We start from the raw sequence: 72089 nt of genomic DNA, 5'->3' as shown, positions 1-72089 counted from the left end.
ACAGGTTATTCAACGGACGAAAGACGAAGACAAATGACTAGTAAACCTGTTCTGGGTCTAGAGGATTTAGTCCGGATGTACCTTTAAATATGTTTATTGTCTCTTAAAAGATAAAACACTTTTGTCCCAATAAAGATTATTTATAATAACAGACATGTTTTTGGATCAATGCCTCAAACATTTCATGCATTTTTACATTTTGCAATCTACATTTCATTTTTAAGCATTTTCATAAACATGAAATTTCTTCATGGAGGATTCGATGAAGTGGTCTTAACCACATAACACCACATGGAAGTAATATTTTAACAATTAAAGAAAAAATTGAAATCAGTATAGTGGGAGCTTGATCAGTTGATTGTAGGACTAAACCTGCCAGGATGATCTGAGAAAAGAGTCCCCATCTCCTAAGGGCTACGATGTTGAAGCTGTTTGTAGTTACCACATAGGAACCCCAAAATATTCCTCTAAGAACTATAAGGCACTGAAGCGAAAGATCCAAAACCTGATGGCTTCAGGGGCATGGACAGTCGAAGAATGGGGCATTGCATATATCATTTGCACTTAGAGGATTGCTTTGTTTGAACATGTCTTTGATCTTTCATGTTTGCTTAATCTTTTAAACAATTGAATTTATGCTACTTTTTAAGGTGGAGCAATTGAACAAATTTTAATCTTTAGTTCTTCGAATATTAAATGAATTAAGGATTCTTTTAATTCTTCAAGAATTATAGATTTTTGACATATAGCAAGATTAGACCTTTCTTATCCTGTCTCAAACCCCAAAATAAAATACCTTAATTCTTTACCCAAAATAACTCATGGTCATTACCAAAAAGACCAAATTTTGACATTACCTCCCTTTGAAACTTTTGAACATTGTCTTTATCTTTTGATACACCCATACCTTTCTTTGATTCAAATAAAATCACACCATTGTCTTTTTAGACTCAAAATTGACATTTTTATGCCATTAAAACCCAAGGCATTGAGTTTTTTCATGAGCCTTCTTCTAAGACACAACTTGGGGCATCTCGTTGGGAGCATGAACATTGAGACATGTTGGCGGCAAGAAGCAGAAAGAAGAATTCACTCGAAATAATTCTACCATGCATTAATTACACTGTTTTCATGTGAATAAAAATAATCCTGAAAATTTATCCCCCTGGGGATACCTCTTCTGTGAAAGCTTCCATATATGAAATGATGAACGGCTTTCTTTCTTTACCCCTTCATAACAGGAGAAAATGTATATCCCTTGTGTCCCCTTTTGAGCCTATAGTATTTTTTCTTCTGATTCAACCCTAACCAAGGATCACCCTCCACACTGGGGGGCAAGGTGGAGAAAATCTGCTCGCATGAGTGAAGACATTGATTCAGATGAGGTACCGAGAGGTGAACCAAATACCAAGTGCAAAGATTCAATCAGAACAAAAAGAAAAAGGAGAAAAAAGCAAAGAGAAAATAAAAAAAACAAAGGAAAATTGAAGAAAAAAGAAGACAATATGCATATGCAAAGATTCTCTTGATTCAAACGACGCATCAAGATTCAAACTATGAGATTGATCAAGCACAATCATTTTTGAATCACTGAATCACTTCACTCAAAGATCATAGAGCATCAAATGAGATTGATCAAGCACAATCATTTTCGAATCATTGAATCACTTCACTCGAAGATCATAGAGCATCAAGAGAGAGAGACATACGAGCAGATTCAAATTGAGCAAGATATGATTGAAGACATCAGAATGAATTGATCCTTGGTTCAATACCCTGAAACACTTGTTTGGGCATATTTATCATTTTCTTTCATAACCATGAACCGTGGCCTACATTACGTGCCTTAAAAGTCCCTTCTAATCATACATGAAGTTCTCAAGATTAATCTTTATTTGCAAAAAATAGTGTAATTAATGCATGATAGAGAAAAATAATAAAAGGGGGTTCAAGACGTAAATTACGAATGACGTCTTGAAACCAAAGGAGGATTCGAGTTGAAAACATGAAAAGGCGGCTCGAATACAAAAATTAGGCAACTGAGGCAATCTCACGAATTCCTTGATAAGGCATCGCACAATCCGAGCTTGACTATGAAAGCTAGGAATCGGAGAACACTTCCAATAGAGGAGCATGCAAAATACCCCATCAAACCTTTGAGCATCAAATAAACAAAAATTCCAAACCTTTGACCAAACACAATAACCTGAGACATTTTTATCCTTTCCTTACTTAACCATTTCCCAAAAATAGATTTGATCTTGGCACGTGTCAAACGGCTATAATTTATTAAAGGATTTACAATGTAATTAATTCTTTGATATACAATGAACTCTAGTTTTATGATTTGTCTCAATTGTAAAACCGTGAAAGGGGAAATATTTTCAAAACTTTTGGTTAAACATTTTTCGAAACTCTTTTTTGATATTTTCAGAACTTTGAAAATAAAAAGAGAGAAAAACAATTTTTTTCAAAACAAGACAATCTATCTAGAGTGGATCTTGGTAAATGACATGTGGCTCTCAAACACAAAACTCATGCTTAGAATCAATACTGAAGCAAGAAATCAGGAACAATGAGGGCATCTTTGAAGATTCAACATCAAATGTTGGGGCATTTTTTTAGATTCAACATCGAATATTGGGGTATCTTTGGGAATTCAACATCCTGATGCAAATTATCAAACCTTTTGAAGGCATTTCCTCCATATGCAGGAACAAGCACACAAAGCACGAGACTCTATCCAGGGGATAAAACAGAACTAATTCATGTTACATGCATCTTAGACATACTTAAGAGAATTGCATTTATCATTTTTTGTATACATAAGTTTTTGCAGCTTTTAGAGTCAAGTTTCAACTTCAAGATGAAGGATGCTCGATTCAAAAGCACATGGTGGTTGCTCTACCTCACAGCGAAGGGGCGACTGTCTGACAACAAAACAACTTTCCAGTTTCAGTCAGAGTCAATTTCAACTTCACGGCGAAGGATATTGAACTCAAAGCGACACAATTCGCTCGAGAGTAGATTTCAACTTCACGACGAAAGATATCTAGCTCAAAGCCAAACTTCACAATAAAGGGGTCATCCACGGTTTCGACTTCATGGCGAAGGGAATCGTGTCTACCCACAACATACAATACTTGGATTTCAACTTCACAACGAAGGATATCCAAGTCAAGGCTCAACTTCACTACGAAAGGGCCACCTGCTATTTCAACTCCACGACGGAGGATATCGTGCCACTTGAGACAACACAAGTTCAACTCCACGACGAAGGGACGGTTGGTTGTCAACAAACAATTTCCCAATTTCAGAGCCAATTTCAACTTCACAGCGAATGATATTGGACTCGAGACAACACAGGTTCAACTTCACAACGAAGGAACGGCTGGTTGTCAACAAACAATTTCCCAATTTTGGAGCCAATTTCAACTTCACAACGAAGGATATTAGACTCGAGACAGCACAAGCTCAACTTCACATAAAAGGGGCGGCTGGCTGTCAACAAACAATTTCTTAGTTCCAGAGCCAATTTTAACTTCACGGCGGAGGATATTGGACTCGGAACAATACAACTTACTTGGATTTTAACTTCACGACGAAGGATATCCAATTCCAAGGCTCAACTTCACAACGACGGGGTCATCCATGGTTTCAACTTCACGATGAATGGAATCATGCTCACGATTGTCTCTCTTGAGACAGTTTCCAAGTTTCCCTTGAAACAAATTTTTTAAAACTGTTTTCATTGAAATTAATTTTGTCTCCCTTGAGACATTTTCTTTTGGAACTAAATTTTGTCTCCCTTGAGACAGTTTCTCTTGAAACATAAACATTGAAAACATTTCCCTTGAAATGAATTTTGTCTCTTTTGAGATAGTTTCTCTTGAAACAAAATCTTTGAATCTGTTTCCCTTGAAACAAATTTTGTCTCCCTTGAGACATTTTCTTTTGGAACTAAGTTTTGTCTCTCTTGAGATAGTTTCACTTGAAACATAAACATTGAAAACATTTCCCTTGAAATGAATTATGTCTCTCTTAAGATAGTTTCTCTTGAAACAAAATCTTTGAATTTGTTTCCCTTGACACAAATTTCGTCTCCCTTGAGACATTTTCTTTTGGAACTAAGTTTTGTCTCTCTTGAGATAGTTTCTCTTGAAACATAAACATTGAAAACATTTCCCCTGAGATGCATTTTGTCTCTCTTGAGATAGGTTCCCTTGAAACAATATTTTGTCTCCCTTGAGACAGTTTCTCTTGAAACATAAACATTGAAAACATTTCCCTTGAAATGAATTTTGTCACTCATGAGATAGTTTCCCTTGAAACAAATTTTGTCTCCCTTGAGACAGTTTCTCTTGAAGCATAAACTTTGAAAACAGTTTCCTTTGAAACAAAATCTTTGAATATGTTTTACGTTAAACAAATCTCGTCTCCCTTGAGACAGTTTCTTTTGGAAGTTTTTGTCTCTCTTGAGACAGTTTCTCTTGAAACAAATTTTGTCTCTCTTGAGACAGTTTCCCTTGAAAAAAAAAAACCTGAAAATGTTTCTCTTGAAATACCAAACCCTCGAATTCGATTACACTCAGCTTCGAGGGCACATCATTTACAGCATAACTCAAGGCTAGAAGGGTTATCTGTCACCAAAAGACCTTCGAGTTCGACTATGCTCAGCTCTAAGGCACATCATTTACAGTATAGGTCAAGGCAATAAGGGTTATTTGTCAATAAAATTATCGAGTTCGATTCCATTCAGCTCGATGACACCTCAATCACATTATTGTCCGGTTGCAATCGAGGTTTTTCAAGCCGAGAGAAGGTCTGGGTTAGCCGTTGCCTTAGTAGCAAGAAGCCTTTTTCCGTCAGCGTAGCTTAAGTCAAGAAAAGCTATCTGTCAGCGAAGACTTTTTGAGTTCGGTTTCATTCAGCTCGAGGGCATATCAACCACATTATGGAGTCAAGAGATTACTTTCCAGTCGAATTTTTAGCCAAGGATTTTAAACCGAGAAGAAGACCAAAGTGGACTACAACGAGAAGCCGCATTCTGATTCAAATCATTTCAAGATGGACTCGACTTAGCGACAGAGGAGCCATCTGCAATTCAATTCGACAAGGAGTTATTCTTCAACTCCACTGAACAAAAAATTATGTCTTTTTATCTTTTCCTATTTTTTGTTCCACGAAAAAGGACAAAGAGGGGCAGCTGTAGACACCCATTTTCTTAAAAGATAGAACTAGCAAGAGTTTCTCTCCTAGGAGGACTCTTCCACCACCATATCTTTTAAAGCAACAACCACACCAACAAACGTGCAACAACCGAGCAAGGAGTCTAGTTGCATTAGGATTCTATTGTTAATAGGATTCTAAAAATAGTTAGTTTTTTCACTATAAATACATGTAATCCTCCCCATTTGTAACACACGATTTACATACAAGATACAGAGGAAAGCACGAAAAAATACAAAGGCAAAGCTACTGTAAACTATTCGAAAATGAAATAAAAGGTAGCATCTTTTTTTACATTGATTCGTTCATTTCTCGCATGTGCATGTTATTTTTCTTTGGTTTGAATAACCCAAAACATGGGTTGCGCCGATGACCAAAAAGGGGTGGGGTTTCAAAGTTTCGAACCTAGATCTACTCTCGAGGCATGTTCATTTTTTTAAAGTATTTAATATTCCCCCTAAGTCAATCTTAATCTTTAATTTACCTTAAAATTTACCCTTTAATTTTACTTTTATATTAATTCCGTCCCCTATATATATATTTTTAATTATATTTTTTTATTTATTTACTATATTCCTCTTTTTATTTATATTATATTATTTTATTATATATATCTTATATCATTATATATAATATATATAGATGTATTAATTTTTCTCCATTTACTATGTATATATTTTTTCTTAATATTATATTTACGTTTTTATATATATTTTCTTAATATTCTATTTTATTTTTATTTATTTATATATTATATTTTACTTTATTTTTTTTTTCTATTATTTTTTCTTAATATTGTATCTTTATTTTTAATTTGTTTTACTTAGTATTATATATTTATTTTTATTTGTTTTAGTAAATACTACTTTATATGTACACATTATTTTTATTCCTTTTATTTCTTTTACCTTTTTTTATTTTTTTACTCCATTAATTTTTTCCCTTTATTTGTGTCTTTGTTTTTTAACATTTTATTCATTTTGTTTATTTTTATTATTATTTTTTATTATTTTTACGTGTTTTGCTATTTTCCATTTTTTCTTGTTTTATTTATTATTCTCACGTTTGCACACTTGCTATCCTAATTCGATTTTATACTCCGCTACGAATCTAACGTTTTTATCTTTTAAGGGTATTCAAATCAATCAATTGTAAGTAATTTGAATCGGGTCTGTTAAATTTAAATTTAAATTTAAATTTCGAATTTTCGCAACTAAGACAACCGGAAAATTAATTGGTACCGAAAGGGCGGTTCAAGAGTGCTAATCCTTCCTTGACCGTAACTGACTCCCGAACCCGACATATTTCTGGTAAAAATGAAGATCATGTAAGATGGTGTCCGACCCACCTAAATTCATTTTAAAATGGTCGGTGGCGACTCTAATCCACATTTTTCAAGTCGAAACCCAATTCTGGGGCCCAACCGAAAGACGATTACGACATGATCTAATCTGCAAACATTAAGTAAAAGAGTCCTAGGTACCAAAATAAAAAATGAATCAAAGACAAAATTAAAGACATGATATATAACGCAAAATAAAAAGAAATACCATTGATACAAATAATTAAAGCTAAAAAAAAGAAGTATTAGTTTAAAATTAAAGGAGATTCCTTGATATGTTCAATAAAAAAGTAAAGAAGAATAAAAGTAAAACAATCAAAACAAATAAAAAAAGTGGCATGAGCCATGTAAATAAAATCTCTTAAAAAATGGAAAATTTTGAATTGGAAATGTAAATGTGGAATCAAAACAAAGATAAAAATAATATTAAAAACCACATTATAAAAGGGAAAGCTTTAATTAGAAACCAAAATTAGTAGTCACAATGAAAGTAAAAACAAAAAGAAAAATTAAGATAGAATAAAAGTAAAAACGATGGAACCAAATAAATTAAAGGCTTAATGCAATAAAATAATCTTAACGTTTGATAGTGGTGTCAAATTTACCCTTATTATTTTTTTTTAACATTTGACCCCTTTACCACAGGCACGCTCTTCGGGGGCAACGTCGATTTCGTCGTACTTTTTGGGGGGGTTGTTACCCATGGAAACTAAGGCCATAGTAAGAGAGGCGGTCAAGGTAGTTTTACCATGGTCGACATGACCAATGGTGTCGATGTTGATAGGGGATTTTTGCGTTCGAATTTGTCGCGGGCAACTTTGACGGTGAAAGAGGCACGGCGGCGGGGGAAGATGGAGGAAGAGGTGGAGATGGTGGTAATAAAAAAAGGATGAAGGAAGATGAGAGTTGAGTAGGGGTTAGTTTTGAGGAGAGAACTGTAGAGGTGGCTGAGGAGGAGTGAGAGTGAGTAGGCATAGGGGAGGCTTGTGGGTATTTAAGCTTAGCGGTAGCGGCGATGGCTGCTGGTGATGAAATTGCAATTTCTTTGTAACGGAAGGAATTGAGCAGTGGGTTTTGGCCAATATTACAATTTATCCCTAAAAATATTAAAAACAATAATAATATTTAAAAAATAAGCGTAAATTCTTACTGGAAGGCAAAATTTACAATTTAATATATAATCTAATGAAAAGATGACACATGCCATCTTTGTATTGGTTGAAATTTATTAAAAATTAATATAATTATTTTTAAAAAAATATTTTTACTAACGTGGCAAATGCCATGTCATCACCTTTGCATATGTGGCATTGCCACATCAGCATGCGATGTTATGTAAGCTTGACATGTCATCTCCATGCGCTGACTGTTAGTTTACTAATGGTTTTCATCCAACGAGGGTGTTTTTTGACCTAAAATGAAACGTTAAGGGGTCAAATGTTTCAAAAAATAATACGGGTAAACTTAACACCACTGTCAAACATTAAGGTTATTTTGTTGCATTATGCCTAAATTAAAATGGAAACTAATTGAAACATAATAATGAACATAATATTAAAGGTAAAATATAAATTAAGTGAATTTAAAAACTGATTAGTATAAATTAAAAATAAAATTGAAAGGTTATTTTGAAGTAAATTAAAATATAATTGTAGGTAATATGACTGAAATAAATTTTCAAATGAAGTTATAGGAACAATGATCATAATTAATCTCCTACCCGTGGGAAAACATGTGGATTTCATATGAATTTAGATCGAGTCATTGGCTCATTTAATTGAATATATATAAAAAATTGGATCAAAATGAAATAAAGGGTAAAGAAATTCATTCAAGATCTGCCATTGATTTTCATCGAAAAAACTTCAAGGAGGGCTAAATCTATAAGATTTATCCAAAAGCCCTTTTTCCTTTATTCCTCGATTCTCTCTCATTCAATGAAATTTTTAAGTAAAAAATCAAGATCGTAGTTGATCGAAACAGTGAAAATAAAATAATGATAAAAAAATGACCATCGATTTTCACTGAGAAATCTCAAGGATGACGAAATTTATGAAGATAGTCTTTTTCCTTGTTCCTCGATTTTCTCTCCACCAATAAAAATGTTTTGAAGAAAAAAGAAGAGGAAAAAAATTTTAATTTGAACGAAATAAAAGAACACAAACAAAAAAGAATTACCTTTAGTCAAAGATTTTCTCTTATTGCTCATATATTTCCAAGTTACCATGCCTCCTCCATTACAAAATAAGAGTGCCTATTTATAAGCTCCCAAAAACCCTAAATGCAAAAAAAAAACCTAACATATTTTCATTACTCCTATATACACTAATTAAAAAGAAAAAATCCTACCTTAATAAAATAAAACCTAAATCACTCTAAATACATTATGGAATGTATAAAGTTGATTTAACTACAAATATTCAATAAAAAATGTTGTAAACTTGTAATAAATTAAATTTTTCGTATTGGGCCCGTATCTAATTTTTTACACGCGTTATCTTCGCTAAAATTAGCATATCTTGAGTTTCTGATGTTCGATTGAGGCATTCAAAATGTGTTGGAAAGATAAATGAAAGCTAGTCATATCTCAAGAAGACATCATGCCCTAGAAACATTTGGAAATTGCTTGAAAATTTGTTGCAACTCGGATTATGTCTTGGGCTTTAAAATCAGCTTCAATAAAATGCCTGGGCTTTGGGAAAGAAAACTAGACGGGACAAAAATCGGGTATTGCTTATGCCCCTCTTTCCTCATTGGTGTGTAATGCGAATAGAGCAAAGATAAAAAAACAATTTTTGTTCAATTAATATAGCTTCATTCCGTGGTGTCATCGTTTTCCTTTAATCTTCGGTTGATGTACCCTTCCACATCCTCAAGAATGATTTGGCATTTTTGAGTCCATTTCAGGGGGTTTATCTACATCTTCAATTATATGAGTTTGAAAATCTTCCTCTGGTTCATCTTGGTCCCAAAGTAGTTGAACATGTAAAAGTCAACTAAATTATTAGTTAGTGTGTCTATGAACATTAAAGTTAATTTAGATGATTGGTTTCTCTGTCCGAGGAATTCAAGCTGAAGTTCGGACGATTCTTCTTTGCGAGTGAAGTCAGGTGTAATATTCTTTGGATGACTCCCCTTTGCGGGTTTAAGCCATATGAAATGTTCTTTTTGATGACTCTCATTCGCGGGTTTAAGCTGGGTGAAATGTTTTTCGGAGGACTTCTTTGTGGGTTTAAGTCAGGTGAAGTGTTCTTCGAATGACTCCCCTTTGCGAGTTTAAGCCATATGAAGTGGTTCTTCACGCTGGATATCATATGTCGTAGAGTTGAAATCTAGTTAGAATATTTTAATTGGAAGCAAGCTCCTCGTCGTTGGGTTAAGCTTGATTGTAATTAAATCTGAATTGGCTTTCAAACACAATATCCTCTGTTGTGGACTTAAAATTAATTTCGAAAAAGTTTGATTGGAAGATGGCTCATCTCTGTTGAGTTAAGCCAAATTACAGTTAGTTCTGAATATAACCCAAAGCCTTTCTTCCTCTGCTCAATATAACCCAAAGCCTCTGCCACAGTCTTCAGATCCTTTTCTTCTTCCCTGCAAACACCGCCTGATTTTCCCCATTTCCCATCACCACCACATGTACCACTTGTGTTGTTCATCTTCCATCTCCAACATAACTCGGAAACAACTTGTCTGGTATGAAATTCGATCCAAAATGCAGTGTTGTCTCTTCGCGGTGGCCGAATCCGGCCCTCATCCATATATACTTCGCCATGCCATCGATGAGCCAAGGCGGAGCACCACCGCTGGACTCGCCGTCCCACACCCATATTACAAGCCATGGCACGTTGTATAGCTGATACCACACTGTACTTGACATTACTCTACTCCATTATCGTTGGACTTAAGTTGATGACGTAAACGGATTCTTTCCCTTTGCTTCTGGCAACGCTGACTTTGGTCGTCGACGGTTTGTCTTCTTCGCCGGCAGCTAACTGAAGAACGACGTGGTGAACTGGCTTCTTTGTTAGATGGGGATGATTGGGGTAAGCGCTTGTGTTCAAGATGATTCGAGTGGCTTCGTCGTTGGATACGTAAAAGAGATGGAAACGTCTCGCCGCCGGGGAGACTTTGAAGGCAGAGTTGTTGATTATTGTTACCTTGAATCCTTTTGATGCTTCGTGGTTTGCCCATACGGAGATTGTTCCGATGAGGATTACCAAGAGAAGACGACAAATGACATCGGGACCGGGAGTACTCGGTGAGGGAACCCTATTTTTAGCATCTTCTTTGGCAGCGCCGCTGGTAGTGGTGGCAGTGGCGGTGGTTAAGAGAGGTATGGGAAGGGTGTAGTCATCCATTTGTGGTGAATAGAAGCTGGGCCATGGCGAGAAAGAAAATATAATGGGGGAGATAGAAGACAACGACTCGCAGCCAACTGTTCCACGAGGAAACTCTCTCATGTCTCACGTGGCCAAGACGTGGCATTTGGAATATTTTAGGCCAAACATTACAAAACCTATTTAGCTCTATTACTCTATTTAAATACTTATTTATATTGTACGATTAGATAAAAAAAATATTATTATCTTTTTAAAATTTTGGATTCAAACATAGTGTATGTTTATAGGAATATAAATGTTTATTGTGAAACAATTGACAGAGCTTTCAAACAAATACTATCTCATATTCTTCCCATTTAAAAAAAAATATTTGTCTTTTTCCCTATATTATTTGATTTTTTATAAACTTTTATTTATTATTTTTAAAATAAAACTAAAACTTGTGATTTAGAAAAAAAATAAAAATTAGATTATCAAAAATAGAAATTAAGTAAAAACAGAAATTAAGAGTTTGTTTGTTTCACGTAAAATATTTTTTAGAAAACATGTTCTCATTTTTTAGTATTTGGTTAGCGGAAAATAGGTTGGTCAATAGAAAACATTTTATTAATCAACATAATTTTATTTTTTATTTTATGGAAAATGACTTATGATCTAATTTTCAGTAAGTTGTTTTCTAAACCTTTCACTATAAATCATAAATACTCAAAATAATGTTATTTGATATATTTCATATTAATCTAATATTTTAATATTATTTTAATAAAAATATTAATTATTAAAATATATATATTAATATTTTTAATAATGTATTCAATTATATTTTTTTAATATTATAATAATGTATTCAATTATATTAAAATATTAGTAAATTATTAATAAAATTTATATTTTTATTAATTTTATAAAATAATATTATTGAGTTATTATTAAAAAAACAATATTATTTATATATTTAATATTATTACAATAATATAAGAATATTTTAATAAAAATACTTAAAATATGTTTTTTAATAATTTTTAAAATATAGGCTTAAGTATAAAATAATTGCTCAAACTATACATATTTTCACGAATAGGTGTCTACAGTATTTTTCGACCCATTCAAGTGGCTAACGTTACAAAGGTTACTCATTTAGGTGCCCCGATCGTCAACGACATTAATTTTCCTCATTAAGTGACATGTGTCATGATCTGATATATTTTTAAAAAATAAAACAGAAAAATTTTGAAATAAACCAAACACTTTGAAAATATTCATTTCAACCCCTAAACCCACGCCATCCACCACCCTTTCCCGTTGATGAAGCTCCACCCGACCTCACCTCCCCCCGGTTATCAAATCCCTTATGAAATTGTGGCCAATCGACGGTCGATCGACGACGAATCGATGTTTTATACCCTTAAACCCTAGGTTCAAAATCGTGATCCCACATGATTCCTACGGCCAATCGGCAGCAAATACAGCGATATATAACTAGGAGGATAGAAAAGACTATGCCGGCAGCAGTGGTCGTGATCAGAAAGGGCGACATCGACGTATTATGGGTATAATTTGGAAATTTTGGAGATTTGGGGGGTATTTAATAATTTAAGAGAAATTAGGTTTTTTATAAATATAATAATTTTAATTTAAAAAATCAAAATCAACAGATTGTGACACCTGTCACTTAATGAGTGAAATTAACGTCGTTGATGGCTAGGGAACTTAAATGGGTAACGTTTCTAACGTTAGACACCTGGATGAACCAAAAAATATTGTAGGCACTTATTCGTTGAAATAAAGTATAGTTTGGGCACTTATTTTATACTTAACTGTTGAGTTAATCGATTGACTGAATCGGCCAAGAGGGGGGTGAATTGGCAATAAAAATTTTGGTGGAAGTTTTTGCAGAAAATTGAAAGAAATTGCACAGCGATTTAGAGTGGTTCAAATTTATCAACCAAAGTCTACGTCCACTACCTTAGCTATCCACACTAAGGATTTTCCAACAAATTCACTAATTTGTTCTTTCTTTTGAGGCCAAAGAGATAACCTTACAACTCCCCTCAAGAATATACCCCAATTCTTGAGAACACTCTTTTCTCAAAGAGAAATACAAATTTGCAAACTTACAAGAAAAACCTCACAATGCAAATATGTTTGCACAATTCTAGAACAAAGAAAGAACACTCAAGAATAAATACAATTGAGCACAATAAGTGTTCTTGAAAGCAAAATGAATATTGAATGAAAAATAGGCTTGAAATGCTCAAACTTGAGGTTTGATGATTTCTCTTTGATTCTCTCTTGATTCTAATTGCTTGATGTTTCTTCTTGTTGATCAATGGCTTCTAAGCTTGCTTAAATACACCTTGAATCACTTCTGAACGTTGGGATAATTAGAGAAAATAATATAGTCGTTTTAGTGTGAAAACAATTAATAAAACAGTTTGGAGCGTGGGGGGAATCGATACCCCCTATGGGGAATCGGTTCCCTAAGTGTAAAATTCAAATATTTCGACCGTTATACAAGGGGGGAATCGGTACCCCCTGTGGAGGAATCGGTTCCCTCCGAGCATACTGGAATTCTCGGAGCCAAACCATTCAGGGGGGAATCGGTTCCCTCTGAGCAATCTGGAATTTTTGGCTTTGAAATGGTTCGAAATACTTTGTAAAATTATTTTGAAATTGTTTTAAGATTAAAACTTAATTTTACACTTTGAGTAAGGATAAAAATGATCTTTGAAAGATTTGGAGTAATGTTTTGATATTCGAATAATTCTATCGAATATACTTAGAAAATCATTTGGAAAATCTTAAAATTCATTTAACTTAATTTGTTATATCGAAATATCAAAATGTTTTGAACAATCTCCCCCTTTTTGATATAACAAAACATTTTAGTAATTTTAAGATTTTGAAATCATGTTTTGAAATTACTCCCCCTTACTTTAACACTTCTTCCATTTATCATTTAAAAACACTTTAACACTTCTCCCCCTTTTTGTTAAATCAAAAGGACGTTTTAAAGAATTTAAACAAGGTTTTGAAATCATTTAGCCAATTGATTATATATAATATAAGCTGCTAAGATCACAAGCAAGAGAAACATTAACCATTAGTTTCATAATCAATATTCATAATTAATGTGAAATGGCAAAATTGGTCATATATCTAATCATGAAGTAAATGATGCAATAATGAATAAATTTAATCACACCAAATAGATAATTTCTAACCATTCATAAATCCAAAAAAATTCAAAGTCAATCAATCCACAAATTCAAACATTCCAAAATATTCAAAATGTTAAAACAATAAGTTTGGAGTTCAAAGCAAAACATTGAATCACATATCCGGATCAGGAGGAGGAAAACGAGCTCGCATAGCAGCCATTTCGTTAGTGAGGTCATTAATACGTGCGTTGGTTGCTTCTATATTTGCACGCATTTCCCGAAGAATTTCTAATTGTTGAACTCCCATTGTGGATAAATGGGACTCTATAGAAGTAAAGCGTGAATCCATAGTAGCGTATCGAAAATCGAATGTCTCCATAAAGTATTGGAAATATGGAGGCATTGGATGCGTTTGTTGTGCTTGCTCTTCGGGCTGCTCCTCGGGCTGCTCAGGCTCATCTTCAGCTTCATCGATGTCTCACATTAATTGCTCAAGCTCGAGATCTTCGTCAGCTTCGGGTGGAGCTCGTGAAGAACTAGCTCCCAGAGTATTTGCAGAAGATCGAACCCATTCACCGGTTTCATTATCCTTAATCCATCCCGCTCTCGTTAAGGAAAGAAGGTTAATTTGTTTCTTAAGGGGAAAAATGGTATCTAGACCAACTCTAAGCCCAGCTTTGGAAAACAGATTACTCAAAATGAAACCGTAAACAAGAGATGAACAGAGTTTTTTGTTAGGAACAAGATTTACGGTTTCAACAATTTCAGCAAAAATAATCTGAGGTAGGTTGATTTTAATATTGTTTTCGAAACAATGTAACCACCAAAGATCTAAGGCTCTAATAGTAGAATAACGACCTCCGGATGGTCGAAACCACCAAGAAATCATTAGATGAAGAAAACATTCATGAAGGTCTAGGACACTTGCACTATCCCTTCTTTTATAACGAGATCCTAAAACCTGTTTTTCATTTGAAATACCATCATTATCTAATCCGAATGTATTGGCTATGTAAGCCGAGTCAATATATAAGAATTGTCCTAGAAGGTAGGAATGAATTCCTATGGTTTCGGTTTCATTTTGGTTTTTAACACAAACGACATTAGAATAGAAAATACGAACAAGTTGATGGTAAACGATGGGTTCAAGGTCAAAGAGTTTATCAAATTTCCACTCTTGTAAAAGATGAAGATATTTAAAATTGATAGCTAACATAGCTTGACGAGAAGGAATACGTTCTTCCCGGATTTTGTGAGAGTCGAAATATTGATAATACCAAAACCGATGATTTCTAGGATCAGGATGATTGAAACACGAATTTTGGATAGTCAAATTAGGATCAATAGAATTAGGATTAGAAATTGGAATAGGTGGAGGATTTGGAGGTGGATTTGGTTGACGGTGTGAACGACTAGATGAAGACCTAGCACGTTTAGGATTGGACATGGTTTAGGAAATCGGAATAGAATTGATAACCTGCAATTTAGAAAACACATGTATGCAATTCAATCAATCCCAAAACTCAATTGAGTCATCAATATTTCAAGGTTCTCTAAATCAATCCTAATGGGCAAAGTTTTTTGAAAAACTTTTGAAAAATATGGTTTTGAGAAACAATATATGTATAGTTTTCATAATAACAACATAATTTAATCAAAACACAATATTTGAAAATTAATAATTTTTTTATTTCGAAAATTTAGAAAATTTTGAAACAATCTTGTGTTTTTGATGAAATTAGTTGTAATATCTAGTTTCTAATCACTAAATAATCAATGCCCGATCAAAAATTCAACCTAGAACTAATTAAAACTAGTTCTATGTTCATAAATTGATAAAAATAAGTTTTGGAAAAATACCTTGAATGATTTCGGATTTGAGTGAGATTAGATGAAGTTTGCACGTTTTTGATGATTCCAACAGGTTTAATGGATGATATTTGAAGTGAATTCCGATTAAAAACGTTGATTTGAGGCAAAAATGGAGATTTGAATGCTTAGAGGTGATTTGAGGCAAAAATGGAGATTTGAATGCTTAGAGGTGAGAAACGGCGGAAGGAAGAAAATAGAGAGGTTTGAGCAAATATTGGGTTATGCCCGTGTTAAAACCAGAACCCTTAATTCCCCTGTGGGGAATTGGTTCCCCTCAAAGGGGAATCGGTTCCCTCAAGGGGGGATCGATTCCCTCTGCACCAAAATGCTAAAATCCGATTTTAAACATCCAAAATGCTAAATTAATTTCCTCTAGTGGTATTGGCAACTCATATTGAAAATTAATCATGTTCAAACAATTCAATTAATCTTTAAACGATATTTGAACATAAAATTAATTTTCGTCAAGAATCATAAACTCCCCTAACTAATAGCAATGAATGCAATCAAAAATTACTATTATAAGCATTTTTCATTTATTATTAAAAGTGCTAAAATTATTTAAACACTCAGTGAAGATAGATTGGTCAAACCTAATTCTCTCCTAAGTGTCCAAAATCGTTCCTTGTCTAAAGGTTTGTAAAGATATCCGCTAATTGGTGCAAAGTATCAACAAATTCTAGAACTACATCTTCCTTAGTGACATGGTCTCTAATGAAGTGATGTCTTATTTCAATGTGCTTAGTTCTAGAGTGTTGGATGGGATTTTTAGTGAGACAAATAGCACTAGTGTTGTCACACTTGATAGGAATGGTACCTACTTCAATTACATAATCAAAAAGTTGTTGTTTCATCCATAAAACTTGTGCACAGCAACTACCAGCTAAAATGTATTCGGCTTCAGTGGTAGATAATGCAACACAATTTTGTTTCTTTGAAAACCAAGAAATTAGCATATTTCCAAGGAATTGACAAGTATCGGAGGTGCTTTTCCTATCTAATTTGCATCCTCCATAATCTGCATCAGAAAAAGCATGCAAGCTAAAGCTAGAGTCTCTAGGATACCAAAGTCCTAAACTAGGAGTGTCCTTAAGGTATCTAAAGATTCTCTTAACAGATAGTAAATGTGATTCCTTAGGGCATGATTGAAATCTAGCACATAAGCAAACACTAAACATAATGTCTAGTCTACTTGCAGTTAGATAAAGTAGAGATCCAATCATTGACCTATATAATTTAACATCTACACATTTACCTCCTTCATCTAAGTCAAGCTTTGTTGAAGAGCTCATTGGAGTGTCATGAGGTTTCCCATTTTCCAGTCCAAGCTTCTTGAGCATATCTTTGACGTACTTAGCTTGATTGATGAAGATGTCATCTTTTCTTTGCTTGATTTGGAGTCCCAAGAAAGATGAGAGCTCCCCCATCATGCTCATCTCAAACTCACTTTGCATTAGCTTAGAAATTTCTTGGCAAAGAACATCATTAGTAGAACCAAATATTATATCATCAACATAAATTTGAACTACTAATAAATCTTTACCTTTATGCTTCAAAAACAATGTAGTGTCAACCTTCCCTTTTCAAAAACCTTTTTCAATTAAAAAATTTGACAATCTTTCATACCAAGCTCTGGGAGCTTGCTTTAAACCATAAAGAGCTTTTGTCAATTTTAAAACATGATCCGAAAAATTTGAATCTTCAAAACCTGGAGGTTATTCCACATACACTTCTTCTTTTATAAAACCATTTAAAAATGAACTTTTAACATCCATTTGATATAATTTAAATTCATTAAAACATGCAAATGCTAATAACATTCTAATTGCTTCCATCCTAGCTACGGGAGCGTATGTTTCATCATAGTCTATGCCCTCTTCTTGAGTATACCCTTGAGCAACAAGTCAAGCCTTGTTTCTCACTATATTACCACTCTCATCAAGCTTATTCCTAAATACCCATGTAGTACCTACAGTAGATTTATTACTAGGCCTTTCAACTAATGTCCATACTTTACTTCTCTCAAATTGATTTAACTCTTCTTGCATAGCCATAATCCAATGTTCATCATTTAATGCTTCTTTAATATTCTTAGGCTCTATGCATGAGATAATGCAACATAATTACAAATATTTCTAAGAAGATCGAGTTGTTACCCCTTTTGATGGACCACCTATAATTTCACCATCATTGACATAGTTGTACTCTCTTGGATAAGATACTTCCCTTTCTTCAATGGTTGGATTTTCAAGAGGATCATGAGTTTCCTCATTTTTCGTTTCTTCCTTTGATAATGGTTCTCCAACGTCATGTCTAACGTCATTTGTATTTATAACACCTACATCATCATTCACACAAGAATCCTTCCTCGGAAGGGGATTATCATCGAAAACAACATGTATAGACTCTTCTACAACTAAAGTTCTTTTATTAAATACACGATAGGCTTTAGAATTTAAGGAATAACCCAGAAAAAATTCCTTCATCACTTTTAGCACCAAATTTGCCAAGGTTTTCTTTACCGTTGTTTAAAACAAAACATTTACATCCAAAAGGATGAAAATAACTAATGTTAGGCTTTTTATTTTTGAAAATTTCATATGGAGTTTTCTTTAAAATTGGCCTAATCATTACTCGATTTACAACATAACAAGCGGTATTGGTGGCTTCCGCCCAAAAATATTTTGGCAAATTATTTTCACAAAGCATGGTTCTAGCCATTTCTTCTAAAGTTTGATTTTTCCTCTCAACAAATCCATTTTGTTGAGGGGTTCTAGGTGTTGAAAAATTATGGCTAATACTGTTAGAGTTACAAAATTCAGTAAATCCAAGATTTTCAAATTCAGTTCCATGATCACTCCTAACACTAGTTATAGAGTAACCTTTTTCATTTTGGATTACTTTTAAAAACGTGATGAATTGTTCTAATGCTTCATCTTTAGTATTTAAAAATAGAACCCAAGTATATCTAGAATAGTCATCTACCAAGACAAATGCATATTGTTTTCCACCCAAGCTAGTAGTTCTAGTTGGCCCAAAAAGATCTAAATGGATCAATTGTAAAACTCTACTAGTTGATACATCATTAATGGATTTAAAAGAAACTCGCTTTTGTTTTCCTTTAGCACAAGCATCACAGATTTTATCATTATCAAATTTAACCTTAGGCAACCCTCTTACTAGGTCTCCTTGAATTAACCGTTGTAAAACACTCATACTAGCATGTTCTAGTCTCCTATGCCATAACCAACTATCATGTTCATCCTTAGCAACTAGGCATAAATTAGTCATATCAAAAGAATCTAAATGCACCATGTATATGTTTCTTATTCTATGACCAACAAGCATAATCCGATTAGATGCAATGTCAATGACTTTACAACCATTAATTTCAAATAAGACATTGAATCCTTTATCGCATAATTGACTAATACTCAATAGATTATGCTTTAATACATTCACATATAAAACATTATGCAATGTTGATTATAGAGATTAAGAGAACACGCATAAAGTTTTTGAAAATGTTATGCATTAAAACTTTATAATATTTAAACAAAAAATCTATGCATAAACATTAAGAAAAAAAATTTAGGTCAAAATTTTGCAAAACCAAAGTTCTTGAAAAATCGATATCAATTGTTAAAGAGATATCAGTTACTTTTTAAAAACAATTTTGACCAAAAATTAATATGATGAACTATAGTTTATAAAACATTACCAAAATTTACCATGTTCATCATACAATATTTTTCAACATACATGAGATAAAACATAATTCAACATTTTAAAACCTCATGCATGCATAAACTAAATGAGCAACCAAATAATAAAAACATTAAGTTTAGAGGTTACCCATTCCCTTTTTATGTGTGGCTTAGAGCATCTTGAATATCATCATCTTTATCACAATTGCTCTCACACACCTACAAGAGACATTTAAGTAGATTTTGGTATCCAAATTGCTTTGGATACTTGAACATTAGTTTCAATGCCTCTTGTTCCTTTTGGAACCCATACTTGTCTAATTTTAAATCATTTTCCTTTCTTTAAAGGACAAGTATGTTCCTTATGACCATGATAATGACAATGTGAACATATTGCCATTATTGAACTAGATGAATTATTTAGAATGATCTCTTTTTCTCTTGTTAAACATTCAAGCTTATCTTTCAAATTGAAATTTTCTTTTTCAATACTTTTCAAATTTCATTTTTTAGAGTTCTAAATCCTTCTTCAAGATTTCATTTTGATTTTCAAAATCCATTTTCATTTCTAGAAGAAGTTTGTTTAATTTGAAAATTTCTTTTTCAAAGTTTTCATATTTTATTTTTGAAAGCTCTAACTCCTTTCTCAACATTTCATTTTGATTTTCCAAGTCTGTTTTAGCTTTCAAAAGAAGATCATTTTTAGCAATAAATTTAGAAATCAATCTATTGTATTTGGAGTTTATGGTCTCAAACTCCGAAAATAATTTATCATAAGTATCTTGTAACTCATTAAAAGATTTTGAATTTGATATATTTGAGTTAGAAGATACCTTTGGCTCTGTGAGAGCTAATAGAGACATCACTTTTATTGGTTCTTCTTCTTCCTTGTCTTTATAGATCTCCTCAAGCTTATCCCACATTTCCTTGGCACTTGAACAAGAAGAAACTCCTTTATATACATTAGGATCAATTGCACATCACAACATGTGCATAGCCTTTGAGTTTTGTTGAGCTTCCTTCCGTTCTTGAACACTCAACTTCTTTGCCTTCTTAGTAGGAGAGGAATATCCTTTCTTGATTATCATCCAAGATTACATATCAAATGCTTTGATGAATATCATCATACACCTCTTCCAATGACGATAATTTGTTTCATTGAAGTGTGGAGGCACGTCAATAGGTCTGGATTCTTCCATGGAGAATGAACCGGAAGTAGACGCCATCTTTATCGATTTAACTCTTCCCGGATCGACTCAAGAGGTGATTAAACCTTCAAATGAGTGAGGCTCTGATGCCAATTGTTGAGTTAATCGATTGACTGAATCGGCCAAGAGGGGGTGAATTGGCAATAAAAATTTTGGTGGAAGCTTTTGCAGAAAATTGAAAGAAATTGCACAGCTATTTAGAGTGGTTCGACTTTATCAACCAAAGTCTACGTCCACTACCTTAGCTATCCACACTAAGGATTTTCCAACAAATTCACTAATTTGTTCTTTTTTTTTTAGGCCAAAGAGATAACCTTACAACTCCCTCAAGAATATACCCCAATTCTTGAGAACACTCTTTTCTCAAAGAGAAATACAAATTTGCAAACTTACAAGAAAAACCTCACAAGGAAATATGCTTGCACAATTCTAGAACAAAGAAAGAACACTCAAGAATAAATACAATTGAGCACAATAAGTGTTCTTGAAAGCAAAATGAATATTGAATGAAAAATAGACTTGAAATGCTCAAACTTGAGGTTTGATGCTTTCTCTTTGATTCTCTCTTGATTCTAATTGCTTGATGTTTCTTCTTGTTGATCAATGGCTTCTAAGCTTGCTTAAATACACCTTGAATCACTTCTGAATGTTGGGGATAATTAGAGAAAATAATATAGCCGTTTTAGTGTGAAAACAATTAATAAAACAGTTTGGAGCGTGGGGGAATCGGTACCCCCTATGGGGAATCGATTCCCTAAGTGTAAAATTCAAATATTTCGACCGTTATACAAGGGGGGGATCGGTACCTTCTGGGGGGGAATCGGTTCCCTCCGAGCATACTGGAATTCTCGGAGCCAAACCATTCAGGGGGGAATCGGTACCCCCTTAGGGGGGAATCGGTTCCCTCTGAGCAATCTGGAATTTTTGGCTTTGAAATGGTTCGAAATACTTTGTAAAATTATTTTGAAATTGTTTTAAGATTAAAACTTAATTTTACACTTTGAGTAAGGATTAAAAATGATCTTTGAAAGATTTGGAGTAATGTTTTGATATTCGAATAATTCTATCGAATATACTTAGAAAATCATTTAAAAAATCTTAAAATTCATTTATCTTAATTTGTTATATCGAAATATCAAAATGTTTTCAACATTAACCCTAAAATATAATATAGTATTCTTATTTTAATAATATAATTTATAATATTTTCATTTCAATAGAACATATTCATTTTAATATTTTCATTTATAAAATTATAAAAATAATATTAACATAAATAACATTGAATAAATTATTTTACTATTTTAAAAACAATAATACTTAAATTTTTAAATAAATAACATTATTAATTATAATTTATATTTGTAATAAATAATTTCTAGAAAATTTATTAAATAGTAAAAAATGATTTAGACAACATCTTTTAAACATCGTAAAACGTCTTTCAAAAAAAATTTCTCACAAGATTTAAGTTGTTTTACGAAAAACCTTTTTCGAAAAATATTTTCAATGAAACAAACAAACCTTAACTAATAATAGAGTGACCAAATAAATAATTTACCCATAATTATATAACATGTCAAACACAAGAAAATAACAAATACACTTAAGTTACGAGTTTGAATCTTGACGTTTCCTAATATAACAAATTAGATTGGGATAGTTGCTTCATAATAGACCTCTACAAAACTCAATATAAAATAATTGATCAATTGATCCGATATCAGTAAATAAATAAATAAAAAAACAAGAAGAACAAAAAACAACAAATGAAGGCAAATACATGAACCCATTCCTAAAACTAAAGTAAAAGATGAATTAAGTAAATTCGTTCTTTCTTTTCTATCGTTCACTTTGGTTCACCATAGTTTCCATGAAAAAAATGCAAAACCTTGTGGCAACCAACAAAGAAGTAAAAAAGTAATGGTGGTGGTCTTCATCTATTTTAGTTATAAGATCTTCCTAACAACACAAGAGATGCCACGGCGGTGAAAAGCGTCTGCCCGGCTGGTTTTAGTCGGATAGCAGCGGCCGACGGTGGAGACGGGTTGTAAGGCACAGCACCGAATACATTTGAACCGTTTGAATTGGTGGTGTTTAAGACGGAAGAGGTTATGCTGCACTGCCAATTTAATGTTAATTTCATATAAAATAAAAAGTCTTGTTAAATGTAAATGCAAATGGAAATAAAGGTTACCTTGTGGATTGATACTGACAAGTCTCACTACCTGAAATATTATTAATTTGTCAAATCTTTCCTAATCTGTACAATAATTATATCTATTTGTCACAAATCACATATCTGTCGATTCCATTTAAGTGTTCAATTTTATTTTCATTCCCTTGAATGGTATACTTGGATGTGAATTTTAAAATTTTAAAACATATTTTCTTAAAATATTAGTATTTATGTTTTTTTTATTCGAACAAATATTTTAATTAAAAAATTATATTTATTTTTTTAATATTATAATATATAAAATATATCAACTTAGATTATGATATAAATATAAAAATATTTTTTTAAAATTTTTACACTTAAGTTGAAAATGAAAAGTATACTCAAACATAATGCTTAATGTATTTATTCATATGAAAGACAAGCTGACTTTGATTTAAAAAAAAATGGAATGAAAGTTAAATAAATGACAAATATAATTTGACATAAGCAGCTCTAATTTCTTTAGTTGTAAAGCTTATCCAAAATCAAACAACCATTCAATCCAAATCAAAGATGATCACATACGCACCCATTTTTAGACAATGCATTAGAATTTTATATTTAGTGAACCAAGACCATGTTTTTATTCGTAAAGTTATAATAAGATGACGCCCGTGGTAAAAATATTAAACTTTATAAAATATTTTTCTTTTAAGATAATTCTTGCATTTCAAATAAATTTGGTGTAATTTTTAATTTCATCTTTCTACTTCGCAAGTATTGAGAAATTAATTTCTTTATGTTAATTCTTCAAATTTCGGTCCTCATAATTTGAAAATTGAGATATTGGCCTTTTTTTTACTTTAATTTGATCTTCCTATTTTACAAAAACAAAAAAATTAATCAAATTGAGTAGCACAGTTAAAACACTAACCAAAAACCAACATTGCAACAATTTACATATATTAAATTAGCAAAAATCATCAATTCACCAAATGAACAAAAACAACGGTTCAAGTTCACGTGTTTATAAAAACTAGACCAACTTTTCAAATTTAGAAAAAAACGAGGACTAAAATTTTAAAAAATTAAACTAAAAGAATTAATTTCTTAGTTTTCATAAAATAGATGGATAAAAATCATAACTAAACCAAAAAAACCCCGATGTTGAATAAATTTCATTTATTTAATTAGAAAAATCCAAAATTTGTTAGTACCGAAATAATATCAATAAGCTATTTGATATATACTAAATTTTAATACTTAAAAAAAACTGTTGTTTCATAATAATAATAATAATAATAATAATATTGAAATTAGAAAATTATTTATTTTATAAATTTCATAATTGAAGAAATTAATGTCAAAAAGTTATATTCTAAAACTATTTCAGTACAAAATACGTGTTGTTTATAGTAATCGATCTTAATTTTTTTATTTAATAATTTTAATACTATTAATATATTATTTTGGATAGTTTTAGACAAACGCCAAATATAATAATTTGAATATTTTTTTAATGAAAATAAATGTTTTTATTATTTCATAATAATATTTTAATCAATAAAATAAACTTAAAAAATTTAGCATTAGATGAAAAATATTGGAGACATCAATAGCAATTCATTTCTTTAGTTAGAGTCGCTGGACCGGGTTATGGCCCAATTTTATATTTTTATCCAAATTCATTTGGACGGGCTTGAATTAATCCAAACTATTTATTTTATATTATTTTAGGATAAACTACGTATAGTCACCCAACTAACTTTAATTTTATTTTGATCACTAAATTATTTTTTTAAATCATTACAATTTCAATTTGATCGTTCGACGTTTAAAAATTAATGAGAATATTGATATGTCACTATAAGCTAATGCCACATTATCATTGAAAATAATAAAAATACAATATCAACAATTCTACTAAATTTTTTAACAACATAACATTAGTTATAACTTTGGAGAAAAAATAGTTAGATAAATAAAACAAAACTTAATTAATAACTGGGTGACTAAATACATAGTTTACCTTATTTTAATAAAAATATATATATATTCAATTTTTTATATTTATATTTAAATTATTAAAGTTTTAAATATGAACCGGGTTTACGGGGGGAGCTAGATGTAATAAATGCAAAACATTGAATGGAGTATTAAACTTACTTGGATCAATGCTGGTGGTAACGGCAGCGCCTCCAAAGTTACAGCTACTAGGAACCGGGTTCTTCCCGAAGTAGCTATTAAACGCATATGAAGCATGCGCGTGTATCGTGTTCGGATTGTAACACCCTCCACCCGGCTGGATCGCCGCACAGTCTGCACCGCCGTACCCACACGCGTAGTCTAGACCTACTTGCAATGCACTTTGTGATGCACTTTGGCTGGCCACGCACCAGCTGCCACCGCCCCTCGTTGTTGTTGTCACCGGAACCGCCGTCATCGGTGACATTGTCATCGGAGATGTTGCGGAATCTGGGTTTGAAGTAGGGTTCAAGACCGGAGTTGATGAAATAGGAGTGGTGGTCGGAATCATGATTGGTATTGTAGCTATAGGAGTTGTAATGTCCTTTTTGTTGCTGTAAATATTAATCTTCCTTGTATCACTTGGACCTGTGTATCACATCAACAGAAATAGATTATAATCCAGATGTGATACATTGACATTAAGATCAACGTCCACCGAATTTGCATTAACCCTTTCTTGTCTAATCACATTTCACATCAAACTACAAACAAGGGTCTTAATTAAGAATAAGTATTTCATAATTGAGTCAAATAAAAAAATTGATTAATTAATTAAATTAATGAGTTCTATTTTTTAATTTGTATTTTATTTGAAATTTTTTGGATTCAAACTAAAATTATAAAATTTGAATCAATTGTTCAAGTTTATGTATAAAATTAATTATTAATATTTATAATGTTATGATATCAATTGATTTCAATTTAAATGATTTTATATAATTGTATACAACACACATATATATTTTTTCATAAGAGAGATATATAATGTAAAATTGAATATTTGAATCAAACTTTTAATTTAGGATAAATTATACTAATAATCATTGAACTTCACTCTATATCCTATTATAGCCAGTATACTTTAAATTCGTTTAATTTACTCACTAAATTTAATATATTTGATTTTTTTTGTCACTCTGTCGTTTTTTAATTAATGGTGTTAAAAATTAATTCTTATATAGATACAAAAAGATGTCATTTTAATAAAAAAAATATTTTTTAAAACAGTATCATTTTAACTTTGTTAACTATTTAATAGCAAAATCTCTGAAAAAACCAAATATATTAAATTTAATAAGAAAATTAAACCATTTTAAAGTATAATAAGGGAAATAAGAAATAAAATAAAGTTTAGTTATATTTATTATTTTCCCCTGAAAATTAATAAATTAATTACTAAAATTTTAAAATATTTGAATCATAATTTATAACTTAAATTTTATTTAAAATTTTTCGACCCAAGTTAATTTTTTAATCGAATAAAATTTTATTAGCCTATAATGCATCTAGCAGTATAAAGAAAATTGGAGAAACATAGCACAGATGTTGAGACAGGACACACTGTTGAAATGAAGACTAAGTAGATAACATAGTAAGAAAAAGAAACAAAGATCAGATTGTTGGGTATGCAATAATTAATGATGAAAAAGGTGGAATGTTGAAAGTGGAAGAACAATGATTCAGTAACTTTGAACCAACAAGCAATGTGTTGGGAGTGACTGCATTCACTGTACAACTGATACACAAAACAAGAATGCTGGATTTGAAAAAGGAGAGAAGCATTTTCCCACATGGGAAAAGCCATGAAAATTCCACACACCCGAACAACAACTGATCTGTTCAAATCATTCAAAGTAAAGGGAAAACCCATATCACCTGGAAAGAGAAAGAGGCAAAACATGAGAAAGATTTTAGAGAAGATTGCAGTTGAATCCATTACTGTAACATCCGCCTTCTTCTTCTTCAATTTGTTGGGAAAAAGGAAATGAAATGATAAACTAGAGAAACATCAAAGAATGATAGTTTGGGGCATGAATATCACTCACACTGCTGCTTCTGTGGGGAAGAAGCAAAGGAGGGAAAATGGTTGGGAAAAAAAAGGAAATAGAGGGAGAAGAGAGTCTTGTTTTGGAATTTAGGTTTGGGAAGTGGTGATGGTAATGATGACCTTTGATTTCTTTTCCTTCCACTTTTTTTATATTTTATGCATAGTTTTTCTATGGAAATGCTATAAACACGACATTTTAAAAAAAATCATTTATTATTTATTTAATATTGAACGATATATATATCCATATACATAATACTTTAATTAAATTTTAAAAAAGAAGAATAATTTTTTAATAACTAAAATATTTAATTCGTGTTATTTTATCCATATCTTTATTAATGGAATGGGCTGTTTTGTTTTTACGAATTTGTTAACAACTTAAAAATAAAACGAAAACAACATTTCATTAAAGATTTCAATCATAAATATAAATTTTACAATGAATGACATTATATTATATAATTTAATACATTTGTTTTTATGCGCAAAATATAATTTACAATGATTTGACTAATATTAATATTATATCAATCAAATAATTTCATTGTTTAAAATATTGATTGTTATTTTTTAATGTTTCAGATTTTAATATTAGTGACCGTAGAGTATTTTAATATTCATTATTAAAATATTAAGAGTTTTTAAAATAAATATTATTATTTTCACTTGTAATCTTTACAAGTTAATAAAATAATAATAATACAATTCATCCGGATCTTCTAATAATAAAAGAAAATATACTTTTTTTTAGATTATGAATTTAAATAATTATGACAGTAGAATGTATGTCAATTATTAATTAAATTTTTTTAAGCAAACACATACTATTAAAAAAAATAATATCACTGACCACGTCAATAATTCTCTTTATAATTTATTACCGCAGTTTTGGTGAAATTAGGTGGAAAAATGCTGATTTGTCAACATATGTTTTTATAAAATTTATTGTTTAAACCGAACATAATTTAAAATATTATAATATTTATAACATTTTCGATTATACTTTCCGTTTCCTAATCTGAACTCAAAATCTTATTGTTTTAGTCGTTTAGGGAAAGTCTTTGTGACAGTACTTGTGTCAGTGTGACTACCGGCTACATTCTCTCTCTTCTCTTTTTCTCCATTTGCTTTATTCTTTTCGGTGCAGCAAGTTACATATAAACACCAACGCTCAAATTGTACTACTAATTCAAAGCTTACCCACTTAAGAACCACTTTCATACAAATTAAATGGGATGATCCCAACATTATTTGTTAAATCATCAATTATTAAAAATTATAAATAAATAATCTTTTAAATCAATAAATTAATACCAACTCAAACAGTCACTAATATTTTAACAAACTTTAAATATATAATAATCAAATGATCATTTTATTATTTTATCATTTTATCATTTTAATAATGAATAGATTCATTAAAATAACAACTTATAATCAAAGAGAACCATTTATGTAAATAAATTTTACTTTCTTTGTTTAAGAAAACAATAATAATTAAACCCTCCGATCACAAGTCATCCGACTATTAACTCAAATGAGGAATTTAATTCAATCACTCAAACCAACCCAATGTCTGTCTAATTGGTGTCCTAAGGACCATAAATGTAAATAACTAAATCGATAACTAGTAAACTACGTGCACTATAAAGTTGAGGCGGAGGCAGATCCCATTGCTTGCAAATAACGCAAAACTAGAAAAAAAATGGAGGATAATAGTCACGCTGCCATGCTTGAGCTAATCTGCCTAGACAATGGCCCTTGCGAAGCATTTAAAATCATATTCCGGAAGTTTCGCTGCTGCTGTTCCGTTGCCATTGCGGCATGAGAACTGTAAACACCAGAGTATCCCAGAGCTCCGTGAAGCTGCTGCGAGTGTTGAAATCCTGCGAGCTGGTGATTCCGCCCATGTAAACTGTAATTGGCATTATCCGGAATAGTTGATATAGTTCTTGAACCATGTCCATAACCCCATGTAGCAGAGCCATCATTCTGGTAATACACAAATGATATATAAAGAGAAAGAAACAGTTTAAGGTCTATGCTCTAAGCAGTACGGTACTGTCATATCGTCAAATATGCTTATTGTTATTACCTGGTGAGGTAGGTTGAAATTAGCTCCACTATTGCCGTACTGAGAGCGTAAAAAGTCATCATACGCGAGTTTGCTGCCTGCCGAACCAGCCAATAGATTGTGAAGAGAACTTCTGGGAGAATTGGAAGGATTTTCTAACTTCGATAAACAGATGAGTATGAACTCGACCAAGGCAAGCTGCTGCTCATACTAGCACTTCCACAGTGTCGGAGATCGTACTTTCTATCTGTGTGAGATTCACAGAACACATTGCCATCTGGAACTGGAAATGCTTGTCGCAAAGCAGACGGTGTATATGTATGGCATTGAGGAGCAGTGGGATAGTCACTTTGAGCATAAGCATATGCATACAAATGCTCCTTGAGTGCAGGTCACATGGTGGGGTTGGCAATATGAATGACATGTGATGAAGGCTGAGATACAAAAAAAGGCTTCAAAATTCAAAAAGCTGAATCATCAGACCAGTATAAATAAATAAGTAATTTCTCAAATTCATTTAAGTAGGCAGAGGGCACTCAAATCCTTGTTTAATAGGAATGCAGAGGCCAGATTCACCATAGATTTTTCTCAAACTTGACACCAATTACATGAAAAGACGCAGAAAATTGTGCAAAGGACCAATACAGTTAATATGTGGTCTAAACCCTAAAGAGTGATCTAATTTATCTACAAACAAATTGTGAAAATTTCTGCTGGCCAATATGCATGATTTCCTAGCTATCCCAATCCCACATCTGAACTTAAACATTCAAATATTAAGGAGTAGAGCGTTAGATACTATCTTCTTTCTCACTAGTGAAGGTACATCTAATAAAAATACTTCAAAAATAAAAGAAAGCAAAGAGAACTTCAACCAGACAGCCTTTCTTATGCCTCTTGCCTCTCTACGGGTGTGCATTCAGTCAGTTCAGTCTCCAAATACCGTTAACCGAATAAACCATCCTAATCATCAAAACTGGATAAACCGAACTGAGTTCAATCCCAAAACTTAAATAACCAATCCCAATTTCTCCTTAACCGAACCAAAATAATCGAATAAACCAAAACGTACAATTTTTTTCTCTTTATTATTTTTATGTATAAAATAAAAATAACAATTATTAAATTAAACATATAGGTAACTAATTAAATAATTAGATTGAATTATTTCATATTTTAGTATTCAATTTCATATTACAATTAGTTAAATATATACATGTAATGTAATTAATCGGTTTATTCAGTTTGGATATCCAAAACTGATAACTGAACCATATTAATCATCTAAAACGAATAAGCTAACCAAATAAACTGAAAATTGAATAAACCGAATATTAGTTCAATCGGTTCAGTTTAACTGACTTTCTGCTCACCCTGGTTGCCTTGAAAAAAACACGTCCATGAACACCAAACATAGCTTCACAATACTGATTTAACCTATTTTGAGCCACCTAGGAGAACATATTCTAGATTTCATACCTGACGCCGGACAGAATAGCGATTATCCTGTAGACTAGTTCCAACAGATGATTTACAAGAGAAAATTCGCCTAAAAACCAGATAAAAAGTCTCTAGGGTTTAATAGAATAATATAAAATCGATTAATGCGAAAATCAGTCTACAAGCCGGACTGTTATAGCCAAAAATCGTCTTTATCCGAATTTTGCCAAAAATAGCAAAATCTTGAAAATCACTCTAAATTGAAATTCGAAATAAATTAAGCAATCTGCAAAAAATCCGGCCCAAATCGGATTTAAAATGACTTCCTAACTGACAAGCGAAATATCACCATAAATAGTAAAAAATAAATAAAACTAGTGATTCGGAGGGGAAAACGACAGAATTTGAGGTCGAAAAAAGGCCACATGGAGCCATGCTCGATGTGGACAGCGTGCGCGTTGAAAGGGGCTTTTCGAATTGGGGTGTTTTGCGCGATTCCGACACCCGTAGCCAAAGTTATGGCCAAAAGACTGAAATGCACTCAAAACGGCCCCAATGAGTAACATATCACACTCAACTCCCGCCTTTGCGCTGATCTGCCAACTCATGGTATCTCAGCGCCATTAATGTGCAATCTGACAGCTCAGCATCATCTTTCTCGGATCCCCTGCATCAATACCTGAGACATGGATACAGTTGGATTCTTGATCGATGATGCAGAACCAATGCATCTAGATGAAAAGGACGGTGATGTAAGATATGCAGCAGAGTCTCTTGCTTCTATAGACTGAATAGCCGGTGCCAATATATCGCTTGGCATAGAGTTGGAGTGTGATTGCTAACACCCAAAAGTAACAAGATCAATGCAAAGCTCCAAAAAACTGTAACAATTAAAAAAATTGCACATACAAGTATAAACTATATTTTCATAAATGAACACGAAGGGGAAAAGCAACTGTAAGAATGTACTGAGCATTTAAGAGAATATGGCATGCTGAGCATTGCCCAGGTAACCAACATTAATTAAGCAAGTGATGAAAAACAATTATTACGGTAGCATAAACATATAAATGCCTAGAAATATTCTAATGAAAGAGACAGAATAGCTGTGTGACAGCACACTAGAAAACAATTCCGTGTTCTTTTATTTCATAAATGACAACCTTTATCATAGCAGAAAACGAGACAGTTCTGTTTAGATATCATAAATTCAACAAGAAAAAGTATTTACCGGCATAGTAGGAAGATTCCTAGCATTTGGATCAATCACAAAAGAAGAGGAAGATTGTTCGACGTTCTTGAAACTTGAACCAAGAATAGATGCATGAGACACATAATCATTCCCAAGAGTTGCTGCATCAGGAATATCTAGTTTCCTAAGCTCTGACTGAAAACACATGTGAAATATAGTTCGTAGCATCTGTTGTTGCTCTATGATTATCAAAATCAAATTCAAGCTGCTCTTTATCATGATATACCAGGTTCCTGCAAAGAAAGACAGTCAAATATCATGAACACAAAGAAGTCAAAACCGGAACTCGTTAAGGATATGCGTACCTAGAGTTCAAATGCATAGAAGTTGAACAACCATTTGATGACATCAAGATCTCTTCCAATTTATTTGTCAAGGAACTAGATGTTTGTGGCTGGGGCAATGCTGTACTCTTGCCAGATTTGTAGGTACCAAAGCTCAAATGTGAGCAATTAACAGAAAGGGCTTGAAAATAATCCGGAAGCACCACTCCACAGTTATTCTCTTTAGGAGTCGCTGCTCCCTCTTCCTTCCCTAAGCTTAAATGTTGTAAGTTCACAGAAACTGATGATGCAGCTTTGGTGGCATCATTAGATAAAGGTGCAGAAGAATTTGGGGGTGATGCATTAGAACCTAATGAGGTAGATACCAGAGGGTCAAAAGCAAAGACACATCCGACAACAATATTTTGCTTCATTGCAAGCATAAATTGAAAACAACATAACCAACTATTCATAAAGGCACTTCTCATTCAACCATGCAATAACACACCTAAAGAAGTACAAACTTTCTACCATGGCAATATATACAACAGTTTTTGGACTCTCCATACATGTCAAAAAGAACATTAGAACATTAGGAGACTTTTTTCCCCTTCTCCCAACACTTTTTTGTACATTTAAAAATCAAGGAGTTGATGAAACAAGACTGCACCATGTTTCGTTTTGCTTCTACAAAGTACAAACAAGACTGTTAATTAACAACCTACCCCTCCCTTTTTCTGTATCTATCACAAGCTCCACATATGGTTTTACAGGCTAAGGTCTAGGGCAAATAGCATATAACTAGACTATCATTTTCTGGTCTGAACTAAAAAGGTTCTACTAAGCAGTGAGTTTTAAAATGTTCTAAAATGGAAAACAAAACTGATGGCAGACATAAAAACTGTTGCAATGCTAAGCAAAAGAAAATCTTTTGAGAAAATCTATAAGGCTATCTCCGTTCTTCATTCTAATGTTAAAATATACATTATAGATGGCTATAATAATCACAGTACAAAAATTGGGTCAGATGAATCAAAGATTACTATATAGCATCCATCTCTTGCACTTATTCTACAAAAATCTGTCATAGTTTAATTAAAAAACAAATAAAGAAAATTAAAAAGATCCTGTAAAATCAAACTCGGGACCTAAAAATTTACCTTCCAGACGTTGATAGATCTGCTCATAAGAATCAGGTGAACTTGTATCCTTACGCAGGTAATCATAATCAGGTGAACTTGTATCCTTCCGCAGGTCCTCATTATATTCAGACGTTTTTCCAGAATCACTTGTAAATATTTGTTTGTTAGATACTTGAGCAGAGCTGACATGATTAGGGCTAAGATTCTTTCTGCCAACATTGCTCTCTGATACTAGAATACTATCTGACCAGAAGTTACTTGACATGTTAGCTTTGTTAATGCGTACATCAGATTGATTTGAATACATTGTACCATCACCAGAACCTATCATTGACCCATTCACAGTCCATTCATTGTCAAAACCATGCTGATCGGATTTCTTTACAGATTCAGAAATCATGTTCAAATCCGAAGAATGCGAATCTTGGTCTGTTCCTAATTTTGAATCTGAAGTAGCAAGGAATTGCTTCATTTGGTAGATGGTTGAATGTGGTGGAACAGCATCTTGAGGGGAATAAGGTGTCTCACATGGCATTTGTGAGCCTTTGCTCTTTGGTCTACCCAGCCTTACAATATCAGCCATAGCAACATGTTCTGAGGTGCCCCCCAGCCTAGAAGACTTTGATACATAAGATGGTTGCATAGATGAATCAATCATATCACCTGTACCTATCGATTATGTTCTATAATCAGCATCAAAAGAATTGCTGCAGAAGAATATTATATGCTCAAAATGAAGAGTAATCATTTTATCATGTACCAAACTAAACAAAATTACACATAACACATCCATTCATCAAATGAAATAGCATATTAACGAAAAATAGATAATAAATAAATAACTAATAGGTATCACGCATCATAAAGATTAGTACCAAGAATGTATCAACAGAATATACCATACATGACGAAAAACATTTGAAAAAGTTGTGCGCATAAAAATATTGATAAGCCAGAGCAATTTATATTCATTTAAGACTCAAGAGCCAGACAAGTGCATATGATAAGCAACAATTTTGCATCATCATTACAGAACCAACCTTTGTGGGTAAAGTTGCACATTCAAAATTTGTCCTGTTGAATGTAATTTTGAAGAAGCAGAATATGGCATATAAGCAACTGAGTCATTCTCTTTCTTGTATGCAGCTTTACCAAGCTCTGCCATAAGGAATAGAGTGAGATGATAAGAACAAAGTTGACACTAGTGACTAGTGTCACCAATGCATACATTTTCCAAGAACCATACCATTGGAGCTGTTTAGTGTTGATCTGTTCCGCCCGAAAGAATGTTCACTGACATCTCGCACACCACAATGAGATGCATGGCCATTAGCTCGAGTTTTTGGTTCTTGTGTCTCTTTCATCTGATGACATATCAGGAGATAAAATCATTTTTCAAAGTGAGAAATATAAACACATGAACTTGGGTCAAACAAGCAAAGTGATGGTGAAGTTATATAAATGGAACTACAGTTTTAATTCAATTTCCGGAAACCAATAACACTATTATTGAAGGAACACGATTTTACTTATTGCATACACAAACAATTATATTTACTCACATGAAAATAACTGGAGTTACATAACTGAATCAAAACTAAAGTTTCATATATACATAGTAGCACCAAACCGAAGTTAACTTATCACATTACCAATTGAATCAATAGATATTTCGCAAAAGGATAAAGGGAAAATTCAATTTAATAAAGGAGAAAAAAACATTAAGTACATTTTAAAAAGAATAATACATCTTTTCTTCTTTCCCGTTTGCTTTTTACCTCATGAAAAGTATCTACAAAATCGAAAATTATTAATTTATTAAACATCTTTTAAATTTTGAAAACAGAACCAAACATTGTCAAAGCCTTGTTTGACATTGTTCTTCCATTAGACTAAAAAGAACGTCAAAGCACAGAATTTAAGGATTTCAATGACTTCTGTTACAAAATTCTCAGTTATTTGACTGCCAAGACTGAATCATGCAGAAAAATAGTTAAACCCCTAGCCGTTAAAGCGCAACAAGTGTAATGATATCGCTAGCTTCTATTGTTTTTTGGATGGGTATAATGGATATAACCAAATAGCTATATCCCCTAAAGATCAAAAGAAGACCACTTTCACTTGCCCATATGGTACTTTTTCTTTTAGACAAATGTCATTTGGATTATGCAATGCTCTAGAAACATTCCAACATTGTATGATGGCAATATTCTCCGACATGATTAAAGATTACTTGAAAGTTTTCATAGATGATTTCTTTTTCTTTCTTTCTTTTTCTTAAAGATTTTTATCAATGTCTAACCAATTTGGTTGTTTTATTTTAAAGATTTGAAGAAACCAATTTAGTTCTAAATTGAAAAAAAATATCATTTCATAATAACCGAAGAAATAATACTAGGGCATCAAATTTCTAATCGAGGTATTGAAGTAGAAAAAGCTAAGATAGAAGTTATTGAGAAGCTGTCATCTCTCACATTAGCTCAAATGAGAGACTCTAATCTGGTGCCACTACAATAGTGGCATTGACTAACTTTAAATTAATTATTTCAAAGGACTTCAGTACTTCATCATTAACAACAAATTTCCTATTTTGCTCTCACTAATGTACGATGCAAGTGACCACGTTATGGGTGCAGTGCTAGGGCAAAGGAAAGAAAATGTCTTCCATTATGTCCATTACACTAGCAGAACATTAAATGATGCTCAAGTCAACTATACCACAATCGAGAAGAAATTGCTGGCTGTTGTGTTTGTCTTTGATAAATTTCGATCTTACCTTGTTGGAACCAAGATTGTTGTCTACACTAATCATTCGGCTTTGAAGTATTAATTTTCCAAGAAAGACACTGAGCCAAGATTAATATGATGGGTATTGCTAATTCAAGATTCCATATTAAAATATGAGAAAGAAGTTTGCATTGAGGGGGAATATTAAAGGTCGATGCAAATTATAGAGTTATTTAGTGTGTGTATTAAGAATACTCTCGAATAATATAAAAACCATAGGTACGTAGAAGTATCCATAAAATCCATATATTTTTAATATTTGATGTTATATCTAGAATTATCTATTAGAAGAATCTAAATATTTGTAATGTTAAATGGATAAGATGTTGACATGTGTCAACAATCCAATAGCCACTAGTATCTATAAATAGGGGTGAGTTTTACCATTGTAGTAAGAGTGAAAAAGTGAGATAAGAGTGTCAAAAGCGTAAGTTAGAGAAAGAGAGCTTAGAAGTAGACAAGAGAAAAGTAGTGATGTAAGTGGGTAATATTGTAATTGTATTTCGTATCAATAAAATGTTCTATTCTTTAAGTTTCCTGATTAAGCCTTAGTTTTTTTTTTTAAATTCTTAGTGAACTTGTGTTAGTTTTATTATATGGTCGAATCTGTTGCTTGATTGATATATGATTGGTTATACCATCTGAATAATGTATTGTCGACCCTACCACCTAAGTATCAGTAAGAATTTATAAAATTAAAGGTTAACCAATGTCAAAGAGTTGGTATATATGAGTGGTATATCTTAGGTCTTCTATAATGTGTGTGTTGGGCTCGTCGAAGTTTCTAACAGTTACTTGTTTCCTGAACCGTGCATTAGTTCTAGAGAAGCTCGAGGTCGAAGTTGCACATCAACGAAGTATAGAAAAACTATTGAGTTTACCAAAGAATTCAAAGTAATGGCAAAGTCATGATTTTTTTAGTAGTTCAGGGACACATTAGTGAGTCAGTATAATAGTCTCTATATAGTTGTATTTCATATCTGATGCTCTTCTCATGTTAGAGCCCCTTTCAAGTCAACAAGGTTCCATTGCTCCCCATTACACTGTAGATATATGGCAAACCTTCTCAGACTTGTCAAGTCCCGTGAAAAAGATACTTACTAGATTAGCTCCATTTTAGATTTTTTTTCTTCTAAAAATTTATTCTCATCTAAGGGTAAGAGGTCCATTCTGATGTTGTTGTCTATCTCTTCTTCATGACATTTTATATATTTATTATTTAGGCTACATTCTTGTATCTTATAAAAGTTTTAGTAGAATGTTTGATTATTTGACTAACCACTCCATTACCTTTATTTTCCGAAAAAGATTCTTGCGTCGTTCAAATCTTTTAATTGTCTCGAGGATAAATATTGTACTACTTGTATTATATTTTTGGTGAAAAAAGCTTTTGGTACTAATGAATATGCACATTTTTCCTTTAAAGTTTATGTGCATATTATAATATTATGTGAAAAAAATGTAAATAAAAGAAAATAGAAATGATTTTTTTTTTCAAATTAGGTATTTTGTTAAAGCAAAAATATCATATTGAATATTTTATGGAAATATGGATATTATATCAAATATTTTGTGAATATATATATCACGTTGGACATTTTGCATATTAATCATTTTATAAAGCAGAAGTACTATATTAGATAAATTAAACATTTTAATAGATGATTGAACTGATATTAATGATTTAAATTCTAAATATTAATGATTAAATCATATATTAGATGATTAAACTGATATTGAATTTGTTTAAGAAGAATTGATGGCTAACTTTTGTATTGTTTTTTGTTTTGTTTTCTTCTCTTTTATCCTTTCTTTATAGAATGAAATGTACAAATACTATAAAAAAATGAAGCGTAGTTTACCAAGAAACTTTGACAATGCTTTTAACCCCATTCATTGGATGCAGCAATGCAATGTGTAATTAATTAAATAAAGCTGCTGGCCAAGCTCTTTTACAATTGATTGCCAAACAAACAAATTAATATAAACTCATTTTGTTGAAAACATTTTTGTGTTTCGATATAACAAATTAAGATTAAATGAATTTTAAGATTTTACAAATGATTTTCTAAGTATATTCGATTTAATTAATCGAATATCAAATTATTACTCAAAGTCTTTCAAGTTCAAATTCAAACCTTACTAAATGTGTAAAATTGTGTTTTATACTTAAACTATTTTTGAAACAATTTTCACAAAGTATTTTGAACCAAAATCAAGCCTAAAATCAATTTTCAAAGTGATGCACCGATGCACCAATCCATGCATCGATGCACCAATTATTTTTTCAAACATCGAATGCATTTTATGCATCGATGCACATACCATGCATCGATGCACTCAGTGCATTTGATGCATCGATGCATAAGACCATGCATCGATGCACTCAGGCTTTTTCAAAACATCGAATGCATTTTATACATCGATGCACTCTTAGTGCACCGATGCACTTAGAGTCCAACGGTCAAAATATTTGAATTTTACACTAATGCACCGATGCACCTAGGGTATGCATCGATGCACTGACGCTCCCAACTGCTTTAATTAATTATTTTCACACTTAAACGACTCTATTGACTCCACTAATCATCCCCAATGTTCAGAATCATTTGAAGGTGTATTTAAACAAGCTTAGAAGCCATTGATCAACACCAAGAAACAACAAGCAACTAGAATCAAGAGAGAATCAAAGAGAAAGCATCGAACCTCAAGTTTGAGCATTTCAAGCCTATTTTTCATTCAATATTCATTTTGCTTTCAAGAACACTACTTGTACTCAATTGTATTCATTTTTTAGTGTTCTTTTCTTTGTTCTAGAATTGTGCAAACAATCTACCTTGTGAGGATTTCCTTGTAAGTTTGCAAATTTGTAATCTTCTCTTTGAAAAAGAGTGTTTTCAAGAATTGGGGTATATTCTTGAGGGTGTTGTAAGGTTATCTCTCTGGCCTCAAAAGAAAGAACAAATTAGTGAATTTGTTGGAAAATCCTTAGTGTGGATAGCTAAGGTAGTGGACGTAGACTTTGGTTGAGAAAGTCAAACCACTCTAAATCGTTGTGCAAATCTTTTCAATTTTCTGTAAAAGCTTCCACCATATTTTTTAATTACCAATTCACCCCCTCTTGGCCAATTCCGTCGATCGATTAACTCAACAATTGGTATCATAGCCTAACTCATTTGAAGGTTTAATCACCTCTTGAGTCGATTCGGGAAGAGTTACATCGATAATCAAAGTCATCAATGGCCTCCACTTCAAACGTCGACTCCGGTCTCGATTCGATGCCCGTCAACAAGCCTCCTTTCTTCAATGGGGCTAACTATGCCTATTGGAAAAATAGGATGATATATTTCATTCAAGCTAGTGAATGGGAGAATGGAATGTTGTAGAAGACGGATATATCAAGCCTCTCACTCATCCAAGATTGTGGAGTGAAGGAGAGACAAGAATGTTCCAGCTCAACTCCAAAGCTATCCATATCATATTTTGTGCTCTTGGACCAGATGAATATGGAAGAGTTTCATCTTGTACAACCGCCAAAGAAATATGGGATAAACTACAAGTCACTCATGAAGGCACCGCCGAGGTAAAATAATCTAAAATTAGTCTTCTAACACATAGCTATGAAAATTTCAGGATGAAACCAAATGAAGATATCAAAGCTATGACGGATAGATTCTCAACGATTGTCAATGGTCTCAAATCATATGGAGAGATCATACCAAACAAAAAGCTTGTGAGGAAGTTAGTTTACTCACTTCCAAAATCATGGCAATCCAAGAAGACTGCAATCATCGAGGCTAAGAACCTAAAGTCCTTGACTCTTGAAGAGCTAATCGGTTCCCTCCTCACTCATGAAATAATACTTGAAGATGAGGTGGACCTCGATAAGATTGACGAGACACCAAAGGAGAAGGAAAAGAAGAAAAACATTGGAGTTGCTCTCAAATCCATAAAAGATGAGAGTGATTCAGATGAAGATGACGATGATGAGGAAATGTCATTGTTTGCCAAACAGTTCAGAAAAATGATGAGACCTTACCGAGGAAGAAAATTCAAATGAAATGAAGGCCTAAAAAATGAACCAAAAGAAAAGGACCCTATCATTTGCTATGAATGCAAAAAGCCTGGGCATGTCAAATATGATTGTCCATAATTGAAAATAAAGGGTCAATCAAAAATTAAGCACAAGGCTCATGTGGCTACATGGAGCGATGAAGAGGGTTCCGATGAAGAGGAACAAGAATAACAAACTTGTGCTTGATGGCATTCGGGGAAGATTCTAAGGTAACCTCTAACTCATCTGAATTTGATGATTTATCTTATGATGAGCTATTAGAAGAATATAATGGGTTGACTTCGGATTATGAGAAATTGTTTTTAAAACATAAAAATGATGTTTCAAAATTGAAAAATGAAAATAAACTCATATCCAAAACCAACAACGATCTTTAAAGTAAAATCAAAGATTTGCAAATCAAACTAGAAGAGTTTGAAAAGAAAAATTTGGATTTGCAAAATTTACTTTCAAAGGTCAATGATGATCATCAAAAGAAAATTGATGATCTTAAAACTTCTTTTGATAAAGATGGAACAAAACATTTTGAAAATGGAGAAAATTCAAAATCCAACTTTTTTAGAAAATGTTTTAAAAACTACAATCATAGAGGTCCCTGAAGAACCTCTAATGGAAAAATCGTTAGAAGTATATGGGTTCCTAAAGGACTCATTACTACTAAAGATAAAGATATCCTACACAAACAGAAACCTAAAGGGACTAGGATTTTGGAAACTAATGAATATGGACCCAAAAGAATTTGGGTACCAAAAATTAGAAATTAATCTATGTTTGTAGGAAAAGGAGCATTGCTACAAGGCACGGGAATCAAATTCAAATTCATGGTACCTTAATAGTGGATGCTCAAGACACATGACCGGGGACAAAAGCCGGTTCATAGAGCTTAACGCCAAAAATGGAGGAGAAGTGACTTTTGGTGATAATTCAAAAGGTCACATCGAAGGTATAGGTACTATAGGTAATACCTCTTCCATACAAATTAAAAATGTTTTATATGTGAATGGATTAAAGCATAATCTCTTGAGTATTAGTCAATTATGTGATAAAGGATTCAATGTCATGTTTGAAACTAATGGTTGTAAAGTTATTGACATTGCATCTAATCGAATTATGCTTGTTGGTCATAGAATAGGAAACATATACATAGTGCATTTAGACTCTATTGATATGACTAATTTATACCTAGTTGCTAAGGATGAGCATGATAGTTGGTTATGGTATAAGAGACTAGGACATGCTAGTATGAGTGTTTTGCAATGGCTAATTCAAGGAAATTTAGTTCGAGGGTTGCCTCAGCTTAAATTTGATAATGATAAAATCTATGATGCTTGTGCTAAAGGAAAAAAAAGTGAATTTCTTTTAAATCCATTAATGATGTATCAACTAGTAGAGTATTACAATTGATCCATATAGATCTTTTTGGGCCAACTAGAACTACTAGCTTGGGTGGAAAACAATACGCATTTGTCTTGGTAGATGACTATTCTAGATATACTTGGGTTCTATTCTTAATTACTAAAGATGAAGCATTAGAAATATACATCACGTTTTCAAAAGTAATCCAAAACAAAAAAAGTTACTCTATAACTAGTGTTAGGAGTGATCATGGAACTGAATTTGAAAATCTTGGATTTACTATTTTGTAATTCTAATGGTATTAGCCATAATTTTTCAGCACCTAGAACCCCTCAACAAAATGGAGTTGTTGAAAGGAAAAATCAAACTTTAGAAGAAATGGCTAGAACCATGCTTTATGAAAACAATTTGCCAAAATATTTTTGGGCGGAAGCCACAAATACCGCTTGTTATGTTATTAATCGAGTAATGATTAGGCCAATTTTAAAGAAAAAGCCTAAAATTAGCTATTTTCATCCTTTTGGATGTAAATATTTTGTTTTAAACAACAATAAAGATAATCTTGGCAAATTTGATGCTAAAAGTGATGAAGGAATTTTTTTGGGTTATTCATTAAATTCTAAATCTCATTGAGTATTTAATAAAAGAATTTTAGTTGTAGAAGAGTCTATACATGTTGTTTTCGATGATAACCTCCTTCCGAGGAAGGATTCTTGTGTGAATGATGATGTAGGTGTTATAAACACAAATGAAGTTAGACATGACATTGGAGAACCATCATCAAAGGAAGAAACAAAAAATGAGGAAACTCATGATCCTCTCGAGAATCCAACCATTGAAGAAAAAGAAGTATCTTATCCAAGAGAGTATAACTATGTCAAGGATGGTGAAATCATAAGTGATCCATCCAAAGGGGTAACAACTCGATCTTCTCTTAGAAATATATGTAATTATGTTGCATTTATCTCATGCATTGAGCCTAAGAATATTAAAGAAGCATTAAATGATGAACATTGGATTATGGCTATGCAAGAAGAGTTAAATCAATTTGAGAGAAGTAAAGTATGGACATTAGTTGAAAGGCCTAGTAATAAATCTACTGTAGGTACTAGATGGGTGTTTAGGAATAAGCTTGATGAAAGTGGTAATATAGTGAGAAACAAGGCTAGACTTGTTGCTCAAGGCTATACTTTATGATGAAACATACGCTCCCGTAGCTAGGATGGAAGTAATTAGGATGTTATTAGCATTTGCATGTTTTCATGAATTTAAATTATATCAAATGGATGTTAAAAGTGCATTTTAAATGGTTTTATAAAGGAAGAAGTGTATGTGGAACAAACTCCAGGTTTTGAAGATTTAAAATTTCCAAATCATGTTCTTAAATTGACAAAAGCACTTTATGGTTTAAAACAAGCTCCTAGAGCTTGGTATGAAAGATTGTCAATTTTTTTAATTGAAAAAGGTTTTTCAAAAGGGAAGGTTGAAACTACATTGTTTTTAATGCATAAAGGTAAAGATTTATTAGTAGTTCAAATTTATGTTGATGATATAATATTTGTTCTACTAATGATGTTCTTTGCCAAGAATTTTCTAAGCTAATGCAAAGTGAATTCGAGATGAGCATGATGGAGGAGCTCTCATTTTTCTTGGGACTCCAAATCAAGCAAAGAAAAGATGGCATCTTCATCAATCAAACTAATTACGTTAAAGATATGCTCAAGAAGTTTGGACTGGAAAATGGGAAGCCACATAACACTCCAATGAGCTTATCAAAAAAGCTTGACTTAGATGAAGGAGGTAAATGTGTGGATGTTAAATTATATAGGTCAATGATTGGTTATTTGCTTTATCTAACTGCAAGTAGACCAGACATTATGTTTAGTGTTTGTTTATGTGCTAGATTTCAATCATGCCCTAAGGAATCACATTTACTAGCTGTTAAGAGGATCTTTAGATACCTTAAGGACACTCCTAGTTTAGGACTTTGGTATCCTAGAGACTCTAGCTTTAGCTTGCCTGCCTTCTCTGATGCGGATTATGGAGGATGCAAATTAGATAGGAAAAGCACATCCGATACTTGCCAATTCCTTGGAAATATGCTGATTTCTTGGTTTTCAAAGAAACAAAATTGTGTCGCATTATCTACCACTGAAGCGGAATATATTTCAGCCGGTAGTTGTTGTGCACAAGTTTTATGGATGAAATAACAACTTTTTTATTATGGAATTGAAGTAGGTACCATTCCTATCAAGTGCGACAGTACTAGTGCTATTTGTCTCACTAAAAATCCCATCAAACACTCTAGAACTAAGTATATTGAAGTTAGACATCACTTCATTAGAGACCATGTCGCTAAGGAAGATGTAGTTCTAGAATTTGTTGATACTTTGCACCAATTAGCGGATATCTTTACAAAATCTTTAGACAAAGAAAGATTTTGGACACCTAGGAGAGAATTAGGTTTAACTTACCTTCTTCACTTAGAGTTTAAAATCATTTTAGCATTTTTAAAAATAAAATGAAAAATGCATATAATGATAATTTTTGATTGCATTCATTGCTATTAGTTAGGGGGAGTTTATGTTCTTTAGAGAAAATTAATTTTATGTTCAAATGAAGCTTAAGGATTAATTTGATTTATTGAACATGATTAATTTTCAATATATGAGTTTCCAATACCACTAGATCTAATTAATTTAGCATTTTAAGTGTTTGAAACAAATTTTGACATTTTTGTGCTTCATGCATCGATACACTTAACAGTGCATCGATACATCCCTTTGAATATGCATCGATTCATCATGCTGATGCACCGATGCACGCCTTGAATGTGCATCGATGCATAGGGTCATGCATCGATGCATCCGTCGGGTTTTGGGTTTAAAAGGCTTATTTTTCTCATTTGCTTCAAACCCTAAAACTAAACTCTCTCTAGCCGTACATCTCTCTTCTTCTATAAACTCTTCTCTTGCTCTAAATCAATAAATTTTCAAACTAGTTTTTACAACTAATTTCATCAAAAACTCATAAATTTTCAATGAATTTGTGAATTTTCGAAATTGTTTTTTCCGAAAATCTGAAATCAATTTTAAATTTTATGTTTTTGATTTAATTATGTTGTTTTCATGAAAAACTATACATATTATAATTTTCAAACATTGTTTTTAAATAGTTTTTCAAAACTATGCCCATTAGGATTGGTTTAGAGAACCTTGAGATATTGAGGACTCAATTGAGTTTTGGGATTGATTAAATTGCATACATGTGTTTCAATTTGCAGGTTATATTTCTTATTCCGGTTCCTAAACCATGTCTAATCCCAAACGCCCTAGAACTTTATCGAGTCATTCTTGTTCAAACCAACCTCCTAATCCCGTTCCTCAACCTCCTAATAGCCTATTAGGATCTTGTTTTAACATGCCTGAGCGTCGTAGAGACGAATTGTACTCTAGGTACAAAAATTCTTTTCAAACTTATAGAATCCGGGAAGAGCGTATTCCTTCTCTTCAAGCTATGATATATATAAACTTTGAATACCTTCCGATTCTTAAAGCTTGGAAGTTTGATAAATTGTTTCAGCTCAAACCTATCGTCTATAAACAATTAGTCCGTATTTTCTATTCCAATGCGGTATGTATTCAAAATGAAACTCAATGTGGAACTATAGCCATTAGATCTTATCTTTTAGGCCACTATATTAATATTGACCCCGAGACTATAGCTTTCCGGTTTGGGTTAGATGATGATGGGATATATAATGAGAATGAAACTGTAGATTATCCCTATGTTCCAAACGCTAGTGTTAGTACTCTAAGATCTCATCACGATCATTTTCTTCATCTAATGATCTCTTGGTGGTTTAGACTATCCGGAGGTAGGTACTCCACTCTTCATATTAGGGATTTGTGGTGGATGCACTGTCTCAAGAATAAAATCAAAATCAATCTACCCCATATTATCTTCAGTCAACTAGTTGATGTCATAAACATTGTTCCTTCAAAACATGTCGAAACATTAGTTTATGGATGTCTTCTTAGTAACCTCTTTATCAAACTTGTTCTAGACATCTCTCTCGACAATCCTATCCTACTCCAAAACCAAATCAATCTTACTTCCTTGAAGAAAGCGGATTGGAAACAAGATGAGGAAACCAGTCTTTGGGTTTTTCGACCCGGAAAGCAAACCCCGGGAGCTAGTTCTTCATGAGTTGCTCCTAGCTCTTCTCGTGCTCCTCCTCCTCCGGTACCGGCTGCTGACGATGATCTTGAGTTTCATCAGCTTATGCAAGATATCGACGATCACGTACCAGACGATGAACCTGCACCGGAACCAGCACGACGAGAAGATCAAATGCCAACATATTTTCGATTTTTCTTGGAGTCGTTTGATCTGCGGTTTGCTTCCATGGAGTCTCAGATTACTGAGTTTCAGCGGGAGATGCGCGAATGTATGGACGAGCTCACTCTTGAAGTTCGAGCTCATTATCCTCCTCCTCCCGATCCTCCGATGGATTAGACCTTTTGTCCATTCTTTCTTAGTATTTCAATCTTGGATTGTTTTGATGTTTCTGGATTGTTTGTTTTGAATTGTTAAATGTTTGAATTTGTTATGATTTGGATGATTGGATTTTGAACTTAATATATATATTTGGTTTGGTTGAATTTTCTTATTTTTGCATCATTAGACATATATGACCAATTATGCCATTTCACATTTAATTTTGAATATTGTTTATAAAACTAATGGCTAATCTCCCTTTTGATTGTGATCTTAGCAGCTTAAGCTATATATATATATTTACTCAATTGGCTATGTTTTTCAAAACCTTGTTTAAATCAGTTTTTAAATCTTTTTGATTTAACAAAAAGGGGGAGAAATATTAAGTGTTAAAAGGGAGAAGTGCTATAGTAAGGGGAGTAATTTTTCAAAATTGATTTCAAATTTTTAGAAAATCTTAAAATAACACAAATGTTTTGTTATATAAAAAAGGGGGAGATTGTTGAAAACATTTTTGTGTTTTGATATAACAAATTAAGATTAAATGAATTTTAAGATTTTACAAATGATTTTCTAAGTATATTCGATTTAATTAATCGAATATCAAATTATTACTCAAAGTCTTTCAAGTTCAAATTCAAACCTTACTAAATGTGTAAAATTGTGTTTTATACTTAAACTATTTTTGAAACAATTTTCATAAAGTATTTTGAACCAAAATCAAGCCTAAAATCAAATTTCAAAGTGATGCATTGATGCACCAATCTATGCACCGATGCACCAATTATTTTTTCAAACATCGAATGCATTTTATGCATCGATGCACATACCATGCATCGATGCACTCAGTGCATTTGATGCATCGATGCACTCAGTGCATTTGATGCATCGATGCACTCAGTGCATTTGATGCATCGATGCACAAGACCATGCATCGATGCACTCAGGCTTTTTCAAAACATCGAATACATTTTATGCATCGATGCACTCTTAATGCACCGATGCACTGAGAGTCCAACGGTCAAAATATTTGAATTTTACACTGATGCACCAATGCACCTAGGGTATGCATCGATGCACTGACGCTCCCAACTGTTTTAATGAATTTTTTCACACTTAAACGGCTCTATTGACTCTACTAATCATCCCCAACGTTCATAATCATTTGAAGGTGTATTTAAACAAGCTTAGAAGCGATTGATCAACACCAAGAAACAACAAGCAACTAGAATCAAGAGAGAATCAAAGAGAAAGCATCGAACCTCAAGTTTGAGCATTTCAAGCCTATTTTTCATTCAATATTCATTTTGCTTTCAAGAACACTACTTGTACTCAATTGTATTCATTTTTTAGTATTCTTTTCTTTGTTCTAGAATTGTGCAAACAATCTACCTTGTGAGGATTTCCTTGTAAGTTTGCAAATTTGTAATCTTCTTTTTGAGAAAGAGTGTTTTCAAGAATTGGGGTATATTCTTGAGGGTGTTGTAAGGTTATCTCTTTGGCCTCAAAAGAAAGAACAAATTAGTGAATTTATTGGAAAATCCTTAGTGTGGATAGCTAAGGTAGTGGACGTAGACTTTGGTTGAGAAAGTCGAACCACTCTAAATCGTTTTACAAATCTTTTCAATTTTCTGCAAAAGCTTCCACCAGATTTTTTAATTGCCAATTCACCCCCCACTTGGCCAATTCCGTCGTTCGATTAACTCAACAAATTTTCTTCCGGGTAAATATAAAATATATTTAAATACTCTCGATCAATTAGATAATGAACACTTATATCTCTATCGGTATTCGAACTTGCGATCACTAGAGAGAATTATAAATCTCTTAACCACTAAAATCAATCGATTCGTGCAACTAATTATTTTTAAATTTATTTTTTTAAATATATTCATAAATTCAGTTTTTAATGTTTCCATTTTTCTTTTATCAATCACTTTTACCTTTTTCTCGCTTAAACAATTAAATTTTATTGAGTTTAAAATGTTCTAAAAATAATAATAAAATTGAAGAGTTAAAAAATCTCGAAGAAAAAGGTATATAAAAGACCACAATGTAACGTCTTTGACTAAAACATAAAAAGTTGTATCACCATCTAACCACTCATATTAACTACGTGCATTGTAAGCTGAGGAATTAGGGAGGAAAAAGGTGACTCCAATTGTAAAATCTTGAGTTAAAATTGTTTGTGATCTGAGGTAGTGGTGATCCGAAATTAATTCGAATTCAAATTGGTATTCACCTGAACCAAAGTTAAATCTAAAAAATGTATATATGAACTCGACCTATATCCGATCAAAGAACAATTTGAACCCCGAATTAAACCTACAATATGATAACTCAACCCGACATGCATCTGATTGATATGAATCTGAACCCAATATTAACTTTATAAATAATTGATATTACTTGACATGCTATCAATCCGACCTGTTATAAATATGACATGTTATGAACATGACCTATAATTGACTTAAACTATAAATAATCTGACTTATTATTAAACTACTATGATATTTACCTCAACATTATGAAATTATAAATTTATTATCATTAAAGTAATATGTATATTTTTATATTTATAAATTTTAGTTTATAGATATATTCAAAAAATTTATCAAATTAATAATTTGAGATTGATAATTTAAAAATAATTCTCCAAAATTTAGAATAAATTATTAAATTTTAATTTTTGTATTAATTATGATTATTATATAAAAATTAGTTAAAATTATTAAATTTATTTTATCAAATGATTTATTTATTAAATTTTTTAATTAAAACTTAGTTTAATGATTGGATTCTTTATTTGTAGGTTAAAAAGGGGGATTTGAAATTAAAATTTTTGTTTTCCATGACGCGCAAAGATGAAAATAGGGGGAGAATGAGCGGGCAACTAAAAGTAATTTTTTTTTGAGAGTGCGGTAATTCATCCTCCTTTCCCTTTTTATTTTGGATTATTTATAATAAAATAAATGTTTTCTAGTAAACTACATAAATGGTCATTAAAGTTTGATTACATTTTTATTTCTCCATTAAAGTTTCAAAAGTAATGAATTTGTCACTGATATTATTGATTTATAATAAATTGATCACTAACGTTATTTATTTATAATAAATTTGTCAATAACTTTATATTAATTGTTAGGATTTGTGGAAGCTCAAATTGACAATCCAAAAAGTTGCAAAGGGGTGAATTGGCAAGAATTTGTTTAGGGAGTAAGGAGAGTAAAAGATAGAGAAAATTGACACAAGGATTTATAGTGGTTCGACTTATCAACCAAGTCTACTTTCACAACTTAAGCTCCTCACTTAGGATTTTCTAACAAATTCACGAATTTGTTCTTTCTTTTTTTAAGAATTTAGAGATAACTTTTACACTCCCTAGTTTTTCACTTGGCTAAACTCTCTGTTTTGAAAACCGGACCGGCCGGTTCAACCGGGAACCGTTGCTTAGTCCGATTCAATCTAAACCGGTTGAACCGCTGCTAGTGAACCGGCCAAAACCGCTGAACCGTTCGAACCAGACCGGTTGAAAACCGGAAAAACTGGGAATTTATAAAAAAAATTAAACCAAACAACGTCGTTTGTTAAACGAGCAAGTCGAACTCGAGTATTGCTGAGTTCGACTCGAACTTGAAAACTTTAAAAGTAAGTTCAACTTAACTCAAACTCACAAGCTAAAAATTATCAAGTTCAACTCAAACTCGAAATATAATATTGAAACTTGAACTCAAAAAGGCTTGAACTCAAAAAAATTTAGAAGCTCGATTGAAGCCTAAAATTCGAGCTTGATTGAAGTGAAAGAATAATTCACTCAATGCTCACCAAAAGGCTTCATGATTTTGAATGCCAAATTACATCTATTATTTATAGAAGTTAGTTGTGACACTCTTTTATGTTTCTTAGCAATGTGATATTGTTTTGTTCTCATATTTTTACTCTTTAGACTTTTGGGATGCTCTTCTATGTTTCTTAGCCATGTGGGATTGTTTTTTAAAAAAATTACACCAAACAATATCATTTTGTTATGATTTTTTTAACCCCAAATTTATTTTTTAATTATAGTTATATAATTATATTTATTATTTAATATGTTTTACCTTAAATATTATGTTGTAGTTAATTTGAATCATTTTGTTTCACTTGATTTTACGGTTTTTAACTTATATATGTTATGACTTGTGATATAAAATTTTTTTATTAAATATTTTTGGTATTTTTATTTAATTTTTAAAATAATTATGACGTCGTCCGGTTCTTCTGACCGATCGGACCGGTTCGACCGGTTGAACCAGTGAACCGACAACATGACCGGTTCGCTAACCGGTCCGGTTATGAAAACCATGGCTAAACTAGAACCAATACCCCTTTACAAGGAAAAGAAATGTAAACAAATAAAACCTCTCTAAGGTAGGTGTTAACAAATTTAGCTCACTAAAACACTAATATTTACAAAAGAGATAAAAATAAGATTGGAAAACTCTTCTCTTGTGTTTGAATGCTTGGATAGGTGTTCTAACCCTTCTTCAAGTGTTTTGAACTTGTATTTATATGTTGGAATGAAGTTGTGGCCGTTTATAGCCGTTGGGAGTGTTTTGGAGCCGTTGGGGATGTTTTCTATGCAAAACAAAATTGCCTAGAACAGAGGGTATCGATACTTCTATAGAGAGTATCGGTACTACCTTTGTTACTTTTAAATCATCTAGCCGTTACTGGCCGTTGGGGCCTGATGGTATCAATACAATGTCTATGGTATCGATACTAATATACAAAGTAGTATCAGCACCCCTTTGGGTGTCGGTACCATTTTTGCATTCTAGAATTTGTGCAATGAGGTAGTATCGATACTATCTAGTGAGTATCGATACTTCCCTATCTTCGGTATTAGTACCATATGAACATTATCGGTATTGTTCATGAGGTATCGATATTGTAGGAACAATATCGATACTTCTAGTCCAAAAAAGTATTTTTTTGCTCAATTTCCAAGTTAAATGGACTTTGAATTATTTTTGAAAACTTTGAATAAATTCAATTCAAGTCCAAAAACATTTTACCTTAATAGTAATATCAAAATATAGTTTCACAATCTCCCCCTTTTTGATGTAACAAAACATTTGAAAAATTGTTTTTGGCAATACTCCCCATTAATAAAATATTTAATGAAAAAGATATCAAATGTTGGAAAAAGTATGAAAATGTTCAACTCCCTCTTTTTCATTATGAAATTGAAATTTTCAAACCTATACTTCTCCCCCTTTTATCTATATAAAAAATAAGTCATCTTTAAAATTAAAAATAACTTTGGAGAGTAAGTGGTAAATTTGACATAAAATCATTTGAAAAATCAAAAGCTCCCCTCAAAAAGTGCATTCCAAACAAAAATTTGACATTTTAAGAACTTGACAGTTAAACAAAATTGAATTTCAACAAAGAATAACAAACATGTTAGTATAACATGAAATTCAATATATCCAAGTTTAAAATACTTTATGCAATACCAAATGTTGAAATTAAGTGCATATGCATAAAGCCTTCCAAAAATGTTATGAAATTAAAAAAATGATATCAATTGTTAGAGAGATATCATTTTCATTTTAACCACATGCATAAACTGTAACAACCCGAATATTTACAAAATAATATTTAATTGAAATTGGGTGTTAATTGTGAAAATTGGCAAAAATTGGGGACTAAATTGAAAGATTATAAAACTTGGAGCTTGTATTAAAGTTAAAGAAAATTCAGGGACCAAGCCCTGAATTTACCCAATAAAATTAGGTAGAAATGGATGTTATATGCGTGTATTTGGTTTCTGAAAACAGAAATCAAATGCTCCCAATTTCCTCCCCCTTAAGCCGGTTTCCGACCCCGATCCAGACGCCGTCCGAATTCCGATCGTTGTTTTGAAACCACCGTTGTGTTCATCTTCAAGCGAGGAACAAACCCTTCAAATTAATTGAAGTGAAACGCTGCCAAACGTCGGGAATTTACAGTCAAAGTCTCGACGTTATTTTTAGCTCCATCGCCGAGAAAATCTCAAATTCACCGCCGATCGTTGCTTTGTTTACGACACCTCCTGTACCATCGTGTTCCTTGTGCTGTTGCGAGTCCACCGGTGTCAACCTTGTTCGCCGTTGACGGCGGCGCGTGAGGAGGTGGAGCAGTCTAAGATTCGGCCGAGTTGGAATACGAGCTCTCCGCCGTTCAAAAATTTGAACCGATCGTTGTAAGTATCTCAAAATCGCTCAAAATAATTTTTAGAAAATTTTCCGGGAATTTTTCGACACCGTGGCACTGTTCACGCGCCGCACGCGCCGCCGCAGGGAGAGTGAGCTGCTGGAAAACCGGTTTGACTAGTTTTGAACCGGTTTGACCGGTTCGAACCGGTTTGACCGGTCTGGACCGGTCTGACCCGACCCGTCTGACCCGACCTGACTGACCCGACCCGACCCGACCGTTGACTTTCTTTGACCAAAACTTAAAATGGCTTTGACCGAGCATTAAATGACTGTTTATCTTTTCCGAGTATACCTATCCTGATAGTTTTCGATGTGCCGAATCCGTTTCCGCTATCCGTTTTGTCAAATTCGAACCCTAAGGCCTCCAAATCGATGGTCAAAGTGGTTGACTTTGACTTTGACCAAGAATCTGAATTTTCGGAAAGTCATACTTTATGTTTTTCGACGTCCTGATTCCGATTCCGTAATCCGTTTGGCCAAATTCAGACTCGAAATACCCCAAATTGATAGTCAAACTCAGAAAATGCTTATATACTTAAGAATTTTAGCTTTGAACAATTAAGTAAGATTTGGGGCTGATAAATTATTATTATTTGAAGGTACACGAGACTCACCGGATCGTTCAACAGCTCGACCCAGCTCTTCTAGATCAGTTAAACCACGTATGCCAGTATTCACCCGTAAGACCCGTAAATTTTATGATTTTAGAGATTTATTTATGTTACCCATAAGTAATATAGTGTTACTACAAAATAGGTTCGAAAACTATAGCAGAGCGTGGTGAAACCAGCAATCAGTAGATCTACTATTTGAAACTACTACCGAGGTGTGTTCCCTATTTATTACTGAACTGTTTTATTTGTTTTAATATGTGGTACACTGAATTCTTTGGTTTCCGTATTGTTGATGCACCGATTTAATGTGATGATTTATGGATTATGACTGTTATCTGATATTTGTTTTGAAATGGTATATGATTACCATGTTTATGGATTTATGGAATTTATAACACGGTGCAATTGAATTTTTGGAATACGAATTTATAAAGTACAGCTCTGATCAAGCTGGAAAATTTTACAGACCTAATGTGACTCTTAGGTAGGCTCTGCGGCCCTGAGATCATTCTCGGGTAGGCCCTGCGGCCCTAAGATGTGTTCTTAGGTAGGCCCCACGGCCTCGAAATCTATCTTGGGTAGGCTCTCAGGCCCTAAGATGTTCCCTTAGGGTAACGCTTTTTAAAGAGATTTACTGCAGTATAATTTTATGGGACTTAATGGACTATGATTTGTTTAGTATACCTATTGTAATTTTATGGAATGTTGGGACACACTGAGCCTAGCTCACTTTTCGAAAATGTTTTTCCCCTTTCAGATACTGTTGGTTAGATACCCTGGATTGAGCACTTGGAGGATCAATATATCTCTTGAAGTATATCTGATTGTAATGTTTTTACTTTGCAAGTTGACTTTATTTTGTTAACATGGACCTTATTTTAAAGTATGGGATTTTAATATGATGACATTTTTACTATTACTATTCGGTTTATCGTGATTTGATTTTTAAGATATGTTTTAAATTAATTTATTACTTATTGGTATTATATTTACAAGTTAGGTTTTGATAGTATGATTTATTATAATTTCATGTCATTTATAATGTGATTTTACATTGATTGAATAACGGTTTCGGAAAAATGTCTTAAAGAATCATAATGTGATCCACTAGACTTAGTCGAAACGCATAGGCCGGGTCTAGGGGGTTATATTTATTGGTATCAGAGCCTTTGGTTTTTAAACCTCGGACTGTGTATGAGTCCAAATTGAAAATACGATTTTGAAATATTTACAAAACGAGTTACTAAGGTCATGTCACAAAGTTATTAAATTTTTAACTGTGTTCGAGACTCCAAGTGCTTATCTAACCCTAAGTTTTATCTTCTGTAGCAAACTTGAGATCCACCAAAAATGAGTGCTAGACGTGGTCGTCGAACTAGCCGTGGACGAGGTCGAGTGGCTAGATTTGCAGATCCGATCGATGAGATACGAGTAGATCCCCCACCTCCGATAGGTGATCCTGCTCCTTCGACCCCAACGAATCTACCTCCTACCGATGGTATTGGCATGACTACACCGATCATAGGAGCGACCGATATTGAGCCAGAATCTACCGGAGTTGCTTTGGATGAGACTTTTGGTAGACAGTTTCTGCAGTTGATACAGGGAGCAGTCAGAGCTGCTGGTGTTGTATCTGAGGTTCCTATTTTGCAGACTCTAATTGCTAATGGGGTCAGGACTTTTGGAGGACAGCTTGGAGGAATTCCTACTGAAGCAGAAGATTGGCTACAAGATACAGAAAGATGCATGGATCAGTTGGGTTTGGACTCAACTAAGAGATATTTGGGGGCAGTAGCGATGTTAGATGGCAATGCCCACACATGGTGGGAGTCAGTGACCGGTAGTGTTCCTATCGATTGTTTGACATGGGATTTCTTCAAGGAGCGCTTTCGGAGCCGATTCTTGGGTGAGCGCTACTTAGTCCAGAGACGACAACAGTTTCAGGACTTGGTTCAGGGTGACATGACTGTTTCAGAGTATGAGATAGAGTTCTTGAAATTGTTAAAGTATGGAATCAGTCTGGTGCCTACCGAGAGAGATCGATGCCGTAAATTTTCCCTCGGACTCAGATACGAGCTACGTAGGCAGGTGGTAGCCCTTCAAGATGAGATTTTTGATGTGCTGGTAAGCAGAGCCAAGGATGCTGAGGAGATGGAGGCGTTAGCTTCTGGTAGAGAGCGTGTTGATCAGGAGCGATCTAGGAAATATTTTGGCCCTACTGAATCGTCTGCACAGTCTGGTAAGAGGACTCGTACTTCAGCCCCTCAGAGGAGCAATACACGCTTCAGGCCTACAACATCATCACCTTCAGCTGTTAGTAGAGGTGGTTCTTCGGTTCCGGTTCTAGTGCCTCAGTGTGACTTTTGTGGGAAACGACACAGAGGAGAGTGTTATAGGAAGACCGGAGCATGTTTTCATTGTGGATCTAGTGGACATTTTCGGAGGGATTGTCCTCAGCTAGCTTCGTCTGAGCGGACCGCTACCCAGACTCCTGTGAATTCTCAAACTACAGTACAGACTCCAAATAGAGATCGTAGCCAAGTAAAGGCTCGTGGTTCAGCGTCCAGGACAGACAGTAGAGCCCGACCTCAGCAAAATAGAGGGCCAACAGTTTCTGAGGCTAGACAACCAGCCTTGGTTTATGCCACTAGACATCGTGATGACAGAGATGAGCCTGAGGTTATTGCAGGTACATTTACTATTTATTCCATTCCATACTTTGCACTATTGGACAATGGCTCCACCCACTCCTATGTATCGAGCTCAGTATCTCAAAACCTTCAGATTCCGATCGAGAACACTAAAAATACTGTTACAGTTACAAGTCCAGTAGGACAAGCGGTATTAGTGAATAAGGTATTTCGGCGTTGTCCTTTGGAGGTGCAGGGAGAAATTTTTCTCGCTGATCATATGGAACTTCCTCTAAAGGAGTTTGATCTAATTCTTGGGATGGATTGGTTGAATAAACATAAGGTAAATCTGGATTGCGAGTACAAGCGGGCTACCCTGAAGACTTCAGATGGTCGGACTGTTGTGTTAATTGGTGAACGGCGTGGCTATCTCTCCAATATAGTTTCAGCGATGGAAATTGATCGTATGATCCGAAAGGGATATGAGACGTTCATTGCCTGTATTTTGAAAACTAAAGGTGCATTGTCCACAATCGAGAAGATTCGTACAGTTAGCGAGTTTCCTGATGTTTTTCCTGAGGAGTTGCCTGGGTTACCTCCTGATAGAGAGGTAGAGTTCGAGATTGAGACTTATCCGGGATCTTCACCTATTTCTATGGCACCTTATCGCATGGATCCAAAGGAACTTAAGGAGTTGAAGGTCCAATTGCAAGAATTATTCGATCGAGGATTTATCCGACATAGTACTTCACCATGGGGAGCTCCAGTTTTGTTCGTGAAAAAGAAGGATGGGTCTTTAAGGCTATGCATTGATTATCGGAAGTTGAACAAGATGACGGTCAAGAATAAATACCCACTACCTAGGATTGATGACTTATTTGATCAACTGCGAGGAGCTATTGTATTCTCTAAGATTGATCTTCGTTCGGGGTATTATCAATTGAAAGTTAAAGGATCTGATGTTGCAAAAACGGCCATTCACACTAGATATGGTCATTATGAATTTTTAGTGATGCCTTTTGGTTTGACGAACGCTCCTGCAGCTTTCATGGATTTGATGAATCGGGTGTTCCGACCATATTTGGATCAATTTGTGGTGGTCTTCATTGACGATATTCTGATCTATTCTCGTACTGAGGCAGAGCATGACGAGCATTTAAAAATCGTTCTACGGACTTTGAGAGAGCATCGTCTATATGCCAAACTAAGCAAGTGTGAGTTTTGGCTTCAAGAAGTGTCGTTTTTGGGGTATATTATTTCTGCGCGAGGTGTTCAGGTCGATCCCAGCAAGATAGAGGCTATTATGAATTGGAAACGACCTAAGAACGTATTTGAGATCCGCAGTTTCTTGGGCTTGGCTGGTTATTATCGACGTTTTGTTGAGGGCTTTTCGATCATTGCTTCTCCTTTGACAAAGTTGTTAAGGAAGAATGTGTCGTTTGACTGGGGCGAGGCACAACAGGAGAGCTTTGAGAAATTAAAGGTGGTTTTGACTTAAGCACCGGTGTTGATTCAACCACAGTCCGGGAAGGATTTTACAGTGTATAGTGATGCTTCACATTCAGGACTTGGTTGTGTTTTAATGCAGGAAAGTAAGGTGGTGGCTTATGCATCCCGTCAGCTGCGACCGCATGAGTGTAATTATCCTACTCACGATTTGGAGTTAGCAGCAGTGATTTTTGCCTTGAAGATTTGGAGACACTATCTTTATGGAGAAAAGTGTTATATTTTCACGAATCATAAGAGCTTAAAGTATCTCCTAACCCAGAAGGAGCTTAATTTGAGACAACGGCGCTGGCTAGAGCTTCTGAAGGATTTTGATTGTGTGATTGATTATCACCCTGGTAAAGCTAATATTGTAGCGGATGCTTTGAGTCGAAAGACGATATCGGAGTTGAGATCTTTAATGGCCAGGATGAATTTATATGACGATGACACTTTATTAGCAGAATTGCAAGTTAAGCCGACCTTGGTTGATGAGATCAAGGCTAAACAGCCCCTTGATAGCTCATTGCTTTCCATCTTTGAGAAAGTAGAGCAGGGGACAAACTCAGATTACGCAATTGATCAGGATGAAGTTTTATGTTTTAAAGGTAGATATTGTGTGCCTGATGATGCTGAGTTGAGGCAGACTATCCTTACTGAGGCTCATAGTACTCCATATGCTATGCACCCCGGAGGAGATAAGATGTACCAGAATTTGAGAGAGAGGTATCATTGGATTGGGATGAAGAAAGACATATCTGATTTTATGGCTAGGTGTTTGACTTGTCAACAAGTTAAGGCAGAACATCAACATCCATCAGGTTTGTTACAGCCTATCAAGATTCCTGAATGGAAATGGGAGCGTATTACTATGGATTTTGTTTCTGGCTTGCCTATGACTCCTTTGAAAAAAAGATTCAGTTTGGGTGATTGTTGACAGACTTACAAAGTCAGCTCACTTCATTCCTGTGCGAGTAAATTATACTTTGGACAAGCTGGCAAAATTGTATATTTCAGAGATTGTCAGATTGCATGGTGTTCCATTGTCTATAATTTCTGATCGAGATCCGAGTTTTACTTCGAGATTTTGGAAGGCGCTACATACGGCTTTGGGAACAAGATTGCATTATAGCACATCCTTTCATCCACAAACTGATGGTCAATCTGAGAGAGTGATTCAGATTCTTGAGGATATGTTGCGGGGTTGCGTAATCGATTTTCATGGTAGCTGGGAGAACTTTTTGCCTTTGGCTGAATTTGCTTACAATAACAGTTATCAGACCAGCATTCGTATGGCACCCTATGAAGCACTCTATGGGCGTAAATGTCGCACTCCGATCTGTTGGACTGAGTTGCGTGATAGGAAAACGTTGGGACCTCAGTTAGTGCGAGAGACGGAGGACACAGTCAGATTGATACGTGACCGTTTTAAAGAGGCATTTGATAGGCAGAAGTCTTATGCAGATCAGAGAAGGAAAGATATACAATTTGAGGTTGGTGATCAGGTCTTCTTAAAAGTTTCACCGTGGAAGAAAGTATTGAGATTCGGACGTAAGGGTAAATTGAGTCCAAGATTTATTGGACCATTTCGTATCTTGAAGAGGGTAGGACCTGTTGCATATCAGCTCGAGTTGCCTTCCCATCTTAGTCGTATTCATGATGTTTTTCATGTGTCTATATTAAGGCGATACCGTCCAGATCCAAGTCACATCATTCAGGTTGAGGAAGCAGAGCTGAGACCTGATTTGTCGTATGAGGAAGAGCCCATTCATATCTTAGAAAGAGATGAGAGAGTTCTTCGGAATAGGCGCATTCCAATGGTCAAAGTTCAATGGAGTAATCGAGGCCCCTCAGAAGCTACTTGGGAGACATTGGAGTCAATGGAGGCTCAGTTTCCTCAACTATTCTCATAAGGTAAATTTCGAGGACGAAATTTCTTGTAGAGGGGGAGAATTGTAACAACCCGAATATTTACAAAATAATATTTAATTGAAATTGGGTGTTAATTGTGAAAATTGGCAAAAATTGGGGACTAAATTGAAAGATTATAAAACTTGGAGCTTGTATTAAAGTTAAAGAAAATTCAGGGACCAAGCCCTGAATTTACCCAATAAAATTAGGTAGAAATGGATGTTATATACGTGTATTTGGTTTCTGAAAACAGAAATCAAATGCTCCCAATTTCCTCCCCCTTAAGCCGGTTTCCGACCCCGATCCAGACGCCGTCCGAATTCTGATCGTTGTTTTGAAACCACCGTTGTGTTCATCTTCAAGCGAGGAACAAACCCTTCAAATTAATTGAAGTGAAACGCTGCCAAACGTCGGGAATTTACAGTCAAAGTCTCGACGTTATTTTTAGCTCCATCGCCGAGAAAATCTCAAATTCACCGCCGATCGTTGCTCCGTTTATGACACCTCCTGTACCATCGTGTTCCTTGTGCTGTTGCGAGTCCACCGGTGTCAACCTTGTTCACCGTTGATGACGGCGCGTGAGGAGGTGGAGCAGTCTAAGATTCGGCCGAGTTGGAATACGACTCTCCGCCGTTCAAAAATTTGAACCGATCGTTGTAAGTATCTCGAAATCGCTCAAAATAATTTTTAGAAATTTTTCCGGGAATTTTCCGACACCGTGGCACTGTTCACACGCCGCACGCGCCGCCGTAGGGAGAGTGAGCTGCTGGAAAATCGGTTTGACCAGTTTTGAATCGGTTTGACCGGTTCGAACCGGTTTGACCGGTCTGGACCGGTCTGACCCGACCCGTCTGACCCGACCCGACCTGACTGACCCGACCCGACCCAACTGTTGACCCGTCCCGACCCGACCGTTGACCGTTGACTTTCTTTGACCAAAACTTAAAATGGCTTTGACCGAGCATTAAATGACCGTTTATCTTTTCCGAGTATACCTATCCTGATAGTTTTCGATGTGCCGAATCCGTTTCCACTGTCCGTTTTGTCAAATTCGAACCCTAAGGCCTCCAAATCGATGGTCAAAGTGGTTGACTTTGACTTTGACCAAGAATCTGAATTTTCGAAAAGTCATACTTTATGTTTTTTGACGTCCTGATTCCGATTCCGCAATCCGTTTGGCCAAATTCTGACTCGAAATACCCCAAATTGATAGTCAAACTCAGAAAATGCTTATATACTTAAGAATTTTAGCTTTGAACAATTAAGTAAGATTTGGGGCTGATAAATTATTATTATTTGAAGGTACACGAGACTCACCGGATCGTTCAACAGCTCGACCCAGCTCTTCTAGATCAGTTAAACCACGTATGCCAGTATTCACCCGTAAGACCCGTAAATTTTATGATTTTAGAGATTTATTTATGTTACCCATAAGTAATATAGTGTTACTACAAAATAGGTTCGAAAACTATAGCAGAGCGTGGTGAAACCAGCAATCAGTAGATCTACTATTTGAAACTACTACCGAGGTGTGTTCCCTATTTATTACTGAACTGTTTTATTTGTTTTAATATGTGGTACACTGAATTCTTTGGTTTCCGTATTGTTGATGCACCGATTTAATGTGATGATTTATGGATTATGACTGTTATCTGATATTTGTTTTGAAATGGTATATGATTACCATGTTTATGGATTTATGGAATTTATAACACGGTGCAATTGAATTTTTGGAATACGAATTTATAAAGTACAGCTCTGATCAAGCTGGAAAATTTTACAGACCTAATGTGACTCTTAGGTAGGCTCTACGGCCCTGAGATCATTCTCGGGTAGGCCCTGCGGCCCTAAGATGTGTTCTTAGGTAGGCCCCACGGTCCCGAAATCTATCTTGGGTAGGCTCTCAGGCCCTAAGATGTTCCCTTAGGGTAACGCTTTTTAAAGAGATTTACTGCAGTATAATTTTATGGGACTTAATGGACTATGATTTGTTTAGTATACCTATTGTAATTTTATGGAATGTTGGGACACACTGAGCCTAGCTCACTTTTCAAAAATATTTTTCCCCTTTCAGATACTGTTGGTTAGATACCCTGGATTGAGCACTTGGAGGATCAACATATCTCTTGAAGTATATCTGATTGTAATGTTTTTACTTTGCAAGTTGACTTTATTTTGTTAACATGGACCTTATTTTAAAGTATGTGATTTTAATATGATGACATTTTTACTATTACTATTCGGTTTATCGTGATTTGATTTTTAAGATATGTTTTAAATTAATTTATTACTTATTGGTATTATATTTACAAGTTAGGTTTTGATAGTATGATTTATTATAATTTCATGTCATTTATAATGTGATTTTACATTGATTGAATAACGGTTTCGGAAAAATGTCTTAAAGAATCATAATGTGATCCACTAGACTTAGTCGAAACGCATAGGCCGGGTCTAGGGGGTTACATAAACATTTAAATTTAGGTCAAAAATTAAAATTTATAAAATCAAAGCATTTGAAATTTGATATCAATTGTTAGAGAGATGAATATAATGCATAATTATTTAAGATCAAAACTCATGCATGTATAAACTAAATGAGCAACCAAATAATCAAACAAAAGCATTAAGCTTAGAGGTTACCCATTCCTTTTCAAGTGTGGCTAGAGCATTTGAACGTCTTCATTTTCATCACCATTGCTCCCACACACCTACAAGAGACATTTAAGTAGATTTTGGTATCCAAATTGCTTTGGATCCTTGAACGTTATTTTCAATGCCCCTTGTTTCCTTAGGAACCCATACTTGTCTAATTTTAAAATGTTTTCCTTTCTTCAAAGGACAATGCTGAGTCAATCAATCCAATGAAATAGCCAAGAGGGGGTGAATTGGAAAATAAAATTTTGATGGAAGCTTGACAGAAAATAAAAATATTTGAACAGTGATTTAGAGTGGTTCGACTTTCTCAACCAAAGTTTACGTCCACTACCTTAGCTATCCACACTAAGGATTTCCACAAATTCACTAATTTGTCTTTCTTTTGAGGACAAAGAGTAACGTTACAACTCCATCAAGAATTATACCCCAAATTCTTGAGACACTCTCTCTCAAAGAGAAAAATACAAATTTCGCAAACTTAGAAGAAAAACCTCACAAGGTAAGATGTTTGCACAATTCTAGAATAAAGAAAGAACACTAAAAAATAAATACAATTGAGCACAAATGGTGTTCTTGAAAGCAAAATGAATATTGAATGGATGTTGACTTGATTTGCTCAAACAATAAGTTTAAGGCTTTCTCTCTTTGAATTCTTTCTCAAAACTTGTTTTTTGTTGTTCATCAATGGCTTCAGGACTTGTTTAAATACCCCTTGAATGAATTCTGAACGTTGGGGTTGATCATGGAGTCAATAGAGCCGTTGTTGTATGTTTTCCACTTCAAAAAGATATTGGGAGCGTATGGGTATCAGTACTCCACTCAGGGTATCGATACTACATGTATAAAATTCAAATATTTCGACTGTTGCAACTTCAACAATATCGATAACTCTCATGGTATCGGTACCCATTTTGCATTCGATATTTGTCTCGAAGTCAAAATCAAAGAAGTAGTATCGGTACCCATAATCATGGTATCGGTACTACTATATATAAGGGTATCGATACCTCGTAGGGTATCGATACCTCTTTTGCATTCGATGTTTGGGGGGTATAGATACTGTTAAAGGCAGTATCGGTACTTCCCTATTGAAATCTCAATTTTGACTCAATTATGGTTTGAAATACTTAGTAAAAGTTGTTCCAAAAATGTTTTAAGAGTGAAACACAAATTTTCATTTAAGTAATGAGTAAAAATGATATTTGAAAACTTAAAGTAATATTTATAATATTCGAATAATTAAATCGAATATTATATTTGAAATCGAATATAAAATCTTAAAATTTATTAACACTTCATTTGTTATATCGAAACATCAAAATGTTTTTAACAATCTCCCCCTTTTTGATATAACAAAACTTTTTAGAAATTTTAATATTTTCTTGTGAAAAATCATTTTGAAAAATTACTCCCCCTTACTTTAAGATTTCTCCCCCTTTTTGTTAAATAAAAAAGACTCTATAAATGAATAAACAAGATAGCCAATTGATATGTATAGCTGCTAAGATCAAGCCAAGAGAAATATTTGCCATTATTCCACATAATCAATATTCATAACCAATATGCAATAGGAATTGGTCATAATATTTCTAATATGTAAAAGATGCATGAACTAAAGAAATAAACATTCAATTAAGTTCAAAATAAAAATCGTTCAAAATCAAACATTCAACACACAAAATATTCAAACAACCAAATATCCAAAACCCATAAATTCATCAAAATGTTAAGACAATGTTTAAGTTCAAAAGAAAGATCAACTAAAAGAAAACTAGCAAGAATGGTCAATCATCCATAGGAGGATCGAGAGGAGATAGATTTGCTCGTATCGCAGCCACATGTCGTGCAAGATCATCGATCCTAGTGTTGAGTGCTTGATTTTCCCGTTGTTGCTCTAGATGTTGAGCACTGAGTTGGGACTCTAGGGATGCAAACCTCAAGTCGAATGTCTCCGTGAATGATCGAAAATTTGAAGGCATCAGACTCTCTTGCCTGGATAGCTCATCATCGGGTTGGTTTATGGGATTGTCGACATCCCGTAAGAGATCTTCAAGCTTTGGAGCCAGAGTTGGAGCAGCTCGTGAAGAGCTAGCACCGAGAGTTTTCTTCTTTGAGAGAACCCAATTATCTTTGTCACCCGTCCATCTCGATTTTTGAAGAGATATGAAGTTGATTTCGGAGTTATTGGGATGGCTACATCAAGGTCTACCTTAAGACCAGATTTGATAAACATATTACTAAGTAGGCAACCATAAACTAAAGTTTTTACTCGTTTTGAAGAAATGTTGTTTACAATGTTTACTAGTTCCCCAAAGATAATTTGAGGGAGATTTATTTTCTTTTTATGTTGGACTCAATGGATCCACCATAAGTCAAGAGCTCTAAAAGTGAAGTATTTTCCTCCAGATGGTCTAAACCACCAAGAGATCATAAGATAAAGGAAACGTTCTTGGTATTCTAAAACACTTGCACTCGACTTGACTTTATAAGGAGAAGGCACTAAATCTCTCTCATTATCTACCCCTTGATTATCTAATCCAAAGGTTGCAGCTATGTAATATGAGTCTATATTAATGTATTGGCCCAAGAGATAGGACTAAATACTTTCACTGATGGTTTGGGACTCATTTTGTATGCAAACGACATTGGAAAAAAATGCGTACAAGTTGTTGATAGACAATTAGTTTAACTTTGAATAAATTATCAAACTTCCACGCTTTAAGGGAATGGAGGTATTTAACGTTCATTTCTACCATAGCCTTGAGAGATGGGATACACTCTTCCCTAATGTTGTATGACTCAAAATGATTAACATACCTTTCGTAGAGACCCCTACGATTAGGTTCGTTAAAGCATGAATTGAGAATAGTCATTTTGGGTTCATTTGGGATTGGATTTGGAGGTGGAATAGGATGAGGGTTTTGTGGTTGGTTTGGTCAACTAGAAGAGGACCTAGCATGTTTAGACATGATTTAAATCAAAATAGGATGGGATACCTGCAATTAAACAACATATGTATGCAACAATTATTCCCAAAACTCAATATGAGTCCTCAAATTCAAGGTTCTCTAAAAATTAGTGTCTAATGGGCAAAAAGGGAAACTATTTTGAAAACTAAGTTTGAAAAATTATAATATGTATAGTTTTCACAAAACCAATGTAATTAGATCAAAAACACTAATTTAATTGTTTTAATAATTTCAAATTTTCTAAAAAATTTAAAAAAAATTATGTTTTTGATAAAATTAGTTGTAGATTCTAGTGTAAAACTATAATCTATGAAATGCCCGATCACTGATTTAAACTAGAACTAACTAAATCTAGTCCTATGTTCAAAAATCAATAAAATAATGTTTTAGAAAAATTTACCTTGAAAGATCATATTGAGATGGAATGTGTTGTTGTTTGCACGATTTTGATGAGTGTAGCAGGATTATAAGTTAAAGAACTATTGAATTCCGACTAGAAATCGTTGATTTTGAACAATGTGGAGATTTTGGGTTGAAAGAGAGAGGAACGATAGACAAAGAATGATTTTGGGGTTTTTTTGGCAATAACATGATATTTTAGGGATTTTAAAGCCTAAACCCGACAAGTGGTATCGGTACCCCTCGAGGGGTATCGATACTTCAAGGCATTTTTTGAGTAGTATCGATACCTAGGTATCGATACATATTTAATGAGTATCGGTACTGCATGAACAATATTGATACTTGATGGAAGCAATATCGATACTAGGCTAGTAGTATCGATACCAAGTGCACCAAAAATGTCAAAAATCTACAATTAAACACTTTGCAAGCAAAATTAATCATCCCTAGTGGTATAGGCAACTCATCTCACAAAAATTAATTATATTAAATCAATCAAATATATACTTAAGCATAAATTGAATATATTATTAATTTTCACTAAAAATCATAAACCCCCTAACTATTAGCATAGAAGGCATTAAAAAATGTCATTTTTACATGCATTTTTCCTTAATCATTAAAAGTGCTAAAATTATTTTAAACACAAAATCAAGGTAGGTTTGTTAGACCTAATTCTCTCCTAAGTATCCAAAATCTATCTTTATCCAAGAGTTTTGTAAAAATATCGTCTAATTGATGCAAAGTATCTACATATTCTAGAACTATATCCTCTTTTAAGACATGATCTCTAATGAAATGATGTCTAATTTCAATGTGCTTAGTTCTAGAGTGTTAGATGAGATTTTTAGTGAGAAAAATAGAACTAGTATTGTCACACTTGATAAGTATGGTACAAACTTCAATTCTATAGTCTAAAAGTTGTTGTTTCATCCATAAAACTTGTGCGCAACAACTATGCTGAAATGTATTCCTCTTAAGTGGTAGATAACGCCACACTATTTTGCTTCTTTAAAAACTAAGAAATTAGCATATTTCCTAGGAATTGACAAGTACCGGAGGTGCTCTTCCTATATATTTTGCATCCTCCAGAATCTGCATCCGAGAAGGCATGCAAGTTAAAGCTAGAGTCTCTAGGATACCAAAGTCCTATACTAGGAGTGTCCCTAAGGTATCTAAAGGTTCTCTTAACGGCTTGTAGATATGATTCCTTAGGGCATGATTGAAATCTAGCACATAAACAAACAATAAACATGATGTCTGGTCTACTTGCGGTTAGATAAAGAAAAGAGTCAATCATAGACCTATAAAGTTTAACATCTACACATTTACCTTCTTCATCTTTGTCAAGCTTTGTAGATGAGCTCATAGGAGTGGCTTGGGATTTGACATTTTCCAATCCAAACTTCTTGAGAATATCCTTGACGTACTTTGATTGATTGATGAAGATGCCATCTTTCATTTGCTTGATTTGGAGCCCCAATAAAAATGAAAGCCCCCCATCATGCTCATCTCAAATTCACCTTGCATTAGCTTAGGAAATTATTGGCAAAAAGCATCATTAGTAGAACCAAATATTATATCATTAACATAAATTTGAACTACTAATAAATCTTTACCTTTTCGTTTTAAAAACAATATAGTATCAACCTTCCCTTTTGAAAATCCTTTTTCAATTAAAAAAAATTGACAATCTTTCATACCAAGCTATAGGAGCTTGTTTTAAACCATTTAGTGCTTTTGTCAATTTAAAAACATGATTTGGAAATTTTGAATCTTCAAAACCAGGAGGTTGTTCCAAATACACTTCTTCTTTTATAAAACCATTTAAAAATGCACTTTTAACATCCATTTGATATAATTTAAATTCATTGAAACATGCAAATGCCAACAACATTCTAATTGCTTCTATCCTAGCTACGAAAGCATATGTTTCATCAAAATTTATTCCTTCTTCTTGAGTGTACCATTGAGCAACAAGTCTAGCCTTGTTCCTCACTATGTTACCACTTTCATCTAGCTTATTCCTAAGCACTCATTTAGTACCTACAATAGATTTATTACTTGGACTTTCAACTAATGTCCATACTTTACTTCTCTCAAATTGATTTAACTCTTCTTGCATAGCCATAATCCAATTTTCATCGTTTAATGCTTCTTGGATATTCTTAGGCTCTATGCATGAGATAAATGCAACATAATTACATATATTTCTAAGAGAAGATCTAGTAGTTACCCCTTTTGATGGATCACCTAAAATCTCACCATCATTGACATAGTTGTACTCTCTTGAGTAAGTGATTTCCTTTTCTTCAATGATTAGATTCTTGAAGGCATCTTGAGTTTCCTCATCCTTCACTTCTTCCTTTGATGATGATTCTCCCACGTCATTTGCATTCATTATACCTATGTCATCATCAACACAAGAATCCTTCCTCGGAAGGGGATTATCATCGAAAACAACATAGATAGACTCTTCTACCACTAAAGTTTTTTTATTAAATACACGATAAGGTTTAGAATTTAAGGAATAACACAGAAAAATTCCTTTATCACTTTTAGCATCGAATTTGCCAAGATTGTCTTTACCATTGTTTAAAACAAAACATTTGCACCAAAAGGATGCAAACAACTAATGATAGGCTTTTTATTTCTGAAAATTTCATATGGAGCTTTCTTTAAAATATGTCTAATTCATTACTCAATTAATTACATAACAAGCGGTATTTATGGCTTTCACCCAAAAATAATTTGGCAAATTGTTTTCACAAAGCATGGTTCTAGCCATTTCCTCTAAAGTTCTATTTTTTCTCTCAACAACTCCATTTTGTTTAGGGGTTCTAGGTGCTGAAAAATTATGGCTAATCCCATTTGAATTACAAAAATCAGTAAATCCAAGATTTTCAAATTCAGTACCATGATCACTCCTAACACTTAAAATGAAGTAACTTTTTTCATTTTGGATTACTTTTAAAAGAGTGATAAAATTCTCTAAAGCTTCATCTTTAGTACTTAAGAATATAACCCAAATAAACCTAGAATAGTCATCAACCAATACAAAACCATATTGTTTTCCTCCCAAGCTAGTAGTTCTAATTGGCCCAAAAATATATATATGGATATTTTGTAATACTCTACTAGTTGATACATTATTAATAGGTTTAAAGGAAGCTTTCTTATGTTTTCCTTTTTCACATGCATCCGAGATTTTATCTTTATCAAATTTTAGCTTTGGCTAACCTCTTACTAAATTGCCTTGAATAAGTCTTTGTAAAACACTCATGCTTGTATGTCATAGTCTCCTATGCCATAACCAACTATCATGTTCATCATTGGCAACTAGGCATAAATTAGTCAAGTTGATAGAGAATCTAAATGCACCATGTATATGTTTCCTATTCTATGACCAATAAGCATAATCCTATTAGATGCAATGTCAACAACTTTACAACCGTTTGATTCAAAGAAGACATTGTATACTTTATCACACAATTGATTAATACTTAATATATTATGCTTTAACCCATTTATATATAAAACATTTTCTACTTGTATGGAAGAGGTATTACCTATAGTACCTATACCTTCTATGTAACATTTTGAGTTGTCACCAAAGGTTACCACTCCTCCATTTTTGTCGTTAAGCTCAGTAAATTGGCTCTTGTCTCCGTTCATATGTCTTGAGAATCTACTATCAAGGTACCCTGAATTTGAGCTTGTATTTCGTGCCTTGAAGCAATGCTCATTTTTCTACAAACATAGATTAATTTTTTATTTTTGGTACCCAAATTCTTTTGGGTCCATATTCATTAGTTCCTAAAAGCCTTGTACCCTTATGTATCCATTTTCTTAGGATATCGTTATCTTTAGTAGCATTGAGTCCTTTAGGAACCCATATACTTTCTAATGATTTTACCATTTGAGGTTCTTTGTGGACCTCTATGATTGTAAGTTTTAAAGTTCTTTCTAACATAGTTGGATTTTGAATTTTCACCTTTTTTAAAACGTTTTGATCAAACTCTATCGAAAGAAGCTTTAAGATAATCAATTTTATTTTGATGATCATCATTAACTCTTGAAAGTAAGTTTTGCAAATCAGAATTTTGTTTCTCAAAATATTTTATTTTGACTTGCAAATCTTTAATCTTACTTTCGAGTTCACTGTTGGTCTTGGATATGAGATCTTTTCATTTTTCAATTTTGAAAAATATTTCTTATATTTTGAAAATAACTTCTCATAATCTGAAGCCAACTCATTATATTCCTCTAATAACTCAACAAATGAATAATCTTCTAAATTAGATGAGTTATAGGTTATCTGAGAATCCTCCTTAGTGGCCATTAAGCACAAGTTTACTACTTCATGTTCCTCTTCATCGGATGATTCAACATCGCTCCAAGTAGCCACGTGTACTTTATGTTTCTTCTTTGAAAGACCATTCTTCTTCAATTATGGGCAATCATATTTCATATGCCCAATTTTTTGCATTCATAGCATATGAATGGGTCCTTCTCCTTTGACTCGTTTTTGAAGCCTTAATTTCATTGGAATTTTCTTCCTCTATTGGGCTTAATTAATTTTCTGAATCGTTTGGCAAATAATGTTATTTCTTCATCCTCGTCATCATCAAAGTCACTCTCATCTTTGGTGGATTTGAGAGCAACACCAATGTTCTTCTTTTTCTCCATCTCCTTCTTTGTATCATCCTTCTTCTTGTGATCATCTTGAATAATCATTTCATAAGTGAGGAGAAAACCAATGAGCTCATCGAGAGTTAAAGACTTTAGGTCTTTAGCTTTGATAATTATAGTTTTCTTTGATTGGCAAGCTTTTGGAAGAGAATAAATTATCTTCCTCACAAATTTCTTATTTGGGATTATTTCTCTGAATCCCTTGAGACCATTGACAATTACAGAGAATCTATTTGTCATAGCTTTGATATCTTCATCTGGTTTCATCCTGAAATTTTTATAGCCCCTTGAATGAATTCTGAACGTTGGGGTTGATCATGGAGTCAATAGAGTCGTTGTTGTATGTTTTCCACTTCAAAAAGCTGTTGGGAGTGTATGAGTATCGGTACTCCACTCAGGGGTATCGATACTACCTGTATAAAATTCAAATATTTTGACTGTTGCAACTTCAACAGTATCGATACCTCTCATGGTATCGGTACCCATTTTGCATTCGATGTTTGTCTCAGAGTCAAAATCAAAGAAGTAGTATCAGTACCTATAATCATGGTATAGATACTACTATATATAAGGGTATCGATACCCTGTAGGGTATCGGTACCTCTTTTTCATTTGATGTTTGGGGGTATTAATACTGTTGTCGCAACCGTCTTTCGGTTGGGCCCCGGAATTGGGCTTCGACTTGAAAAACGTGGATTGGAGTCACCACCGATCATTTATTTAAAACAAATGGGTTGATCAGATACCCTATTTCTTACCTGATCTGCGTCTTTCCAAAGATGTGTCGGGTTCGGGAGTCGGTTACGGTCAAGGAAGGATTAGCACCCTTGAACCGTCCTTTCGGTACTACGTAATTTCTAGTTGTCTATGATTAAGACATTTGCAAGTTAAATTAAAAGGTAAAATTTGATCCGAATTAGTTACCCTTAATGAGTTTACGGAAATACCCTTAAAAAATAAGATTTTAAAAGAAAATAATAATAATAAAAGAAAGTAACAAAACTAAAGAGTAAACCAATGAAATAAATGAAACCAATAATAATAAACATAAAATAATTGGATGAAAAAAAATGAAATTGGATAAAATAAAATAAATAAAGATAAAATATATATACAAAAAGAATAAAAAATGTAAAATGTTTTTTTTAAAAGAAAAATAATAATAAGAGCAAAGAAACTAAAAATATAATGAAAATAAATAAATAGTATAAATAAAATAATAAAAATATATATATAAAAATATAAAAATGTATGTATAATATAATAAAATACTAAATAGTAATAATAATAATAAATAAATGAAAATAAATATACATAATATTAACTAAAAAATAGTAATCATAGAAATATAAAATAAAATAAAGTAAGAATATATATATAACGTTAGAAAAATATAGTAAAAAAACATAGTAAATAAGTAAACATAGATAAAAATAATAATAATATAATATATATATATATATATAATAATAGGAAAATAATATAATATAACGCAAAGAAAAATGAAAAAAATTTATAATAAATAAATAAAATATAGTTAAATATATACATATATACATATAAATAATAAGGGTTAAATTAAAATAAAAAATGAATTAGGGGTCAAAATTAAAAAACGATCGAAGAAAAAAACGACAAAACACGTGGATTCACACGACCCGTTTATAAAAATCTGAATAGTTTTTCAAAAACACAAGCCTCGGGGACTAGATCTACAAAAATAGATCTAAAAAACGCCCCCGTTCATCGGCCGAAAACACTTCTCTCAGTTTTCTTTTGAAATCAAAACACAACAAGGGTAAGGAAAAATAACATGTGAAGGTATGAACTTTACCTTTCAAAATATAAATGCTTCGAAAAATGGCTACGAGTTGCTTGTAATTTTTTGCTTGGTATTTCGTATATCCTCCTCCGAATCTGTTACAATAGTGAGTTACAATGACTATTTATAATGCTTGTGGATCCTATCTTTAGGAGTTTAAATAATAGTAGAACTCTATCCTATTTTTAGGAGTTTGAATCCTAGCAAAATTCTATCCTATTTTTAGGAGTTTGAATCCTAGTAGGACGAAAAGGTGTGTTGACAACTGCCCCTCTTTGCCCATAGTCGTGTAACGGGGATAGGGCAAAGATTAAAAGACACAATTTTCGTTCAGTGGAGTTGAAAATTGACTCTGATGTTTCAATAAATCCCTGTCGAATTGAGTTACGGATGACTCCTCCATCGTGAAGTCGAGTTCATATTGAAGTGATATGAAATTGAAGCCGTAGTTCGGAATTTGAATCAGCACGTGGCTTCCCGTTGCCCTTTGGTCTTCTTCTCGGTTTAAAGACCTTGGATCGGAATCGAACTCAAAAATCTTCATTGACAGATAGCTTTTTCTTGACTTAAGCTATGCTGCTTGAAAATGGTTGCTTGTCACTCAGGCACGGCTAACCCAGGACCTATTCTCGACTTGAAAACCTCGAACGCAACCGGAAAGTAGTGCGATT

General features: G+C 33.3%; 3 protein-coding genes and 1 long non-coding RNA gene across 4 annotated transcripts; all 4 read right to left on the bottom strand.

The window, feature by feature from the left end:
* Window positions 1-10455: 10455 nt before the first annotated feature.
* On the bottom strand, window positions 10456-11034 carry LOC120195679. The gene has a single exon (XM_039197624.1). It carries the CDS (start codon window positions 11032-11034, stop codon window positions 10456-10458), a length of 579 nt encoding a protein of 192 aa, XP_039053555.1.
* A 14081-nt stretch (window positions 11035-25115) lies between these two features.
* Window positions 25116-27177, bottom strand: LOC120195678 (major pollen allergen Ole e 10-like). Its single transcript, XM_039197623.1, has 2 exons — window positions 26927-27177; window positions 25116-25636 (listed from the first exon to the last, which is right to left on the bottom strand). The coding sequence occupies exons 1-2, from the start codon at window positions 26985-26987 to the stop codon at window positions 25116-25118; spliced, it is 582 nt and encodes a 193-aa protein (XP_039053554.1). The 5' UTR covers window positions 26988-27177.
* A 4087-nt stretch (window positions 27178-31264) lies between these two features.
* Window positions 31265-32564, bottom strand: LOC120195677. Its single transcript, XM_039197622.1, has 4 exons — window positions 32173-32564; window positions 32011-32100; window positions 31847-31919; window positions 31265-31453 (listed from the first exon to the last, which is right to left on the bottom strand). The coding sequence occupies exons 1-4, from the start codon at window positions 32562-32564 to the stop codon at window positions 31265-31267; spliced, it is 744 nt and encodes a 247-aa protein (XP_039053553.1).
* A 1110-nt stretch (window positions 32565-33674) lies between these two features.
* LOC120195721 lies at window positions 33675-34584 on the bottom strand. Its single transcript, XR_005523101.1, has 3 exons — window positions 34519-34584; window positions 34313-34430; window positions 33675-33979 (listed from the first exon to the last, which is right to left on the bottom strand). It is a non-coding gene; the product is annotated as an uncharacterized LOC120195721 (long non-coding RNA).
* Window positions 34585-72089: the final 37505 nt, after the last annotated feature.

This window comes from Hibiscus syriacus, unplaced genomic scaffold (genome assembly GCF_006381635.1).
Source record: "Hibiscus syriacus cultivar Baekdansim isolate YM2019G1 unplaced genomic scaffold, ASM638163v2 tig00117017_pilon, whole genome shotgun sequence".
Lineage (NCBI taxonomy): Eukaryota > Viridiplantae > Streptophyta > Magnoliopsida > Malvales > Malvaceae > Hibiscus > Hibiscus syriacus.
This window is presented reverse-complemented; position numbering and strand designations above follow the sequence as displayed.

Excerpts from the sequence above, each read along its gene's own strand:
- LOC120195679 (XM_039197624.1), bottom strand. The coding sequence starts at position 11,034 with ATGAGAGAGTTTCCTCGTGGAACAGTTGGCTGCGAGTCGTTGTCTTCT.
- LOC120195678 (XM_039197623.1), bottom strand. The coding sequence starts at position 26,987 with ATGGATTCAACTGCAATCTTCTCTAAAATCTTTCTCATGTTTTGCCTC. Across the intron at positions 25,637-26,926 it reads TTGCCTCTTTCTCTTTCCAG|GTCCAAGTGATACAAGGAAG; the intron begins GTGATATGGGTT and ends TGTGATACACAG.
- LOC120195677 (XM_039197622.1), bottom strand. The coding sequence starts at position 32,564 with ATGAAGCAAAATATTGTTGTCGGATGTGTCTTTGCTTTTGACCCTCTG. Across the intron at positions 32,101-32,172 it reads TCTATGCATTTGAACTCTAG|GAACCTGGTATATCATGATA; the intron begins GTACGCATATCC and ends CTTTCTTTGCAG. Across the intron at positions 31,920-32,010 it reads ACGAACTATATTTCACATGT|TTTCAAGAACGTCGAACAAT; the intron begins GTTTTCAGTCAG and ends TCTTGGTTCAAG.